Source organism: Helianthus annuus, chromosome 8, assembly GCF_002127325.2.
Source record: "Helianthus annuus cultivar XRQ/B chromosome 8, HanXRQr2.0-SUNRISE, whole genome shotgun sequence".
Classification (NCBI taxonomy): Eukaryota; Viridiplantae; Streptophyta; class Magnoliopsida; order Asterales; family Asteraceae; genus Helianthus; species Helianthus annuus.
Genome location: NC_035440.2, coordinates 139,515,402 through 139,587,490, shown reverse-complemented (window position 1 = coordinate 139,587,490; position 72,089 = coordinate 139,515,402). Strand labels below are relative to the sequence as shown.

At 38.9% G+C, this 72,089-nt stretch overlaps 2 protein-coding genes and 1 long non-coding RNA gene across 10 annotated transcripts in view; all 3 read right to left on the bottom strand.

Moving 5' to 3' along the window:
* The window catches only part of LOC110870489 (trithorax group protein osa), a 7,447-nt gene extending 1,412 nt beyond the window's left edge, over positions 1-6,035 (bottom strand). Inside the window, exons 1-2 of the mRNA XM_022119666.2 lie at positions 5,697-6,035; positions 1-150 (exon numbers count right to left, since the gene is read on the bottom strand). The exon at positions 1-150 is cut by the window's left edge and continues 1,412 nt beyond it. Of these exons, the coding sequence (XP_021975358.2) occupies positions 1-143 (143 nt within the window). The 5' untranslated portion in view covers positions 144-150; positions 5,697-6,035. The remainder of the gene's footprint in view (positions 151-5,696) is intronic.
* A 25,661-nt stretch (positions 6,036-31,696) lies between these two features.
* LOC110873617 lies at positions 31,697-35,547 on the bottom strand. Of its 5 annotated transcripts, none has more exons than XR_002555302.2 (8): positions 35,412-35,547; positions 35,256-35,327; positions 32,812-35,158; positions 32,645-32,716; positions 32,459-32,543; positions 32,038-32,136; positions 31,895-31,959; positions 31,697-31,766 (listed from the first exon to the last, which is right to left on the bottom strand). It is a non-coding gene; the product is annotated as an uncharacterized LOC110873617 (long non-coding RNA). The 5 variants fall into 5 exon arrangements; XR_004864935.1 differs by having other exon boundaries at positions 32,038-32,543; positions 32,812-33,178; positions 33,267-35,158; XR_004864934.1 differs by having other exon boundaries at positions 32,038-32,543; positions 32,812-34,259; positions 35,054-35,158.
* A 7,560-nt stretch (positions 35,548-43,107) lies between these two features.
* Positions 43,108-47,851, bottom strand: LOC110873615. 4 transcript variants are annotated; one of them, XM_035976565.1, is made up of 7 exons: positions 46,259-47,851; positions 46,022-46,177; positions 45,758-45,889; positions 45,431-45,679; positions 44,261-45,360; positions 43,900-44,190; positions 43,108-43,825 (listed from the first exon to the last, which is right to left on the bottom strand). In XM_035976565.1, the coding sequence occupies exons 1-7, from the start codon at positions 46,956-46,958 to the stop codon at positions 43,412-43,414; spliced, it is 3,042 nt and encodes a 1,013-aa protein (XP_035832458.1). In that variant the 5' UTR covers positions 46,959-47,851; the 3' UTR covers positions 43,108-43,411. The 4 variants fall into 4 exon arrangements, with proteins under 4 accessions (XP_035832458.1, XP_021978268.1, XP_035832457.1 ...); XM_022122576.2 differs by having other exon boundaries at positions 45,758-46,177; XM_035976564.1 differs by having other exon boundaries at positions 45,431-45,889.
* Between the last annotated feature and the right edge of the window lie 24,238 nt (positions 47,852-72,089).

Here is a 72,089-nt window from a genome sequence, read left to right as displayed (position 1 = left end):
GCGGGTTCAGCGAACGATCTCCAAAGATCTCGGGCATCAGTGTTATGGGATGCTGATGGGGTTCGCCTATGCGAAGGCCCTGCCTCATGGTCATGAGAGGTGGCGAATGCTCCTCGTCCCCTTCCTCGTACACGTGGCGGCATCTTGAACCTGTCAAAAATCAAACAAGTGGCACAACAAATATATATAAGACAAAGTTAGAAAATAAAAATAAAAGGAATTTGAACATTTCCTAAGTTCTTTGTCTAGACTCGAAAATCGAGGAATGTGCAATTGTGTAACTGAGATTAAACACAAAAGACTAGTGTTTAATTCACTCAACGTTGGCTCTGATACCAACCTGTCACACCCCGATCTCCACGTGTCACCGGTGGGCCCGGCGTGGGGTACGTGACGTAGTTGGCATCGTCATAGACAAACAACACAATATAATAATGCACAGCGGAAGCAGAAATAGATTCATTTCAACTCTAATTAAAATGTAATAATAAATATCACAAGTAGTTGAAACGGATCCACAGGCGGATCAAATAAAATAAGATATATTGTTCAACAGTTTATTGTCGTCCGAGCTTGCGAGACTATTGTGGACGCTCTTTAGGAAACAGCCAGCCTAGTACGTATAGTACCTGCACTTAACCTTTTGGGAAAATACGTCAGTTTACACTGGTAAATACAAATTAACTGACTCATTTTGAAAATGATTGAAAATTGATTTAAATGCACATGGCATAAATATTTTTTATAACTTGGGATAATTATGCAATATAAACTTGTGAACGAATTACATGCTACTCGTACGTTTGGTAGCCCGGGATCTTGTCCGGGTTAAAGATTAATAGACACACCACATTAAAGAGTTATACACGACGGGTGTACGCCTACACCCCGTGCTCTGGTCGTGGCCATCTCGTAAGATAATGCCAAGGATATCCGGGACACGGTCATTAACCCCCCAAAGGCTTAAAGTAAAACAAGATTGTTTAAACGAGCCGAACAAACTATTCCAATTGCATACCCAAGGGTGCAAGATTTGTACGCTCGATCAAGCGGTATTCTATATACTGTACCCCAAGCCCGTATAGGGAAAATAAGTCAAAATGTATTTACCTGAGTAAGTATGAATCACAATTGGTAAGTGTAGATAGCTTTTACTGGGCCTCCTATTCTGGAACAAAGGTTTATAATAACCTATTAGATTCCTAACGGGTCTTTATTTAAGCCTAAGCTTAGACCGGTTAGTTTTAAGGACGATACGGTACAAGCGCACGATTAAGCGAAAGACCAGATAGAATGTGATTTAGACCCGACAAGTTTGAATACTTGTATAATATGGGTATACTAAATACGTTCTGGATTTTGAGATAAAAATGATAACGTTTGACCCGTTTCGGCCAATTTATGCAAACTAGTTACATAAACCGAACCGAACGCTAAAAGGGCGTTACGGGTAACCAAAAGAGTCATATGCAAGTTTCCTGAGATAATATGCTTTAAATATGATATAATATCAGCAAGTTATGTTCTATCATGCCCCGAATAAATTTAAACTCAATTTATGCCTTATAAAGGCATTTTGGTCATTTAAAAGATTATAAAAGAGTTAAATTGGAAATCTGAGTTACAGGTCTGATTTATACAGTAAATATACTTAAATTGACATATTATAACAGTAGGGTATAACCCATAAACAAAACTTATCATTTAAAATCAAACTATGCACCGTAGGGGTATTTTGGTAATTTCACAAGGGCTAAAGATGTCAAAACTGGAAATCTGAGTTCAAAATCTTATACTTACTGTTATTATATGAAAATATGCTAAATACATCAGTAGGTATGAGTCTTATATGTTTAATATGAGTATAACGCTTACTATGCGCTAAAAACGCTAAAAATGCGGTTTAGAGCCGTTCCGGGTTTTTAAAAGAAAGCTGAGATTTTTATATTTCCAGAATGCCCAAAATAATTTATTTAACAAATAAAATCAGTAGAAAAAGGTTTGGGGTCAAAAGGATGTATAAAACTCATTTTATGGCTTAAACGGTCAAAACCGGCGTTAACCGAATCAACTTAGCGACCTATGATACGATCAGCCAAAAATTAAATAAAAATCATCAAAAATCCCAAAATATTACATAACATCAGTGGGTAAAAAGTTTTATATCGAAAAGTGGCCTGAAATAGGTTATACGCTAAATGCGTCGATTATGTAACATGAAGCTTTAGTTTTACGATATCGGCCATAACTCAAAATCTGGACCACCAACTGATCTCAAATTTTCGGTGCAAGTTTATAAATCAGAAATAAAGATTTCTACTCTTTCACTTTTCCAAAAATCACATTTTATATCAAAAAGGGCAAAATAGTCAACTTTTAAGCATAATCGGAAACATGCATATGAATCGGTTAAGCATAGACTCAAGTTGTAAAAATTCCAGAAAGTTAAACATAAATAAAAATGGTCTAAAATAAACTCTAATACAGATCTCAAACATGCATGCATGGATCCGAATCGAGAGTCAACGAAAAAGTCGTTTTATAAGACTTTCGGTTTCGATCCGAGTTTATACTAAAGATTGTCGAGTTGATTATGATAAAACACATTCTTATATTCATTATAAGTTATTTTTGATGATCAAACTGATTGCATGTCATCTACATTACCATTTATCCTATATTTCGCAAAAACGATTTCTGTTGACTTTTTAAGAACATCTTTGACTCGACAAATAGCATGCTTAGAGTGGGAATCAGAGAATACCCTTTTGAGGGTTTGTTTCCCACATAAATACCAACTTATAAGTGGTTTCAATTTGAGAAATGACAGAGCCAAATTCGTTTAATCGAAAAGTCAAACTATATGAACAACGGTTTGACTTTTAACTAATAATCTATGCTAGAACGGATTAGAGGATGATATGAATGCTTACAAAGGTCCTAATGAAGCCTAGAAAGCACTTGGAGGCTGCCTTGTCGATCAGATTGCTCCTGGAATGCCTCTTGTGAGTTCTTGAATTTGTAGGTGTTCTTGTTACTAACACATGTGCCTCAAAATGAAGCTTTGATCTGAATTATAAAGGGAAATCAGATGTTGTAAGGAGTCTACAGGTGTCTATACTTGCATGTCCATCCATTGGTGCATTTAGGAGGTGCTGAAAGCTGTTTCCCACTCAAAAATCGGACTCAAATACACCAGTTCGCGAAATTCTGCACCTGGCAGTGGGTCGCGGCCCGCGTAGGTCTGCCCAGGCGGGTCGCCTGGTCTGCTGATCAGCCAAACATTTTTCAAATGTTGCAGTTTTGGTCCCTGTCTTCGCACGCGAGGTTTTGGCTATTTATCTTGACTCGTAAACCCTCAAACTTGGTTTTTAAGAACCTTGGGACATTTACCAACATGGTAAAGTCCTCGGTTAACTTTGCGCTCAACCGAAAAGCCATGAAATTCGACGTTGACGCTTTTAACCCCTCAAGTACGGTTTTGGCCATAACTTTCTCATACGATAACGAAACTTCATGAAATTTTTACCACATATTCTAGTGAGTATATTTTAGCATTACAAGGCTTCGGGTCTGCCAAAAGATCACTCAGAGGTATAAATTCAACATGTTGACACTTTTAGCCCCTATAGTTTGTAATTCCTCACTTTTGTGCAATTTCCGCTTCGTATGATCCATGAACCATCCGTTTAACATTATAAACATTATGTAGGGTTATTATAGAGTCTATTTATCCATTGTTGACACTTTGGACCCTTACGTTCCATAGTTTTCACAGTTTGTCAACTTTAGTCCCTCTAAAGTTTATTTTCACATACCGGAAGTCTGTGACACGTGTCAATGCATTATTGGACGAAATTTTTCGAGGTGTTACAAAACGGGGTTGAGTACGTGTATGGTTACTACCTAGTTGATGAGATTTACCCAGAGTGGGGGGTTTTCGTAAAATCGTTCACAAGACACGGTACCACAGATCCGAAGAGATTAAGGTTTAACAGGGTCTAGATGGCTGCACGTAAAGACGTCGAGCGAGCATTCAGTATTTTGAAGAAAAGGTGGCGAATATTGGCAATGCCTTGTCGACTATGGGACAAGGATCAGATTGGAAACGTGATCTACACATGTATCATTCTTCACAACATGATTTTGGAGGATGAAGGTAGAGCGGTCGTTACCTACTATGATGACGATGACCCCCAACCAGGTAACGTAACAGACGAAGATAAAGCGGCAAATGAATTTTTGATCAAGTCAAGGGATATACATACCTTCGATCTGATTTGGTGGATCATGTTTCAACGATTCCTGAGTTCGAAACCGACGAAGACGGCGAAAATGACGAAGAATGATAGTTTTTTATTTTGATAATTATTTTGTATGTTTATGTTGTTTTTAATGATTATAAATATATATATATATATATATATATATATATATATATATATATATATATATATATATATATATATTAAAAAAACCTGATGTGGCTTGGCCACGCCAACCAAGCCACGCCCACCATACCCCATACAAAATGGGTTTTGAATTGAGTTATCAAACTTTCCACGTGTCAACTCATGCCCCAACCCAAACCCAACCCAAGCCCCACCATACCCCACGGTCTAAATGCATACAATTTTATTTGTCGAAAACTCGGCCCTTTCTCAACCCTTTTATTATCATTATAATAGTGAGTTCTTTTACTAAAATACCTTTTTTAAAGGTCTCGTAAATAAGTACCTTTATAGAAATATATCTTCACATAATAAAAATAATATGTTTTGAGTTATAGATTATTAGGAGATAATAGAATAAGTTATGCAAGTATAAGCTGTAAATCATATATAATGATAACTTTATAACTGTTATAAACCAGACATTTTAGGCCCAACACATTACTTATGGGCTTTAGGTTTTATAGTTATGTTTATCCCGGTATATCGTAATGTTGAATAGAATGAACTAATGGAATTCAGTTTTTATCTCTATTTCTCTTTGTTTTTTTATCACGTTATCAGCACGATTACTCTCCACTGGGATTTCTGGCAATCTTCAACCAGACGGATTCAACAGGAATTTATTGTTCATCGCATCCTGGTACACACCATCATATCTCACACTGTACTATGTCTTCTTTTTATTTTTATTACAGCATACATATGTGTATCCAAAGATAAGTCACAGATTACGAATTTAAATATGGTATCAAAGAAAAGGTTTTTTTTTCCTCATGTGATTTCTACGTTATTAATTTTTCACAGAAAGGATACAAGCCTTTTACTAATATTTTTCAAATTGGATCGTAGATTTTATTCTTTGGAACAACACATATGTGATTTTAGATTTGGGTAAACCTACCTAGCATCGGTTTATTTAAATCTGAATTTTGGAGAGTTTTAGACGAAGAATTCTTTTACTGCACTTTAGAACCAAAGTATAGGGTTTTTTCCTTATGCACTAACAGGGACAATAATCACATCAGCAACTGCCGCCATGAACAACTAAAACGAAAATATATATTTTTTATAAAACACACAATCCGGGGTTTTACGATCTAAAATTGTCGACTCATGTCAACCCCAATCCATCCGGCGGTCACTGCCGCTCCAATGCACGAACGTCCTAAAAAAACATTAAACCACAACGAAAGAAAGCAACTGACCCGGACATTTTTCTCCGACGAACGAAAAAAAACTAACCTTCCAGACTGGCTTTCACCGGTTTCTGATTGTTGGTAAATCTTGAAATCACCGGTTGCTTCTCTTTCACCGAAAAACCAAATTCTGGTTCAACCTTCTTCCGGGGTGAAGGAGGAGAAGTCGTATTCGATGTCAGATCTGAAGGTGGAGGAATGTTGGGTACTTGCGTCGCACTCCGACCTCCGATCAAATGCAAACAAAACAGGGACCATAAAATTACATTAAATACTAAACAATAATATGAAAATGGATCTTGGTTGATAGGGTTGATGCGAATGGGCTGTATAGGAGAGTCTATCAGGAAAGGGGATTCACTAATTGAAGCTAATTTCAAGGATGGGGCAATCTACCCTTTACACAAACTTTTAATATAAAGATGTTTGGGTTAGAGTTGTACCCATTACTATATTATTATTATTATTTAATATTTAATATTTAATTTATTTGAAAGAGAAAAATGCCCGGATAGTCCCTGTGGTTTCGCATTTTTCACCTATAGTCCTCAACTTTCTAAAATTACCTGAATAGTCCCCAACTTTTCATTTTTTGTTCCCGGATAGTCCCTGGGTCTAACTTCAGTTTGTTTTCTCTGTTAAGTTGGTGAGAAATGACCAATTTACCCTTTCCTCAAACACATCTTCTTCTCAAACTCTCCACCTTCCTTCAACTAACTCCACTCTACTTTCTCTCTCTAGAACCTTCTCTCTCCGCACACCTCACACTCACCGTCGCATCTCTTCCATCACCACCGCTACCTATTCTCTAAGGCACCGGCATCTCACCGGAACTCCTTTAAAACTGGTAATCCAAAGCCACGAATGATTCATCTCTGCAACTATCCACCAAACACGTTTCCACAATCATGGTATCCTTTAGAACCCATTTGATCACTTACTTCCTTCTTCTCTGGATCCCTTTTGCTGTCTCACTTACCTTCAATTTGACAGCAATTACTCCACAAAATTGCGACATAATAATACAAGGTGCGGGCGCTAATATCACCTAAGGCGAAATCCAGTTGACCCCTAATGTGAGTAATCAAGCCGGTCGCACAACATACTTAAGACCGCTTCATCTTTGGAATAGCACTTCTGGTGAGCTAGCAAGCTTCACTACCAATTTCACATTTGTGATTGATTCAAACGGGCGTAATTATTATGGCTATGGTTTCACATTCTTTCTAGCTCAGAATAATTCTAAAATATATGGTGGTGGAAGCATGGGGCTGCCCATCAATGGCACCATTACGACGACTATCCAATTTTTTGCTGTCGAGTTTGATACTTTTTGGAACCGTAATTGGGATCCATTAACCCCTGAAAATACTCGCATGGAGGACCATGTGGGTATCAGCATTAGCTCTCTTAATTCTACTAAAGCTCAAAAGTGGTCCAGCAATGTAAATGTACCTGGTAGTGGAGTGTGTCAAGCTTGGATCAAGTATGATTCAGATTTGCACTTCTGTGGCACTCTCTGTTACTGTAAATTGGTGGGTGGTCTCACGGAGGTCACTGATGGTTCTCGGTGGTCGATATAAATGGTGAAAGTTGTTCGATGAAGGGGTAATCGAAGGTGAATAGCGTATGTTGGTCGGTAATGATTGTTGTAAATGAGGGTGAGATTTAATCGAGGATGGTGGTGATCGATCGAAGGTTTGACACTGGAGAGCTGGTCGCCGGCGGTGGGTAATCGGAGATGAAATAGGGTGAGGTGAAGTGGGTCTTGTTCGCCGGAGAAAACACAGAGAAGAGGAACAAGGGTTTTAATGGTGAAAGATGATAATGTTTCTGATCTAGTCCCTGTGGTTTGCCTTTTAAGGAAAGGGTAAATTGGTCATTTCACACCCATTTAACAGAGAAAACAAACTGAAGTTAGACCCAGGGACTATCCGGGAACAAAAAATGAAAAGTTGGGGACTATTCAGGTAATTTTAGAAAGTTGGGGACTATAGGTGAAAAAATGCGAAACCACAGGGACTATCCGGGCATTTTTCTCTATTTGAAATATAAAATAAATGCTATTATGTAATCTCACGACAACTGTAACCAGTATTGGTTTTCAATATTGTTATGAAATATGAAATGAAATGCATCTAAATATTATAACTGTCTTTCAATATTGTTATGTAATCTCACAGCATCTATATTGGTTTTTATATGACAATTGTTATATATTTTATAGTATATCTAAATATTTCTTTTAACTTTGTTTTGAAATAGTTAGTTACAACAACAAAAGTAAACATGCACAAATTCTTAATTTCTTTCACACTTATGTAAAAACATCGATTCAACTTTAGAACTTGAAGTTCTAACTAAAAATGAACCTGAAGTTCTCATATATTATGCATTGGCTCGTTTTAAATGCATGAATCTTTCCTTCGTAGATAAAAAATGTCGAACTTATCAAAGCTTGAATTCACCGCACTTGACATCTCGGGTAACAACTACCTCCCATTGACTCTTGATGCTAAAATTCATTTGACGGCAAATAATTTGAGGGAGACAATTATTGATGGTAATCAAACTTTACCTCAAGAAAAAGCGAAAGCTATGATATTCCTCCGCCATCATCTTCACGAAGATCTGAAGCGGGAATATCTAACTGTTGAGGACCCCCTTGAATTATGGACAAACATCAAAGAACGTTTTGACCACCAGAAGTTGGTCTTACTCCCCAAAGCCCGCTATGAATGGCTTCATTTACGACTACATGATTTTAAGACTGTCAGTGAATATAATTCTGCTTTGTTCCACATTACCTTTGAGTTAAAATTATGTGGTGAAAAAATAACCGATGAAGACATGCTTGAAAAAAAACTTTCTCAACGTTCCATACCTCAAACATGCTCCTGTCGCAACAATACCGGAACGTAAATTTACTAAATATTCTAAATTGATATCATGTATTCTGGTCGCGAAGCAAAACAACAAGCTCCTACTACAAAACCATCAATCGCGACCCGTCGGTGCAATCCCATTCCTTGAAGCGAATGTGGCCAATTATCAAAGCAGACGAGGTAGAGGTAGAGGCCACGGCCCCAGCAGAGGTCATGGTCGTGGTCGAGGACGAGGATATACATGGCATCGAGAGTCCCAGAACACTAAAAATAGCGGTGGTGAATCGAGTAGACACAATATGGGGCGACCTTCGAAAGGGAAAAGTAGCGGGAACCAAAGCAACATTTGTTATAAATGTGGGATGTCAAATCATTGGTCCCACACATGTCACACCCCTAAACACCTCATTGAGGCATATCAACGCATGATAAAAGAAAAAGGAAAGAATGCTGAAACTAATCTGATTGAGGATGCATCTTCAGCCACGATATTAGACATTCATTTGGATGCATGTGATTTCATTGAAAATAAATATGCATGCTAGATCCAGTAGAGCTACTATTGGTGATGAATGTCTGGTAGATAGCGGTAGTACTAACACTATTCTCAAAGATATGAAATTTTTCTCTGAGTTGTCTCCGGCAGAGACACCGATTAGTACTATATCTGGTGTCAGTAACCTTATCGAAGGCTCCGGCAGAGCACACATAACATTATCTTCGGGTACCAAATTAACTATTGATAATGCATTATATTCTAGTAAATCCAGAAGAAATTTACTTAGCTTTAAAGATATTTGAAAAAACGGTTACCACCTAAAAACAATATCTGAAAATAATATTAAATATCTTCAAATTACCTCAAACAAAAATGGCAAAGAAACAATTGTTAAACAATTAGAAGCCTTATCCTCTGGATTATATTGTACTAATATCAATCCTATCGAATCATACATGGTGAGTAACCAAAAGCTGTTAGATAAAGACACATTCAATATATGGCATGACCATCTAGGTCACCCTGGTGGCATAATGATGAGACGAATAATCAAAAGTGCAACCGGGCACCCTCTCAAAAAACTTAAAAGTTTTGCTACCACAAGACTTATCATGTGCAGCATGCTCTCTGGGCAAACTTATAACTCGGCCCTCACAAACTAAATTGATACATGAAACCCCATCATTTTTAGAAAGAATCCAAGAGGATATTTGTGGGCCTATTCATCCTCCGTATGGACCATTCTTCTATTTCTTGGTCTTAATAGACGCATCCTCAAGGTGGTCACATGTGAGCCTTTTAGCTACTCGAAATGTAGCATTTGCCCGACTTTTAGCTCAAATCATACAATTGAGAGCCAATTTCCCCGATAATCAAATTAAAAACATCTGGATGGATAATGCGGGAGAGTTCACATCTCAAGCTTTTAATGACTATTGTATGTCAATTGGGATAAATGTCGAACATTCAGTACCTCATGTTCACACACAAAATGGTTTAGCTGAATCTCTGATCAAACGATTACAAATAATCGCTAGACCACTCTTAATGAGATGTAAATTACCATCTTCTGCATGGGTTCATGCTATTTTGGATGCCGCTGCACTGATTAGATTGAGACCAACTGCTGATCACGAATACTCCCCATTACAACTGGTCTCCGGACGAGAACCAAGTTTGTCCCACCTTAGAATTTTTGGTTGTGCGGTATATGTACCAATACCGCCACCCCAACGTACTACAATGGGACCCCAAAGAAGACTGGGTATCTATATTGGTTTTAACTCCCCGTCTATAATTAAATATTTAGAACCAATGACGGGAGACATGTTTACAGCACGGTATGCTGACTGTCATTTTTGATGAAACAATGTTCCCAGTCTTAGGGGTAGATAAGGACAAAGAAAGACTGGTAACACAAGAAATAACGTGGAATGCATCATCTCTATCAAATCTCGACCCTCGAAGTGGTCAATGTGAATATGAAGTCCAAAAGATCATACATTTGCAAAGAATAGCGAATGAATTACCAGATGCATTCACAGACACGAATAGAGTGACAAAATCACATGTACCAGCATCAAATGCACCTGCTCGAATTGAAGTAATCCCAGAAGAGATTACTATACAACGAAAGCGTAGGAGATCAATCGGTTCCAAAGACAAAAACCCATGGAAACGAAAAGAGCAAAGTAACGTAGTTGGTGAAAACTCACAAAAGATTATAAGTGAAACCCGGTAGAGGTAAATGTCCTAGAAGAGACAACTATGAATCCAGAGGAAAATGAAGTTTCAGAACAAACACTGGTACCGAATGAAAATGAGATCTCTACTAATTATGTACAAGATAGTACAATGTGGAACCGGAATAAAACACGTGTTGATAATATATTCGCATATGCTATAGCAACGGATGTAATAAAAGAAAATGATTACGTACCTAAAACTTTAGAAGAGTGCATGCACAGAAATGATTGGCCAAGATGGCAAGAAGCCATAAATGCTGAATTAAATTCGCTCGAAAAGCGACATGTTTTCGGACCTGTAGTCCGAACGCCCATAGACGTCAAACCAGTAGGTTATAAATGGGTGTTTGCAATAAAGAAAAATGAAAAGAATGAGGTTGTACGATATAAGGCTCGACTTGTAGCACAAGGGTTTTCCCAAATCCCAGGAGTTGATTATGAGGAAACGTATTCCCCTATAGTGGATCCGATAACCCTTAGGTTCCTAATCGGCCTCATAATCTCTGAAGGACTTCATATGAGACTAATGGATGTCGTCACCACATACTTATATGGGACACTTGAAAATGACATCTACATGAAAATCCCTAAAGGATTAAAATTGCCTGAAGCATTAAAATCAACACCTCGAGATATGTGTTCTATAAAGCTCCAGAGATCTTTATATGGTCTCAAACAATCTAGTCGTATGTGGTACAATCGACTTAGTGAATATCTCGAAAAGGAAGGATACAAGTCTGATGTAATCAGTCCATGTGTCTTTATAAAATGATCACTCTCAAATTTCACTATAATAGCAGTCTATGTTGACGATATCAACATCATCAGATCTCCTGAAGAGATAGAGAAAGCTGCTCAGTTGTTAAAGAAGGAATTTGAAATGAAAGATCTTGGTATGACAAAATTATGTATCGGACTACAATTTGAGTATCTGTGCAATGGCACATTTGTCTATTAATCAAACTACATCCAGAAGATGTTAGTATGTTTCAATATGGACAAAGCACATCCGTTTAGCGTACCTATGGTTGTCCGACCGCTAGATGCACACAAGGATCCTTATGGCCCTCATGAAGAAGGCGAAGAAGTACTTGGTCCAGAAGTACCATACTTAAGCGCGATCGGTGTCCTTATGTATCTCGCAAATAACACAAGACCTGACATTGCATTTGCAGTTCATGTACTAGCGAGATACAGTTCGAATCCAACACGTAGACATTGGAATGGGGTGAAACATATATTCTGATATATTTGCGGGACACAAGACTTAGGTCTTTTCTATCAAAAGTTCCAACTTGTTGGGTATGCTGATGCCGGATATCTATCTGATCCTCACAAAGCAAAATCTCAGACATGTTATGTATTCACATACGGTGGCACAGCAATTTCTTAGAAGTCAACTAAGCAAACACTTACAGCAACATCATCAAATCATGCTGAATTGATAGCACTATATGATGCTGATCGAGAATGTGTGTGGTTGAGATCAATGATTAATCACATACAAGAAGCATGCGGATTAGAACTAATCAAGAAGGAACCGGCAATTATTTATGAAGATAATGCTGCTTGCATAGCTCAGATCAGCGTATGTTACATCAAGGGTGATCGAACAAAGCACATCTCACCAAAATTCTTCTCAACACATGACTTGCAGAAAGAAGGGGAAATTGATGTTCGCCAGATGAAGTCAAGTGAAAATTTAGCTGACCTGTTCACAAAATCTTTACCAAGAAGCAGTTTCGAGCAACTATCATACAAGATCGGTCTCCGCAGATTGAAAGATGTTTGTTGAATTCAAGGGGGGAATTATACACACTGTACTCTTTTTCCCTTAACTAAGTTTTGTCCCAATGGGTTTTCTTAGTAAGGTTTTTAATGAGGCAGTACAACTGATCCAGTAGTATCAGTTTATTTATTCAGGTCCTGAAGTACCTATTTAACATCATCCTGAAGTATGTTGTTAAACTGTGTATAATTCTAAATGTCTGAGGGGGAGTGTTATAAACCAGACATTTTTGGCCCAACCCGTTACTTATGCGCTTTAGGGTTTATAGTTATGTTTATCCCTGTACATTGTAATGTTGAATAGAATGAACTAATGGAATTCAGTTTTTATCTCTATTTCTCTTTGTTTTTTTTATCAATAACATGAATGTTATAAAAGAATAAGCATTACATTAAATTGATCATAACGAATAAAAAGAATAAGCATTACATTAAATTAATCATAACTAAATGAATAAGTATGATAATATAATCAAGTAAACTGCCATTTTGGTCCCTAAGGTTTGGTCACTTTTGCCACTTTAGTTCAAAACTCAAACCTTTTGCATCTGGGTCTCTATGGTTTCAGTTTTATTGCCATATTAGCCTAAAAGTGAAATTAGGTCATATTTATCTTATAAAATCCTGCTATTTTGTCCTTTTCTTCAGGGGCAAAGTGATCATTTTTCTTAAAAAATAAAATAAAATAAAACCATCCATCCACATCCACTCTTATTAAACACAGTTTTCTATTCAACCATTTTGACTTTTGTTCTGCAAACAAATCCAATGTCACTCATCCAATTCACCCTCTTCTTCTTCTTCATCTTTCTCCACAACTCCAAAACCGTCACTTCATCCACATCTTTCATATCTCCTGTCACCTGAGACACATCAACCGAACTCTACACCATAACCATCACCTTCAAAACGCCTCTTCAATCCACCAACTTACTACTCCATCTCGGTGACAAATTCACTTGGATCGATTGCACTCCTGACTCCTACACCTCCTCAACTCACCGTTACATCCCCTATGGAACCAACCTGTGTGGCTCACTCACGTCACTCACTTGTTCTAATTGTTTTGCCCCCTCCGGCCCTAGCTGCCACAATAATTCATGTGCTTTGTTTCCCGAATTGAGGGTTGCGACACGACGACGGGGTTTGATTGAGATCAGAGACGGAGAAGAAGGTGGATCTGAGCGCCATAACCGTTTCAACGAACAGAGGATAACAGTTGTGGAGTGCTTAGATTTCGATGAGCCGGCGGTAAAATTTCAGATCCAAATACCCCACCAAGAACATATTTTGAAGGGGATTCCTGGTGATAATGGTCGTTTGAAGGGGGTTCGTCACCGGCATAGGAATTCCGTTTGAAGGGGATTTAGTATAAAAGTTTAATCTTCTCTATTATTTTGTGATTTATATGTTATTTGTTTGTTGTGGTGTGATGGTGGTGGATGGATGAGGGAGTATGTGGTGGTGGTGGAGATGGGAGGTTGTGATTGTGAACGTTGGTGTTGGTGTTGGTTGTGGTGGTGAATGGTGATGGCAGTGATGAGTGTAATAAAAATAAAGTATTCACTCAATGAAATCGATAACACAAACTGTAACACCTCGAAAATTCATGTCCAATATTATATCGACACGTATCATGGACTTTAAACGTGTAAAAGATTACTTATGAGGGACTAAAGTTGACAAACGAAGAATCTACGTGTGTAAAAGGATTCAAAGAGTCAACAATGGATAAATATACCTTTGAATAACCCTACATGATGTTTATACCCTTAAACGAATGAATTATGGATCATACGAAGCTAATTATGGAAGAAAGTGAGAGATTACAAACTACAAGGGTTAAATGTGTCAACATGTTTAATTTATACCTCTGAGTGACCTTTTATCAAACCCAAAGCTTTGTAACGATTAATTATACTCACTAGAATAAGTGATAAAAATTTCCCAAGGTTTCGATAAAGTATGAGAAAGTTATGATAACATTCGTATATGAGGGGTTAAAAGCGTCAACGTTGAAATTTAAGGCTTTTCGGGTGAACATAAAACTAACAAAGAACTTAACAAAGTTGGGTTGAGTCTTAAGGTCCTTAAAAATCAAATTAGAAGGTTCAAAGTGCAAAATGGGAGCTTAAAACCACTTTTAAAAGGACCAGGGGCTGAAATGTAATGAATGAAACTTGTTTAACTTGTTCTGAGCATTGATACCGGCTGCGTAAGTCCCTATGGACTCTTACGCGGGCCGTGTGAGCCTGCCAGCGACAGAAAACTTTGGCAGCTGACATTTCAGCCTGTTTAACCGACTTTAAGGTCTTGTTTTACATACCAAGGGCTGCCCCAATGGTATTTCATGCATAGGGGGCACCTGTAAGCATCATATAACACCTGTAGACTTGCTTGGCATGATCTTGTTGCATTAAAATTCCTATATAAGAAGCTCATTTGTTGCAACATTGAGCACATCACTTGCAAACTTTCATAACTCCTTTCCTGAAGATTTTTGGAGCTCAAGACTACTTCCTAGAGGTCATTAGTCGTGCATAGGACTTCAGTAAGTGTCCTTAACCTTTCTTAATTCAGTTTTACTTAGTTTATTAGCCTAAAGTCAAACCGTCGTAATTAAGGTTGACTTCGTGATTAATCACAATTTGTCCAGTCAAATCTCGAATTGAAAGTACCTATGAGTTGGTAATTATGTGGGTAATAAACCCTTAAAAGGGTACTCTCTGATTCCCAGTCTAACTAGGTCAATTGTCGGGTCAAAGTTAATTATAAAAAGTCAACATAAAGCTAATTTTCAAATAAACACATAATTAGCAATGTAGAAGCCATGCAACCTGTTTTATCATTAATAAAACTTGGTAATTAATGTAAGAGCATGTCTAAACATGTTCAACCCGGCAATTTTCAGTTTAAGCTCGGTTCGGAACCGAAAGTCGCATAAGTGGACTTCTACTTTGACTTTCAGTTCTGACCTATTAGAGCATAGTTTAGAAATGCCTTAGAGCTTTATTAGGACCAGGTTACATGTTAGTATAACCCTCTGTGATTATACAACTTGGTTCATTAGTTATCCGATTCATATGCATGTTTCCGTTATATGCCTAAATGTTGATTGTTATGCCCTTTTGACCTTAAAATGAGATTTTTGAAAATTTGAAAAGACAATAACCTTGGTTACTTAATTATAAACATGTCCTTAAATTTTCACATCAGTTTGAGGTTTAGATTAGGAGTTATGCTCAATATCGTAATTAAGAAGCTTTTATTAATTAAACGGCGTAATTAGCATAAAGCCTATCTAAACCGAATTTTTATACCAAACTTTTTATCTACTGATATAAATAACATTTTGGGATTTTTAAAGATTTTTATTTATTTTTAGGCTGAGCATAACATAGGGTTATAGCTTTAATTCCGAAATTGTCGGTTTTGCCCTTTTGGTCTATAAAATAAGTTTTACATAACATTTTGACCCCAAACCTTTTGCCACTGATTTTATATGATAAATAAAACATTTTAAGCTTTCTGGAATGATAAAAATATCAGCTTTTCATATAAAACCTGGAAATCACTTAAAATCGCCTTTTACGCGTTTTTAACGCATAGTATAAGATAAAACTATTTTTAACATATAAGGTTTGATACCTACTGATATTTTTAGTAAATTTTTATACTTTAACAGTAAGCAAAAGTTTTAAACTCAGATTTCCAGATTTGACCTTTTAAGCTTATGTGAAATTACCAAAATGCCCCCAAAGTGCATAGTTTGGTTATAAATGATAAATTTCACATATATGTAATACCCTACTATTATGACTTATAAAAATAAATGTTTTTACTGATTATATCAGACTTGAAACTCAGATTTATAATTAATATCTTTTATGAGCTTTAAAATAACCAAAATACCCCTACAGGGCATAATTTGAGTTTAAATTCATTTTGGGCATAATGGACGGTATCCTACTGATATCACAACATATTTAAGGCATATTAACTCAGGGAGCCTGTTCATGATTCAATTGGTTACCCGTTACACACTTTTCGTGTTCGGATCGGTTTATGTAACTAGTTTGCATAAGTTAGCCGAAACGGGTCAAACCTTATCATTTTTATCTCAAAATCCAGAATGTGTTTAGTTTACCCATATTAAACAAGTATGCAAGCTTGTCGGGTCTAAACCACATTCTAATCCGGTCTTCGCTTAATCGAGCGTTTTGAACCGTATCTTCTTTTAAAACTAACCGGTCTAAGTTTAGGCTTAATTAAAGACCCGTTAGGAATCTAATAGGTTATTAAAAACCTTCATTCCAGATTAGGAGCCCGGTAAAAGCTACGTGTACTTGCTGTTGTGAATTATACTTGCTCAGGTAAATACTTTTAACTTATTTTCCCTATACGGGCTTGGGATACGGTATTATAATAATACCGCTTGGTCGGGTGTGTAGTCGTTTAAATCGTATTATGATTAATGCATTTACATAACCTGTTTTAATCTGTATTATTTGGTGTATGGCCTTTGGGGGTTAAATGACCATGTCCCGGATATCCTTGGCATCATTCAAAGAAATGACCACGACCTAAGCACGGGGTGTAGGCATACACCTGACAGTTGCATTATGTAAAAACTGGTAATCTACTTAAAGGAATCAACCTTGTGGGCATTATACCTGTGGCGTGTCAATTAATCTTAACCAGGTCTTCTAACCGGTACAAATGGACGACAAATAAGTAAAACTGTATTCAAGATTATTTTTAAATAATTGTCCCAAGTTATAACAGATGTTTTGGTATTCAGGGGGAGTAGATAGATGTATATAGTTTAGTTTCAGAAAATACAAAAACAGTAAAAAATGAAAAAATACAAAAACATGATAAAACTGAAAAAGAGTTTGTGTATAAAGGGAAAATGATAGTACATCGGCTAGACAATTGCAGTATGCTAAAGATTTGTAAAGTTTAAATGAGTTAAACAGTCTTACTGATGATGTGTCGATAGGTTTTCGCACATTTAGTAGATTTATTCGGGATATAAACCTAAAATTTCAAACTTGTGAAATTCGTGGGGAACACTACTTGGATATATAGGTAACCCCTGAAATCTCGTTTGAAATGTCCCATATTCTGAGATACTAGGTCTTTATACTCAGTGATATCTGGGGTATTATTCCGGGACTTCTGCTGTATAGAAGTACTGACCTAGTCCCCGAATAATACTTTCTGCAAATGCTTGAAACATAGCATCGCCCTCAGCAAGCTGATGAAACAATAAAATTGATAGTCGCTGCTGTTGTAACTAAAAGATCCTCTAAAGGGGACACACCAGAAAGTCGAAGCCGTCATCTCTCTGCGTATACAGAAGTATCGACCTGAGCTCTCACAGCCCTCGCATTTAACCCCTTACAGATATCATTTGTGGTATACTCACCTGTAAGACTGAATATCTGGGATTCTGGATACGGGAGTATATTCAAGAGGTGGGACACATGAATGAGCTAAGTTCATAAGACATCTAAATCGTATCTTGAATAGATTGAAATTTGTGTGAGAATTTAAGATGGATCAGTATATCGACAATCGAGGTGAATTGTTTAAGTCTGAGCATGTAATGAAGCTTAACGGTACTAGTAATTTGTCTGAGAAGCTGATATGATTCCCTGACACGCTCGCCAAAAATAAGTTTATATATAGTTGACTTTGTTTACTTTCTGCAATTTAAGTTTTCTGCATTTTATTTCTTAGTTTAGAACACTTTATTAAAATCCAAAAAGATTTTATTTCTGCTTTATTTTTTGACAAACCAAAGTGGAGAGTTGATCGTTGGATTCTCGAAGATTGAAGCAGATGCAGGAAAGTTCTGAGCTGAAGAATGAGGAGAGTTTACTTTGTTGAAGTTTGAGACGTTTTCAAAGTTAAAACAAGTTCATTAAGTTGATGCTTGTTACATTTTTCAGAAAATGTTTGAAAAAGTTTTTACAAAATCAGTCTGTATTGTCAAAAGATCAACCAGGGTCATTAAGTTGGACTTGGTAGGTTAATTGAGTAATCAGGGTCATTAAATTGGACCTGAGTACTTGAGTGGATTTCTAAAGCTGATTGAGTTTGTGATTTATTGTTAAAGATATAGTGTGTAATGTTATTGGTTGAGTAAACAGGTTTGGATTTCATTATTCCCAATGGAAGCTTGAACCAGATATCTCAGATTCTAGCATATTGAGAGGGGGAGTCTGTGAAAGGGGGAGTCTGGATCAATAGTCAAAGGGGAGTTTGAAGATAAAGCTAGGTTGTGATTCTAAACCTGTGAAGATAGAGTGCTTATGATGAGAAGACAGAGAGTTGGAGAAAAGACCAAGACTGAAGACTCGGAGCTGAAAAGTTCGTCAACATCCAAGGGGGAGTCTGTTGATTCATGGAATGTCTGTTGACTACGTCTGCATTACGTCTTAGGTCAAGATAGGTCATCAGGAGCTTAAAAGTCAAATTTAGGTTATTATGTAATAGTTTCGCTTTTATGAACATGTATTGTAGAGGTTCCGCTTATGTGTCAGTTAGGAGGTTTCGCTCATGTGGTTAGTGGTAGTTTCGGTTATGTGACATGCCATATAAGCGAAAGCACAGGGACTATATATAGGGATTAGGAGCGAAACCTGATCATTCATTCATGTATGTTGGAGCGAAACTGTTTCATGCTTGTGGTAGCAAAACTCTGTCAAATCAGTATCAGAAAGCAATAAAAAGGAAGGAATTGAATAGGAAAAGCTGTGTAACTTCATTTACGTTGATTCCGCCTTCGTACGTGAAGATGAACGTTCTCAACTGACTGTTTAGGGTCGGAACACGGTCCAACAAGACGAAATAGGCTGGCTACTCCTGGCATCATTAATCAAGTCTTGCAAGCTTTAGATCTTAAGTCTGTTGAACAATAATCTTTTTATCTTTCGAACCGACTGTGGATCCATTACAGTCCGTTGTGATACTTTGATATTACTATTTATTCGGTTTGTAATGTGATTCATCTTTTGCTTCCGCTGTGCATTTAAAATTGTCTTGTTTGACTATGATGATATCAACTACGTCACGATACTCCCCACCGGGCCCACCGGTAATACGTGGAAATACCGAGGTGTGACAGGTTGGTATCAGAGCCAACGCTGAGTGAATTAAACACTAGCCTTTTGTGTTTAATCTCAGTTACACAGTTGCACATTCCTCGATTTTCGAGTCTAGACAAAGAACTTAGGACAAATCCTGATTTGTTTTATTTTTGCTATTTATATATTTCCTTTGTTGTTATCTTTGTTTATGTTGACAGGATCAATCATGCCGCCAAGATTTAGAAGGGGAAGAGGAAAGGCTCAAGTCACTGGCCACGATCATGAGGCCGGACCATCACATAGACGAACCCCATCAATCATAATGAGTACCAGTCCTCAGGAGCATTGGAGGACGTATATTGAGCCAGTGAGGCAATCCGTCTCGCTAAGTTCGTCACCATCTTATCACCATTCTTTCGGGCCTCAATCTGAAAATGAGCCCCACAACCCACAGCCTTCTTTTATACCTCTCCAGCGGTCCAACTCTCACCATTCCTTTAACGACCCAACACCTGTCTTCCAAAGCCGGTTTAACCCGGCAAACTACATTGAAGAACCAGTGGGTTTTAACCCACTAGGACCTGAAGACCACTTTTCTGGAGACCATGCGATTGATATGGACGAAGACACGGATCCCGCCGAGCCTCCAACAGGGACCCCCACTCACCCCATCGAGATTTCTAATGGGTCATCTTTCCATGGATCACCTTATCGTGGTCCAGACAGTTACCAGGCGAGGTTCGCCCAATATGATTGGGTGTTTACCCCTTCTTACCACTCCTCGCCTCACTAGCAGCAGCAACAGCAGCAGGATCCCTCCGAGGATTCTCGTTTTGTCGCGGTCACTCCTCCGCCACAGCCACCACTTCAACAGCCGCCTCCGGAGCCACTGAGGCGAAGAAGATCAAACGCACGGATGTCCGTGCGAGGAGGAGTTCGCATCAGCACTCCTCAACCTTCAAGTGGCAGCCACTACCCGCCACTCCATGAAGACCCGCAGATGGGAGGGCCTTCAAACCCCGTCTCTGAGGTTGACTCCGCGCCTGTCGCGCCACCACCATTGGGTTTTGGTAACCCAATTCCTGCATACGCCAGCTCAGCGGCGTATAATCCCTTTGAGCAGCCGGCCCACACCAACTACAATATGCTGAGGTTGACCCATACCAGGCAGCATGGGATTACAATGCTCTCCACCCTGAGGGGCCTTATGGAGCTCCTTGGGAGTTGGATACCCAGCTTATGGGTACCAACAACCGCTACCTCCTCAACCTCCACATCAGCAGCCGTCGCAGCCACAATTGATCCCGCCAGAGCGGCAACAGGAGGTTCTCGATAGGTTGAGTTAGGTAGAGCGGGAAGTTCAAGCAGAACGCAGGAACAACCAAGGCTTCTTCAAAGGTTTGGCAAGCCTAATCAAGGGGAAGACCAAGAGAAGGGATTTTTGAAGATCCTTATTTATTTATTTATGTTGTAATCAAGTCCCTGCGTGGAAAATTGTTTCTGTATTCAGCCCCTGCATGGGTATATCTTTTTGTATTCAGCCCTTGCGTGGGCATGTCTTTCTGTTTAGCCCCTGCGCGGGCAAGTTATTTCATTTAGAAGTCCCGTTTAGGGCAAACCTGTACTTGTTTAAATTTTGTAGTGGAATGGTTTAATTTAAATTTTCATTTTTTTTAATTATATGCATAAACATAAAATATGAAATAAATGAAAAATGACATTCCTTTTATAAGATCTATCATTTTATTAAAATGGCAAAATCTAAAAAGGACAAAACCTAGCCCATGTGTCATTTTAAGACAGGGCCAAGATGGTAGTTCCTCAATTAGATTCAGATCCTTATTAACATCTCAATTAGGATTGTTCTGCGTTAAATATTAAAAATAATCTTAAAGGTAAAACCTAGCCATATGTCATTCTAGATATGGCCAAGATGGTAAAACCTATTTAAAAGATTCAAATCCTTGTTAACATCTGTAAACATGTTAACATTCTTGGGAAAATGTGGTTCGATAAAATCACACAAGTCATCTTTAAATTGGATTATTCCAATTCCCTCCTTATTTATATAATAATCCATTAGGGATGAAGTGCCTACGGGCCATAATTACCGTCCTTGGAGACTAAAGACAGTGGTGGTCCACGACTCCCTGTCAAGAAAAGGTAATGAACTTTGATTCAAGCCTTAATGCCTCGATTCTATAAAATCTTGGCTTATAAATTAATTATGTCCCTGTGACTAGGCCCTTTTGTGCTATTATTTAATTATAATTAAGGATTATAATAAAGATCCTAAATATATATATACCTAACAAATTAACCAAAATGGTTATTGATACCATGGTTAATAAATCGTCAAGAACGATAGTACTGTATAAGCTTCTAAATAAACCTTGTCATTATTTTTCTTTTATGTAGCATTTAAGCTACATGGCTAGGTCGGAAGAAGTAAACAGTCATCCCCTGGAAAACCATGAGAATACTAGGATACATGTGACCGGTGCTGAACTGCAAGCCTTAATAGATAATGCTGTTACAAAAGCTATGGAGCGGCAGTTTAATGAATCTAGCAGGACTCGAAGCAGGACCCTATCCGCACCGCATTCCAAACCTAAGACTCAATTTGAGGCACACAGTAAGCCACCCTCTCAGCAAGATGAGCCCAAGAAAGAGGATGTTCAACATTCCTCGAATCAACACAGTGTTCCATCCAAGAGGATAGTATTTGACCATGAACCATGTACCAGGTCCTGTACTTATAAATACTTTGTTTCTTGCAAACCCTGGGATTTCACTGGGGAGAAGGGAGCGATTGACTGTATGATTTGGTTAGATGAAATGGACACCGTGGTTGATATCAGTGGTTGTGCTGAAAGGGATATGGTAAAGTATGTATCCCAATCATTCAAGGGAGAGGCACTAGCATGGTGGAAGTCTCTCATTCAAGCTGTTGGAAAGGTCCCACTCTACAATCTGACATGGGATCAGTTTGTCGCTCTCATTAAGGAGAATTACTGCCTTGAGCACGAGGTTGAAAGGATTGAATCAGATTTCTTATCATTGGTGATGAAGAATTTAGATTGTCAAGCTTACCTCACCAGCTTCAATACCCTGTCTCGGCTGGTTCCGTATCTGGTAAAACCGGAACCCAAATGAATTGCTCGCTTCATTGGGGGTTTAGCCCCAGAGATCAAGGCCAGTGTCAAGGCGTGTAGACCTGCTACTTTTAGGTCAGCAGCTGATCTATCTCTGTCTCTTACTTTGGATGCGGTCAGGCTGAGATCGCTTAAGAATTCGGAAGAGGGTAAGAGAAAGCGTGAGGAAGATAACTCACGGCGATCTGAGAAGAAGCATAAGAGTAGCATGGACCATAAGAAGAAGTCTGGGTCCAACAAAGGTAGTCATCAGACAGATGAAAAGCCAAAGTTCAAGACTTGCCAGAAACGTCACTTTGGGAAATGCATGCTTGAGTCCAAGTCTCAATCAGGACCATCTGCATGTGGGTTATGCAAGTCCAAGGAGCACAAGACGGTAGATTTCAAGAAAATTAAGGATGCTACGTGCTACAACTGCAATGAAAAGGGCACATTAAGACCAACTGCCCTAAATACGCCAAAAATCCTGAGGAAGCCAAGAGGACCAATGCGACGGTCTTCCGAATGGATGCATGAGAAGCTGTTCAGGACGATAATGTGATAACATGTACTTTCCTTATAAATGATGTTTATGCAAGAGTGCTATTTGATTCAGGAACTGATAAGTCATTTGTAGATAATAAGTTTTGTAACTTGCTGAATTTACCTGTTAAAACCTTAAGCGTGAAATATGAGGTAGAATTAGCTGATGGTACCATAGAGACAGCCTCAATTGTGTTAGATGGGTGTGTTATATCCATTAGGAACCACTCCTTCCCGTTATCCTTCCTTCCCTTGAAGTTAGCCGGTTTTGATATAGTTATAGGTATGGACTGGTTATCTCATAACCAAGCCCGGATCATTTGCAACAAGAAGCAAGTGGTGATCAAGACTCCGTCTGGTGAGCCACTTACCATTTAGGGAGATACCCAGTATGGGTTGCCTGAGCAAGTGTCTATGCTCAAGGCATCAAGGTGTCTGAAGAAGGGTTGTGTCATTTATATGGCACAGGTGACTATTGATGAGCAGAAGCCCAAGGTTGAAGATATCCCTGTCATTTCTGAGTACCCAGAAGTTTTCCCTGAAGAACTACCGGGTTTACCACCAGATAGGCAAGTAGAATTCAGAATTGACATCATCCATGGAGCAGCGCCGGTTGCAAGAGCGCCTTACAGGTTGGCACCAATAGAAATGAAAGAGTTGAGGACCCAACTAGATGATTTGTTAGCCAAAGGTTTCATTAGACCTAGTTCGTCTCCTTGGGGAGCGCCAATCCTGTTTGTAAAGAAGAAGGATGGATCGATGCATCTATGCATCGATCATCGCGAGCTTAACGAAGTCACTATCAAGAATAGGTATCCATTGCCCAGGATCGACGATCTGTTCGATCAATTGCAAGGGGCAAGTTACTTCTCTAAGATCGATTTGAGGTCAGGCTATCATCAACTGAAGGTTAAAGGTGAAGATGTGCACAAGACTACATTTAGGACTCATTATGGTCATTACGAATTCTTGGTGATGCCTTTTGGGCTCACTAATGCACCTGCAGCATTCATGGATCTCATGAATCGCGTCTGCAAGCCCTACCTAGATAAATTTTGTCATCGTTTTCATCGATGACATTCTCATTTACTCGAAGAGTCAAGCTGACCATGAGAAGCATCTCCGATGCATTCTGAAACTGCTTCAACAAGAAAAGCTCTATGCCAAGTTTTCAAAGTGTGAATTTTGGCTTCTTGAAGTCCAATTTCTTGGACATGTTGTTAGTGAGCGTGGTATCCAAGTGGATCCCGCTAAAATTGAAGCTATTATGAATTGGCAAGAGCCAAAGACGCCCACGGAGATTCGCAGCTTTCTAGGACTGGCAGGATCCTATAGGCGGTTTATTGAAAACTTCTCAGGAATTGCAGCACCCTTGACTTTATTAACTCGCAAGAATAGCAAGTTTGACTAGGGTCCAAAACAGTAAGAATCTTTTGATATTCTTAAGCAGAAGTTGAGCAATGCTCATGTATTGACGTTGCCTGATGGAATCGAAGAATTTGTGGTTTATTGTGATGCATCACACACCGGTATGGGATGTGTGCTTATGCAAAAAGGCAAAGTTATTGCCTATGCTTCTCGACAGTTAAAGGTGCACGAGAAGAACTACACCACCCATGACTTGGAGTTGGGTGCCATTTTATTTGCACTAAAACTGTGGAGACATTATTTGTATGGTGCAAAGTGCATGATCTATTCTGATCACAAGAGCCTCCAACATTTGTTCAATCAGAAGGACTTAAATATGAGGCAGCGACGGTGGATGGAAACTTTATATGATTATGACTGTGAGATACGATACCATCCAGGTAAGGCGAATGTGGTTGCCGATGCTTTAAGTAGAAAGGAAAGGGTGAAGCCTATAAGAATCAATGCCAAGAGCATTGAATTAAAGAATAGTTTAAACGAAAGGTTATTAGCCGCACAAAAACAAGCCGTATTAGAAGCTCACTATCCTGATGAAAAGTTAGGAGTAACTGCTGAGCAGTTATCCTATGGCAAGGACAGAATTCTGAGATTAAATGGACGAATATGGGTTTCAATTTATGGAGGACTTCAGGATGTTATCCTCCAGGAAGCCCACAGTTCTAAATACTCCGTTCATCCTGGAGCTGACAAGATGTACCAGGATCTGAAGGCAAATTATTGGTGGATAGGCTTAAAGAAGTCTATAGCTACCTATGTAGCCAAATGTTTGACGTGCGCACAAGTCAAAGCTGAACACCAAAAGCCGTCAGGTTTACTACAACAGCCTGAACTTCCCACCTGGAAGTGGGAGATGGTGACAATGGATTTTATCACCAAGTTACCAAAGACGAATAAAGGGAATGATATTAAGGAAACACACAGCTCAGATAAGTTAGCTTAGCTGTACGTGGATGAGATTGTATCTCTCCACGGGGTGCCAGTATCAATCATTTCTGATAGGGATACAAGGTATACCTCGCATTTTTGGAAAAGTTTTCAGCAATCCTTAGGCACCCGACTGAACTTCAGCACTGCTTATCATCCGCAAACGGATGGTCAAAGCGAGCGAACAATTCAAACACTGGAAGATATGTTAAGAGCTTGTGTTATTGATCTTGGTGGAAGTTGGGATAATCATCTTCCATTAATCGAATTTTCATACAATAATAGTTATCATTCTAGTATTCAACCTACACCATTCGAAGCCTTGTATGGAAGGAAGTGCAGAACGCCCGTTTGTTGGGCAGAAGTTGGAGATGTCCAACTAACAGGACCTGATATAGTCCTGGAGATTACAGACAAGATTGTACAGATAAGGGATCGTCTCAAAGCTGCCAGAGATAGGCAGAAAAGCTACGCAGACAAAAGGCGTAAACCTCTAAAGTTCGAGGTAGGTGATAAGGCTTTGCTTAAAGTATCACCCTGGAAAGGGGTGATGCGATTTGGGAAGAAAGGTAAGTTAAGCCCAAGGTATATAGGACCATTCGAGATCATCGAATGTGTAGGAACAGTGGCTTATAAATTAAACTTACCTGAAGAGCTCAGTGGTTTTCATAATGTATTCCACATCTGCAATCTAAAGAAATGTCTAGATGATGAATCGCTAGTCATACCACATACGGATGTGCACATAGATGAGAGCTTGAAATTTGTGGAAAAACCTTTGTCGATCGAGGATCGACAGGTTAAGAAGCTTCGAAGGAAGCAAGTGCCAATTGTGAAAGTTAAATGGGATGCCCGCAGAGGTCCCGAGTACACGTGGGAGGTAGAGTCCACAATGAAAGAAAAGTACCCTCGTTTATTTCAGTAAATCTCGAGGTCAAGATTTCTTTTAAGGGGGTGAGGATGTAACACCTCGAAAATTCATGTCCAATATTATATCGACACATGTCATGGACTTTAAACATGTAAAAGATTACTTATGAGGGACTAAAGTTGACAAATGAAGAATCTACATGTGTAAAAGGATTCAAAGAGTCAACAATGGATAAATATACCTTTCAATAACCCTACACGATGTTTATACCCTTAAACGAATGAATTATGGATCATACGAAGCTAATTGTGGAAGAAAGTGAGAGATTACAAACTACAAGGGTTCAACATGTTTAATTTATACCTCTGAGTGACCTTTTAGCAAACCCAAAGCTTTGTAATGATTAATTATACTCACTAGAATAAGTGATAAAAATTTCACAAGGTTTCGATAAAGTATGAGAAAGTTATGATAGCATTCGTATATGAGGGGTTAAAAGCATCAACGTTGAAATTTAAGGCTTTTCGGGTGAACATAAAACTAACAAAGGACTTAACAAAGTTGCGTTAACTCTTAAGGTCCTTAAAAAATCAAATTAGAAGGTTAAAAGTGCAAAATGGGAGATTAAAACCACTTTTAAAAGGACCAGGGGTTGAAATGTAATGAATGAAACTTGTTTAACTTGTTCTGAGCATTGATACAGGCCGCGTAAGTCCCTGTGGACTCTTACGCGGGCCGTGTGAGCCTGCCAGTGATAGAAAACTTTGGCAGCTGACAGTTTAGCCTGTTTAACCGACTTTAAGGTCTTGTTTTACATACCAGGGGCTGCCTCAATGGTATTTCATGCATAGGGGGCACCTGTAAGCATCATATAACACCTGTAGACTGGCTTGGCATGATCTTGTTGCATTAAAATTCCTATATTAGAAGCTTATTTGTTGAAACATTGAGCACATCACTTGCAAACTTTCATAACTTCTTTCCTGAAGATTTTTGGAGCTCAAGACTACTTCCTAGAGGTCATTAGTCGTGCATAGGACTTCAGTAAGTGTCCTTAACCTTTCTTAATTCAGTTTTACTTAGTTTATTAGCCTAAAGTCAAACCGTCGTAATTAAGGTTGACTTCGTGATTAATCATAATTTGTCCAGTCAAATCTCGAATTGAAAGTACCTATGAGTTGGTAATTATGTGGTTAATAAACCCTTAAAAGGGTACTCTCTGATTCCCACTCTAACTAGGTCAATTGTCGGGTCAAAGTTAATTATAAAAAGTCAACAGAAAGCTAATTTTCAAATAAACACATAATTAACAATGTAAAAGCCATGCAACCTGTTTTATCATTAATATAACTTGGTAATTAATGTAAGAACAAGTCTAAACATGTTCAACCCGACAATTTTCAGTTTAAGCTCGGTTCGGAACCGAAAGTCGCATAAGTGGACTTCTACTTTGACTTTCAGTTCCGACCTATTAGAGCATAGTTTAGAAATGCCTTAGAGCTTTATTAGGACCAGGTTACATGCTAGTATAACCCTCTGTGATTATACAACTTGGTTCATTAGTTATCCGATTCATATGCATGTTTCCGTTATATGCCTAAATGTTGACCGTGATGCCCTTTTGACCTTAAAACGAGAATTTTGAAAATTTGAAAAGACAATAACCTTGGTTACTGAATTATAAACATGTCCTTAAATTTTCACATCAGTTTGACGTCTAGATTAGGAGTTATGCTCAATATCGTAATTAAGAAGCTTTTATTAATTAAACGGCGTAATTAGCATAAAGCCTATCTAAACCCAATTTTTAATACCAAACTTTCTATCTTCTGATATAAAATAAATTTTGGGATTTTTAAAGATTTTTATTTATTTTTAGGCTGAGCATAACATAGGGTTATAGCTTTAATTCGGAAATTGTCGGTTTTGCCCTTTCGGTCTATAAAATGAGTTTTACATAACATTTTGACCCCAAACCTTTTGATACTGATTTTATATGATAAATAAAACATTTTAAGCTTTCTGGAATGATAAAAATATCAGTTGTTCATATAAAACCCAGAAATCACTTAAAATCGCCTTTTTACGCGTTTTTAACGCATAGTATAAGATAAAACTATTTCTAACATATAAGGTTTGATACCTACTGATATTTTTAGCAAATTTTTATACTTTAACAGTAAGCAAAAGTTTTAAACTCAGATTTCCAGATTTGACCTTTTAAGCTTTTGTGAAATTACCAAAATGCCCCTAAAGTGCATAGTTTGGTTATAAATGATAAATTTCACATATATGTAATACCCTACTGTTATGACTTATAAAAATAAATGTTTTTACTGATTATATCAGACCTGAAACTCAGATTTATAATTAATTTCTTTTATGAGCTTTAAAATAACCAAAATACCCCTACAGGGCATAATTTGAGTTTAAATTCATTTTGGGCATAATGGAAGGTATCCTACTGATATCACAACATATTTAAGGCATATTAACTCAGGAAACCTATTCATGATTCAATTGGTTACCCGTTACGCACTTTTCGCGTTCGGATCGGTTTTTGTAACTAGTTTGCATAAGTTAGCCGAAACGGGTCAAACCTTATCATTTTTATCTCAAATCCAGAATGTGTTTAGTTTACCCATATTAAACAAGTATGCAAACTTGTCGGGTCTAAACCACATTCTAATCCGGTCTTCACTTAATCATGCGTTTTGAACCGTGTCTTCTTTTAAAACTAACCGGTCTAAGTTTAGGCTTAATTAAAGACCCGTTAGAAATCTAATAGGTTATTAAAAACCTTCGTTCCAGATTAGGAGCCCGGTAAAAGCTACGTGCACTTGCTGTTGTGAATTATACTTGCTCAGGTAAATACTTTTAACTTATTTTCCCAATACGGGCTTGGGATACGGTATTATAATAATACCGCTTGGTCGGGTGTGTAGTCATTTAAATCGTATTGTGATTAATGCATTTACATAACCTGTTTTAATCTATATTATTTGGCGTATGGCCTTTGGGGGTTAAATGACCATGTCCCGGATATCCTTGGCATCATTCAAAGAAATGGCCACGACCTAAGCACGGGGTGTAGGCATACACCTGACAGCTGCATTATGTAAAAACTGGTAATCCACTTAAAGGAATCAACCTTGTGGGCATTATACCTGTGGCGTGTCAATTAATCCTAACCGGCTCTTCTAACCGGTACTAATGGACGACAAATAAGTAAAACTGTATACAAGATTATTTTTAAATAATTGTCCCAAGTTATAAAATATATTTTGTGCCTCGTGCATTCAAACTAATTTTCTTAAAACTCTTTTCAAAATGAGTCAGTTAAATTGTATTTACCAGTGTAAACTGACGTATTTTCCAAAAAGGCTAAGTGCAGGTACTAGACGAAATAGGCTGGCTACTCCTGGCATCATTAATCAAGTCTTGCAAGCTTTAGATGTTAAAGTCTGTTGAACAATAATCTTTTTACCTTTCGATCCGCCTATGGATCCATTACAGTCCGTTATGATACTTTGATATTACTATTTATTCGATTTGTAATGTGATTCATCTTTTGCTTCCGCTGTGCATTTTAAAATTGTGTTGTTTGACTATGATGATATCAACTACGTCATGATACTCCCCACCGGGCCCACCGGTAATACGTGGAAATATCGGGGTGTGACACAAACGGATAAAATAGAGAGAAAAACATGATTTTATTGTTTTAATTAAAATAACCATTTTGCCCATGAGGAAAAGAACAAAATAGCAGGATTTTATAAGACAAAATATGAACTGATTTCACTTTTGGACCAAAATGGTAATAAAACTGAAACCACAGGGACCCAGATGCAAAAGGTTTGAGTTTTGGACTAAAGTGTCAAAAGTAACCAAACCTTAGGGACCAAAATGGCAGTTTACTATAATATAATCTATAAAAATACTTTGACTGTGCATTCCATTGAAAGTAACTAATAAAAAAATAATATAAACAAATAAATTAAGAACAAACTAATAAAACTATAAAATATTTTAAGATTTTTTTACTAGCGGGTGATGTGTGTGCAGTGATTTCAATCAACCCTTTTGTACGGTTCCCTAATATTCTATTTACATTTTACCTTTATTTATACTAGTTGTAGGACCCGTGTAAACACACGGGTAGGTTTAATAACCATCGAAATCAAATATTAAAAAATAGATTATAATATATCATTTAAATTGTTTGTGTTTAGTTACATATCTTTATAAAACAATGTTAAAAACAATATGTGTTAGTATTATAAGTATCATGATAAAAGTTTTTGTCTACATCTATATGTAAATTATGATGTTACATTATATCATCACAGCCTCCTACTTTCAAATAATTAAAAGCAGCAAAAAAGTAAAGCAAACAGAGCTTCATTCAATTGATCAAAACACAATATAAGAAGATCATCAACTCATATATGATCAGAAGATCAAAGGGTAAAAGGGAGGTTATTATAAGAAACCCTCACACTCTCAACGGAGCCTCATTCACTTGATCAAAACACAATATTCCATGTAAGAGGCGCATAAGTTTGCTATCACAATATGGAACACGAGCACCTTCTTTCCATTACTTTTTCAATGAGCACCTTCTTTCCATTACTTGCAATGGAGGTAGAAGACAGGTGTGTTATTACTCATGTTCAAGATAACCTCTTTCGTGTTCATGTGAGCAAGAAGAGAGGAAGACACAAAGGATGTGTCAAACACAGTTCAGATGATACAGGTTTAGGTAATAAGAAGAAACCCTCTATTGAAAAAGCAACCAGTGATAGTGTTTTGGTGGAAAACGTGGAGGGGTCGGTCACATTGTCGAGCGTTGTCAGGAAATGCTATTTCATTTCTGACAACCCTTGACAATGTGACCGACCCCTCCACGTTTTCCACCAAAACACTATCACTGGTTGCTTCTGTTTCTTCTTCTTACCTGAATCTGTATCATCTGAACTGTGTTTGACACATCCTTTGTGTCTTCCTCTCTTCTTGCTCACATGAACACGAAAAAAGTTATCTTGAACATGAGTAATAACACACTTGTCTTCTACCTCCATTGCAAGTAAGGTTCTTTGAATCATTTTGGCTCTTTTCTTAGATCTTTGAGGGAGTTTACACCCTTTCATTGCCATAAAGTCTTCTTCTTTCTCTTTGCTTGATAATGTAGTAAACAATCTGCGCCACAAAACCAAAATATTTCTATGTTTTTGTGGAGACAATTACTATCCAATAAGTTTCAAAACCACATTGAAAAATCATACATAACAACCTAATTTTCGAGATGTATTAAGGAAAACCATTACCTGATATGTAAACGGAAAGAATATGATGGCTCAATGATGGTTGCTGTCATTAGATGCATTGAGACCTAACAAAAAGAATGTGATGGCTTAAGTATAATTATAAACTTATTAACAAATGAGACCATATTAATTTAAAATTTAACCTTATAATAACCAAGAGGCAATCTTTGTATAGTCTGAAACATAAGTTATCTTTGAACATGGGTCATTGCGAAAACAAATACTAAAAAATAGATTATGTCCTTGCATGAAAAACAAAATCGATAAATTTAGGGAAAATGGGTTTGAAAGATGATTAACCAACAGTAGAGGATCTCATTCTACAACTCCGATAAATGCAAGGGTGTTCTCAAATAATGGTTTCCTAGATGTTTGAAAACCAACAAAGAACGAAAAATGTCCACAGTGCTGCTTCTTTGGACATTTATCGGGCTTCAAACATCTAGGAAGCATTATTTGAAAACACCCCTGAATTTATCGAGGCTATAGAATGAGATCCTCTACTGTTGGCTAATCATCTTTCAATCCCATTTTCCCTAAATTTATCAATTCTGTTTTTCATACCTCCCAAAGCCACCTATCCGCCTGAAGAGAGATCGAAAAAGCTTGAAGTATAACCTGTACTTATTTATATGGCACCGGATTTTCACTGATTCAAGAATCTCAACATCAGCTAACAACAAAGAACCAATTTACAAACATCTTAATAGCAATCCATAATTCACATTATTAACTTCTGAATGCACTAACCGGTTTTTCCTGAAGAATTGTTGTCCAGTCTGTGTAATGTGGTGTCAATTGTACTGTTATTCCGCTTCTTCGCTGTATTAACACATTAAAATCTTAAAACATAAAAACAAACAAAATGTTCCAAAAAAAATAAACAAAACACAAATAGTTAGTTATATTCTACCAACCTTGAAGTGTTGCACCGCAGCCTCCACATGTGTACACCGGTTTGTTGCTTATCAAACTAACTGTCATCGTAATCAACAAATTGCTATTATCATGAAAACACATTTAAGAGAAAAGTAAAATGAATGAAAAACAAACAAACAACATTGAATCTATAAACATCATCCAGATTGCCTTCATTGAATCTATAAACATCATCTACAACAACCCAAAAATCATCACCACAAACAAAACCAACCAAAAAACATACAGCTAAATATGACCAATCACGACTAAGAACAAACAGACCAAGAACATCTTCAGGGATGGTAAAAGTACCTTATCTTTCAGAGTGAACAACAATAAAGAATTGAGACTAACCGTCATGATCTGTAGGAGAATGTGACAAATTCACAGGAACCAGGTCCAAACGTCAATTTATATGACCGATCTACAAACGAAAAAATGGAAAACTTACCAGCGTCCTCAGATACAGCTAAATACCCATCTCAAACCAACCAAACACCATTTTCTTGTATAGATGTCAGAAGGATTATACACGATTCCTTTTCAAAACCTTAATCACCAACACAGCATCAGCGAAGGTCTTTCATGGTGAACTTACAAAACATTTGTATTGTCATAATGCAAGGCTCAGATTGTGCATAAAGATGACAACACCATGATTGCAAGAGAGGTTGCATGAACAACTGCCATCCTACAACCTTGCCATACCATAATGCTATCTTCATTCAATTTTTACTCAGATCTACAAAATCATCATAGCCTCATCTTGAAAGGACAAGAAAAATGCACTTTACAATATGCATTGGGAGATGAAATCGGCATTTAATTCACCTGTGAGAAGTAATCATATCTGAAGTCTCTCTTTCTTCTTCACTCTTTCTTCTCATAATAATAATAATAATAATAAAATGTTATATTATATATTACAATTAAAAAATAGAATTATGATATCAGCATGTACATGTGGCATAGCTTAGGAGTTGACACGTAGGCAGATTTACATCATGCTGAAGTCTCTTATTATAGATAGTATAAATATAAATATAAATAGATTATTTAGATTAAAATTGGATTTATGACATCAGCATGGACAATGTGGCATATCTCAAAAGTTGACACGTAAGCAAAGTGAGGTCACTTTACTTACGTGTCAATCACTGAGATATGCCACATTGTCCATACTGATGTCATAAATCCAATTTAATCTATATAATATTGTATATAATAACAGTGCCTCGGTAGCAACATCACATACAGTGGGTGTAATTCAGCAAGATCTGTTGGTAAAACCACCATAGCCACACGACCACATGAAAACAAAACACAGCTAAATAGGAAAACTTACCAGCGTCCTCAGATACAGCTAAATAGACATTTCAGACCAACCAAACTCCCTTTTCTTGTATAGATGTGACAACGATTATACACGATTGCTTTTCAAAACCTTAATCAACAACACAGCGTCGGCGAAGGTCATTGATTGTGAACTTGCAAAACATTCGAGTTGTCAGAATGACAGGCTCAGATTATGCATAAAGATGACAACACCATGGCTGCAAGAGAGGTTGCATGAACAACTACCATCCTACAACCTTGCCATACCATAATGCTATCTTCATTCAATGTTTAATCAGATCTACAAAATCATCATAGCCTCATGTTGAAAGGACAAGAAAAACACCATAGTTTTAGTCTCAGGTGAGAAGCATCTCATCAACATCATTGACTGATTATCCCTTAGCTGACATCGATCTCAAAATCATCAAACGAACATCTATAATCTATATAACAACCTATAATAAGAGATGAGAAGCTGATGTCGTTTTGATGAATTTCCCTTAGGTGACATCGATCTCATCATCATCAACCGAACATCGATTAATTCAGATTTATGACATGACCATTCGCATAACAATTTCAGCTGAATAAAGAGATAACAAAAATTAATATACTTTTTGTTTGGGGCAACACACTTTATTTGAACCAGAGGTGAGTTTTTAAACTTCTGTAAAATGACAATTTTACCCCTGAACTAACTGAACTTTTTAACTGAGGTGAGTTTTTTTGGACTGATATGACACGTTTCGAGAATGTCAAGGAGGAACATGGTACAATTTTGAAATTTAGCCTGAAATAATATAAGTGGACAAACCACAGGGAAATAACGATCGAAACACAATGTTTAAATAATAAGCAAGAACTAAAAAAGTTCTAAATGTCGCTTTCTTATTTACTCACCTCTGGCATTAGATAACTGCAAAGATCAGGTGCAGACGGTAGATTCAAAACTTCATCTTCATAGTGTGTTCAGTAACCCTCCTTATAAAATTCTCATCAAATTCTCTGAACAACAACACATAATAAGTAAATAAACCATTCTTCACGTGTATTATGTATGCAATAAAAATCTGATATTTTTTTATTTAAATAAACATCATACTTGAAAAAAACCAGCTCTAACGTTACATGCAACGTTCCTTGCCACACACAGAACTGGAACAGCATTTGCAGTCTATAAACAAAGCATATTATTAATAAATTAGAAAATTAATAATAAAAAATAAACGAAGAAACTAAGAATGTAATTTTACAATACCTTTGCTTGAGGAGCATAATAAGGAGTAAAAGCAGGCACCACATGAACTCACAGTTGATCTTTTTCTTCCCAAACTTTTAATCTATCGTCAATTACCATATCTTTAAACACATTCAACAACGATTTGCGTGCACCTACATAAAAAATAAAATTTCAAAATTTTTGGATATCACTTTCATATCCATTTCTAAACTCCATACACCAAACACAACCTAGGATATTTTTCTTAGTTAAAATAAAAGACATGCCTGATTTGACACATACAACACGGTTCAATAGTTGCTTTGGAGTGATTAGGTGGGTCCCAGTATCGAGCAACCTCCACATTTCCAATGCGTAATCTCTTTCGGGCATAGTGCAGATATAAACTTCAAATCGTTTGCGTCCTTTTGCAATCAAATAGCTTCTCAAATCCTTCCAAGCGGGTCTAACCTCACAAGCACACTGATATCATGAATCTGTATAGGCAAACAAATTATGATTATAACTGATCAAAGCATATAAATACAGGAGACATACATTCATTCTGCATTCATACCTTCCATATCCAACTCATAATAAGACGAAAAATAATGAAAGATATAATTAGTCACATGTCTAAAGTGTGAATTCAACTATTTTACACATAAACTTCCAATCATGTATAACATAACTTTAAACATTTAATGACATTGCATCTGTTTCAGTTAAACCTTCAGTACAAAGACGAATTATAATCATTACTATGCCCGTCTTTAGCTAAATTAACTTCTATAATCCGGTCATTAGGTCACAATTCAAATAATTTCAACAGTCCATCTTTCCTTTTATTACTATAAAGACGAATAGTAATCTTTTCATTTCGTCTTTAACCACAATAGCCGTTACCCGACCTACCTGTTTTGAGCCAAATTGAGATGGCAATGATCAATTTTACCTTGAGAATCCTCTTTCCTTGTCAACAATTGTACCTTCAAGACGAAGAACCACAGTTACTTTAAGTAAAACCTGGAAACAAAGTGCAATCAAAATTTAAAGTTAAGACCAATATTGAAGGGGTATGGTCCCAAAAAGTCGCGCAAACCTCATAACAGGTTGCACGTGAGACCATACTCCTTAGCATAACAACTTGATAATAACAGCCTCGCGCAGCTTACGTCACATTATGACTTAGCCCCGCGCGAGAAAGAGTACATAATGAACTCAGATAGCAACACTTAGTATAAAAACAATGGTATAAGTGAACACACTAACCCCGCGCGGGTTAGTTGCCACCAAACAAAATCCTCTCCATAGGAAGACGCGCTGTTACCTACAGAGGTACACAGGGTACAAGTGGCAGTAAAAAGAGCCAATGAGCGTCCAGCAGGCTCTGTTCAATCGTGCGCCACGATCTTCTGACGATAAGTACACAAGGACGCCTACATGGCACCAATCAAGAGACGGGGACAACTGTCCCACGATCTCCACTTGTCTGCTGATGACAGAAGGGACAACAAGGCCGACAACAATGACACGTGGCTCCAATCAAGGTGCGCCAGCACCGACGAGCATCTAGAAGCCACTAAGCAGTCGAGGCCAGCGAGGCAAAGAGCATATTCGTTGTTGTCCGTTTCTGGCCCAAGGCCCATCAGCCCACAACCTCTTACACCTCTCCGGCTATAAATAGAGACCTTACTTCACAGGTTAAGCATTCTATTCTCTCGGCTCTCACTCTTTACTACTTAATTACTCTCAAAGCAATCGCTTATTCTCACGCCGGAGCCCGGTTAAGAGGGAAACCCCCACATTCCCCTCTTAACGAGTAACGGTGTTCTGTTTTGCAGGTTGAGTAACCAGTCGGAGCTCAAATACCTAAAAGAAGATTAACCTCTATGAAAGGAACATAAACCCATCTAATTAATACCTTAATTAGAACCCGTGTTTCTTCATTGGCGCCCACCGATTTTTTCTATAACCACCCTCATCTTCTTTATTTGAGCCTTTGACATCTTTTCATCCTTCGACTATGACCGGTCAAGGAATCTTTCCAGAGTTCGGCTTCGGAGCCAACTCCAACACGGCCTTGGGTGAAGGAGTCCAAAACCTCCAAGCCCAAATCGAAGAGATAGGTGAAGTTGAGATCACCAACACGGGGGGTCAGCGCGGGAGCGTTACCCGTATCACACAAATGGCTACCCCAGGTAACAACGGCGAAGGACCGTCCAACCCGGTGCCACCTCAAAATGTATCTGCATTACTTGGCTTACCAGAGGGCGAAACCCCAGCCTCGTGGTATGCCAAGAACATCGCCACTATCAATGCAGCATACCAATCGCTCATCGCGCAGCAAGCAGTGTTGACGGCAGAACCGTCCTTGGTCACTCCTCCTAGTCAGGGGGTGCGCCAAATGCCACCACCAGCCAATCTTCAAGGCAGAACCAACAGGCCTCCCCCTACAAGACGTGTAAGCGTACAAGACACGCGCGATACAAGAGGGGAAACGGATAGTCACTATGAATATCCGTCGAACCTTCAACGAGGCCCTGTTCACAGCCGGCTCACGCCGCGCAACATGAACAATGAATGGGAAGAAACCGACCCATATGATCCTACATGGGAAGGTGATGAAGAGTCGTCAGTCTTCAATCGTTTACCAAAAAACCACGAGTACTATAAGCCAAGACAACACATTGGCTATACAGAAGAGGCTGAAAGAGATTTCCGCCTGGCTTACAGGCCAGCGGAAGCTGCGGAACACTCCAAGTTTATCCCGAAAATCGCACTCGCACCACTCTCACGAGAGAAGCTACCCCCAACCGTTGGGAAATTCAATGGGTTGACTGACCCAGACGACCACGTCAGAACATTCACGAGTGTGGGCTGCATGGGAGGTTGGAACATGCCCATGTGGTGCCACCTGTTCATTCAAACGCTGACCGGAGCGGCTCGCGCCTGGTTTGACAGCCTTCCGCCCGGAAAAATTAAGTCATGGACAGACTTCAAGACACAATTCTTAAGCTATTTTAGCCAACAACGTCGCTATCAGCGTGATACGGCGGAAGTAGAAGACATATGGCGAAGGGATGGTGAAGGTCTGGAGGACTTCATCACGCGTTTCAACAAAGAATGTTTAGAGATTGGCGGCGTCAGTGAGCAACTCATGCGCTGCCACTTCAAGAAGGCTATACGCTGTGATAGCCTCATTAGAACCATCACAGGCAAAGATGGGATGCCAAAAGAGTGGGATAAACTGATGGAAGCAGCAAAGATCGTCGCGCAAACCGAGGAGTCCCTTGCTGGTGGAAAGGGTTATTACTCCGAAGATCGATTTTCAAGAGCAAACGAGAGGCCGCGCGACAACAACAACAACAAGCGCAACAAGTACAAGAGTCATGACTGGAAGTCTGAGAGACCCAGAGGCCGCGACGACAGGCCACGTTACAGAGAAGATGCGCGAGATACGATTGACCGAATCGGTTACAAGAAAGCAGTCAGAGACGACAACCGCGACAAACACTGGACTCCGCTCACAAAAACTCCAAAAGAGGTGTTGATGACGGAGAATGTCGATTTCAAGGCGCCAAGGCCGATGACAAACAAGAAAGGGCAAGACCCTAACTTATACTGCGATTTTCACAAAGATTCGGGGCATTTGACCGATGACTGCTACAGTTTGCGCCAGGAAATCGAAAGAGCGCTCAAAAGCGGCAAGCTAAGCCATTTAGTGAAGAATGTACGCAAGGACACCCGTCAACTCCAGCGTCATGATGAAGGCAGCCACAAAAAGGTGAGACGGCTAGAGACTCACATGGTCAACGGACCAAGATACACCGCGAGAGAAAAGGGCAAACGGCCCTACGAGCCTTCTTGGCAAGAACAGCAAGTCATATTCCCAGTAGTGCGCGGCGGTCCTCGCGCTACACGACCAGTCGTCATTACTGGTATAATTGGTCACTATGAAACAGAGTACATCTTCATCGACCCAGGAAGCACAGCCGACATCATCTACGAACAATGTTTCAATCAATTCGATGAAGAAGACAAAGCGAGACTCGAGCCAGTCGATTATCCTTTGTCCGGCTTTTGCAACGAAATGGTCTTCCCTCTCGGCCAAATCAGTTTCCCTGTCACACTATGTGACGGGAAACATTCAAGAACAACAAATGTGAACTTTATGGTAATGCCAGTGAAATCAAGGCATGATGTGCTTCTTGGAAGGGAAACACAAGGCGAACTAAACATGGTGACTTCAACACCTCATTCTGCCATAGGTTTTCCTACCAAGACAGGCGTCGCAATCATATACGCCAAGAAAGAAGTGATGTCAACTGAAGAGCTGCGCCCAACAAAAGCGGCGAAGGTCTCTACGACCGAGCCAGAAAAATGGGTCCTAAACCGCAAATACCCAGAGCAGACAGTGACAATTGGCCACGCCATTTCGTCAGACATCAGAAAACATTTAAAGCAACTGCTGTTCCGCAACATGGATATTTTTGCCTGGACCCCGTCAGATATGACCGGCGTCCCGCGCAACATAACCGAACATTGCTTAAACACGTACCCTTCTGTAGAACCAAAAGCCCAGCGAAGGCGCAGCCTAGGCGCGGATAAGACAAAAGCGATGAATGAGCAAGTATGTGAGCTGCTCAAGGCTGGAATCCTGAGAGAGGTAAGATACCAAAGCTGGGTCGCGAACCCTGTGATGGTAGAAAAATCAAATGGCGGATGGCGCATGTGCGTTGATTACACTGATCTCAACAAGGCGTGCCCAAAGGATTGCTATTCCTTGCCTGAGATCGATAAAAAAATTGATTCTCTCGCGCCATACCGATGGAAGTGCTTTCTGGATTGCTATAAAGGATACCATCAAGTGCAGATGAAGCTAGAAGATGAAGACAAGACAGCCTTCAGGACTGATCTTGGAATATTCTGCTACACCAAAATGCCTTTTGGTTTAAAGAATGCAGGCGCGACCTATCAACGCTTGATGGACAAAACCTTCGCAGGTGACATCGGAAAGCACATTGAGGTTTACATCGATGATCTAGTGGTGAAAAGTCCCGAAGAGGACCAAATGTTAAAAGACATCGAAAAAACGTTCAACTCATTGCGCAGCGTAAATATGAAACTAAACCCAGCCAAGTGTTCCTTTGGCATGGAAGAAGGAAAGTTTCTGGGCTTCATTGTCACAAACGGCGGTTTCAAGGTGAACCCAGAGAAGGTACAAGCTATAGAACGAATGCCCTCGCCAAGAAACATCAAGGAAATGCAACGACTAGCCGGCCGGCTGGCCGCGCTAAATCGATTTCTTTCCAATCACGCCGCAAAGTCGTATCCCTTCATTAGCACGTTGCGCAACTGTGTGAAGAAGCAAGAGTTCAAATGGACCCCGGAAGCCGAAACAGCTTTTCAACAAATGAAAGCGTGTCTGATCGAACTCCCTACGCTGACGGCACCGTTTGAAAAAGAGCCCCTTGTGCTGTACTTGTCCTCCTCGGATAAGGCAGTAGGGTCAGTATTGTTGGTAGACAGGAACGGCGTGCAAACCCCGATCTATTACGTCAGCAGGATACTCACAGACCCAGAAACAAGATATTCCACAATGGAAAAGCTGGTTCTTGCGCTACTACACGCCTCCCGAAGATTGCGCCGATACTTCACAGGCCATGTGATAACTGTGCTTACCAATTTCCACATTGGCACTATACTTCAGAAGCCTGAGACATCAGGCAGATTGGCAAAATGGGCCATTGAACTGGGCGGCCATAACATCTTGTATAGGCCGCGCCCAGCCATTAAGGGGCAGGTCCTCGCCGACTTCATCACAGAAGTGCCGGCTGATAAAATCAAGGAGTGCGAGATGGTAGAGACGCCCAAGGAAAACACAGCAGAGGAGATTTGGATGCTTTACACTGACGGGGCATCAAATGAAGATGGCGCGGGAGCAGGTTTACGTCTAGTGAGCCCAGAAAAGCACGAGTTTACTTACGCCATTAAGCTCGACTTCAAGAACACCAACAATGAAGCTGAGTATGAGGCTTTTCTGGCAGGCTTACGCCTCGCCATCAAGATGGGAGCAAAAAACTTGCGCGCACATGTGGATTCACTCCTGATAGCCAGTCAAGTAAATGGCATATACGACGCGAAGGGTGAAGTCATGGCTTTATATCTGGAACAAGCGAAAGAATTGCTCCAACAATTCAAAACCCACGAAGTCATACATATCAATCGCTCAGAAAACAAGCCCGCAGATGCCCTGAGCAAGCTCGCCTCGACCTCCTTTCAACATCTAGCCAAGGATGTAAGGATAGAGGTACTCAAAAACCCATCGGTTTTACTGCGCCAAGTTAACGTAATCGAAACAGGGCAGACATCATGGATGACCCCTATCATCCAATACTTGGGAGAGGGGGTGCTTCCTGAGAAAAAAGCGGAAGCAAGAAAGATCCAAAACAAAGCCCTACAGTACGAAATGAACAACGGTATCTTGTACCGAAAATCCTTCTTGGGACCACTACTGCGCTGTGTGGACCCCCAGGACGCGAATTATTTGATAAGGGAAATCCACGAAGGGATTTGCGGCATCCACTCCGGACCAAGGATGGTCGTCGCGAAGATCATGAGCGCCGGTTACTACTGGCCGGGTATGCATGTTGACGCAATGAAGGAGATCCGCAAGTGTGACTCTTGCCAGAGGCACGCTCCAAAAACGTTGCGGCCTAAAAATGATCTTATCCCCGTGTCCACCGCATGGCCCTTTCAGCAATGGGGAATTGACATGGTAGGACCCTTCCCGGATGCCCCCGGCGCCGTAAAGTTCATCATAGTAGCTGTCGACTACTTCACGAAGTGGGTAGAAGCCAAAGCCCTTGCATCCACCACAGCCATGATTGTGCGCAAGTTCATATGGGAGCACATCATATGCAGATTCGGCCTCCCGCTCAAGATCGTGACAGACAACGGCACCAACTTCGCGTCAGACGATCTTAAGAACTGGATGAAGGAGATGAACATTGAACACACTTTCACCTCCGTTGCGCACCCACAAGGCAACGGACAAGTGGAAAGTGTGAACAAATGCATCGTCGAAGGGATAAAGGCCAGATTAGGAACAAGGCGGCGCGGATGGGTCGATGAGCTCCCAAGCATTTTATGGGCTCATCGGACCATGCCAAAGACAAGTACCGGCGAAACCCCTTTCAGCCTAGTCTATGGCTCAGAGGCGGTAATCCCGGCAGAGATTGGCTTGCCCTCGCCGCGAATGACCACGGTCAACACGGTTGACAATGAAGCAGAAAGGCGTCTAGACTTAGACTTGTTAGAAGAACGGCGTGAAATCGCAAGAATCAGAGAGGCCAAATACAAAACCCAGCTGGAAAGGTACTACAACACAAGGGTTCGCATTTGTACCTTCAATCCAGGGGAGTACGTCTTTCGCGACAACGAAGCGTCAAATGCGGAACGCCCAGGGAAATTGGCACCTAAATGGGAAGGCCCATATCTGATTCATGAGGTCCTAGGCAAAGGGGCCTACAAATTGCGCACCTTAGATGGCCACATCTTACCAAGAACTTGGAATGCGCAACAATTGCGCAAATGCTATATGTAACCTTTTCGGCCTCGCGCCATTTTTCAATTTCGCCACGCCGGCTACGAGCCATTGGCATATATGTATGAAGGCCTAAGAGCCAACTTCTGATTTGAATGAAAACATATGACATGTTCTATTACATTGTTTTTTCGTTACAAATGCATGTTAAACTTCTGATTAGCGCGAAAACACTCCAGCATTTTGAGATGGTTCAAAACCACCTCCAAGGTCCTCCGCAAACAAAGCGCGAGACCGGGTGGCCACCTTATACTTAGAAAACGCTTCCATTTATTCGAGCTAATTTAACCTAAGTTTTTACAGCAATGCAATAATTGCAACAGAAAAAACGAAGACATTTCATTGTCATTAAAACTGCGCAAAAGCGCATCACTTACAATCAAGTCAGAAACAAAGGCACAAACGCCTATCAACAAACTAACAACCTACTCTATTTGTCTTCTTTCTTCTCACCATCATCATCTTCGTTCCCCTCACCATCGTCGCCATCGTCATCACCTCCGCCATCATCACCAGCTGCTTCCTCATCAGATGATTCAACAGTAATCGGTGGATCAAGGATCGCCTTGAGGCGCTGACACCAATCATCCTTTTTTAAGGCACTAACAACCAAGTCCATGATGGGCAAGGAGAGGTTGTCATATGAGTTCTCAGCACTGGCCAGCGCAGCATCAGCTTGTTCCGTCACTGAGCAATGACTTGTATCGAATTCTTGTCCCAGCATTCGCTCAACGTGATCAGCACACTCCAGGTAACCTCCTCGATGACCAACTGCACGCGCCGCATCCGTAAGAGCAGCAACAGCGCGATCTAGCTCGCCGGCGTTCAAGATGGAATTGGCAACCTTCATCAAAAGAGGAGCATTAAGAATAAACTCTTCAACATGTTAAAGAAAAAGGTAAGGCAAAAAGGACTTACCAGCACTATTCCCCGAGTGCGCATCCATTCTGCTTCAGAAACAAGCGTGTCCACAATGCCTTGGGCCTCAGAATAATTTGTCTGAGCCACGTTAAGCGCCGCAGTGCTGACAGCACGCGCCTCCTCAGCATCGATGGCCTTGACCTTCTCTGCCTCAAGGTCGATCTCCAGGGACTCACATCTGTCGATTTGTTCATCCAAGCGACGTTTGAGCTCCGCAATCTCAACGTCCTTGGCCTGGAGATCTTTGTCCTTGGTGGACAGCTGAACCTTAGCTTCAGACAACTCAACCTGGAAGTTGGCAAATGACTTAGAAATTTTATAAACAACAAAGGAGAAAACGAAAGGAAAATCAACTAACCTCCATCTGTTGTTTAGCGGCTGTCTCAACCTGCGCTTCCTCCACCTTCGATGTCAGCTCCGCTATCTTAGCCTCAAGACCAACAATTTTTTGTCGAGCCGCATAGGCGCGCTCGTTGTCCTGGGCGCAGATGCGCTTGAACTCGGCCTTCTCCTTGGCCAGTTGCTCTTCCACATTATGAAGTTTCTTTTGCAGGCCCTCGCGACCCCACTCTTCAGCTTTCCTATCAGCCTCAAACTTGGCTTTCTCCTCATCAAATGTGGCCTTAGCCTTCTCAAATTCACCAACACGTTTTAGCACACGTTCTCGGTAAGCCTCCCAGTCGGCGCGCTCTCTGACCATTGTTCGCCATTCACGAACTATCTGATGGTTAGCAGATCGAGCGTTGGCCTCGGCAAGAATGTAAGTGCGGTACAACATTTCATGCGGCTTCGCCTTTTGACGGTTAACTTCGCCAGGAGTGAATTGGTTCAAGTACCAATCGCGAGAAGGACCAAATTCAACAAACGTATCCTTCTGCCTTAAGCTCCAAGGGGCTTGATGAGGAGCATCACCACGTTCCTCTTCAGTATAAGTTTTATAATATATGTCCCCGACGGTATCCTTCGCACCTATCACATTGGGGTTATAGCCCCCAGCTCCTCCAGAGCTTGCACCACTAGACACATAGCGCCCTAACCCCTTAGAAGTAACAATCGGCGCAGCAGGGGGAGGTTTTGGGACACCAGACTGCCCTTGAACAGAAGACTGATCGGCAGCTCTTTCTTTCCTCGCCTCTTCCGCCTTCCTCTGCCTATCCGCCTCCTCCCTCAGCTTTCTCTCCTCTTCCGCTTTCCTCTTCCTCTCCGCCTCCAGCTTTCTCTCCTCCTCCTCCTTCCTCTTTTTCTCTTCCTCTTCTTTGCGCTTTAGCTCTTCAGCCTTCTTCTGCGCAGCAATCCTACTCTCTTCTTTCCTCCGATCCTCTTCTGCCTTTCGCTGCGCTTCAGCAGTTTTCGCAGCATCACGCGCAGCAGAATCGGAAGGTTCAGTGGCAACCTTAGGTCTTTTCGTGCTGGGTTCAACAAACTTAACCCCCTTTTCAGGGGTCTTCTTCTTGATCTCTACAAGAATAAAGCAAACGCACTTGAGCAAAAAGAGGTTAAATTATAAAGAAGGGAGATAAGAGCATACCAGGAGAAAACTGGTATAACGAGCGCAACTTGCTCTTCTTCCCAACAACGGGAATAACAACTGAAACAGGCGCAGAGGCCATACCAGTTGTCGCCTCGCTTCTACCCCTCTTTCTTCCAATCAACGGGGCAGTCTCTTCTTCCTCTTCTTCTTCATCCTCAGGTTGAGATGGAGTTGCGTCAGCATCCGGGTTACGAGAACCCGCGCTCCCAGAGCCCTTTGACCCACCAGCGCCAGTCTTTCCCATAGCTGCATATGATAAACCTTCATAAGAGTCACTGATTATCACGTAATCGTCTAAGTCACGTTGCCGGAGGCGAAGCGTACCTTTGACAGCAGCAGTAGTTGCGCGACTGGCGCCAGGACCCTTGCTGGTCACTTCAACATCCGCCTTCTTTTTCTTCTTCGAAGGTTTCTTCTTCTTCTCCTCTGGGTCAACCCCCAGATCGCGCAACACACCTGCAAAGATTTTAGGCAACGAACTTAACTCGCCATTCGAAGACCCTACTGACTCCTCGCTGGAAAGATAGAAAGTCTCTTTCCCAGCAGAAGTCACAGAGCGCAATGGACGAGGTTTAGGATAGTGCGCACCTTCAGTTGCATCCGGCGGCGAGGCGAAGGCGTCAGCAGCAGGAAACATGAAGTTCCCCTTTATCTGGTCATACCAGCCTTCCTCATCATCGCGCAGAGGGCGAACGCCCATGGAGCCACCAAAGGCTGGGAAGGCAGCCTGATAGAGTTGCGTCTCTACACAACAAAAACAAAGTATAAGAAACCAGTTAAGTGAATGTACTCGGAAACAAAACAAAAAGGGGGAAAGTATCTAACCTTGATCCCCGATCTTCAAGACCGGGAGTTCCCTGCTACTAGGTGACCACTGGTCACTCATCTTGGCAGCAACCAGAACATTCTCCCCAAATACCCGGTTAGGGGTTGCGGTAAGCCGCTGATACCACTGAGCAGACTTCGGTATAGGAAGGTCCTCCTTTGGTATAACCTCGGTCCATTCCCTAAACGGCATAGCTATTGGCAAGACTTCCTCCCGGATGAAGAAGAACTTGGGTTTCCAGTCATGGAAACTCTTGGGAGGATTCAACAAAATCTTCTTTGCCGTACCACGGCTAGCAAAAGAAAAGAACCCCATTGTTCTTTGCAGTTGATAGAAGACACGAAACTTATTCACCGTCGGCTCAATGCCGTGAGATTGACACAAGAACTCAAAGTGCCTCACCCTCACCATCCCAGGTGGGCTTAACTGTGAGATATGAAACTTGTAGTAGGACAATATGCTACCAAAGAAGTTAGTCGCCGGCAGCCGGAAGTTTCCTTGAAGGAAGAAGTCTTCGAACAAAGTAATGTAACCGGGTGGGGCATCAGCCGCGGTCTGACCCTGAGCAGGGTACCGGGCATCCCACTCCGGTGGAAACCTAAAACTTCGAACGATCTGTTCGAATAAACCTAAGTCCCATCTCAGGACTGGGACTGGCCCCTCCTCACTAGCAGGAGCTTCTTGATGTTCTTCGCTCATATTTCAAGAAAAAGCTGGAAAAAACTTGAAGAAAGTTTGAAGATTTGAAGAAAGTTTGAAGAAGATGAAGAACAATATGAAGACTCAAAGAGAAAAAGGGAGAAGAAACGAAGAGAAAGTGAATCTCTCACCTTTCTCTTCGGATATATATACCCATCGCATTTAATGCGATGGGTAACCGTGCCGCACTCGCCGCAGGGGCAACCAACGAGAGGTTGCCACGTCAAGCGGAAAAGCAGGGACGACGGTTACCACGCGCGCGTGGCATCCACTCTCCTGACATGAAGTGCAACCGCCGCAGGCGGCATGATGACATCCGTGCCAGGGGTCAACTCAAGCGTCGCTCTCAGCGACTTATCTCACCAACCTGTCAGAGGTTCAAATTTCGAAGTTTCCCGCCATAAAACGTGCAAGTAACTTCATGCAGAAGTCACAAGAGTCGCGCCAGATATACGTAAACTGCTAACACCTCGCGCGATTAAAAGGACAACTTCCCCTTCTCTTATTTTTATCAAGTCCAGAGCTCCAACCACTTGCGTTGCGCATGGTGCAGCACTGGACTGGGGGGACTTGAAGGGGTATGGTCCCAAAAAGTCGCGCAAACCTCATAACAGGTTGCACGTGAGACCATACTCCTTAGCATAACAACTTGATAATAACAGCCTCGCGCAGCTTACGTCACATTATGACTTAGCCCCGCGCGAGAAAGAGTACATAATGAACTCAGATAGCAACACTTAGTATAAAAACAATGGTATAAGTGAACACACTAACCCCGCGCGGGTTAGTTGCCACCAAACAAAATCCTCTCCATAGGAAGACGCGCTGTTACCTACAGAGGTACACAGGGTACAAGTGGCAGTAAAAAGAGCCAATGAGCGTCCAGCAGGCTCTGTTCAATCGTGCGCCACGATCTTCTGACGATAAGTACACAAGGACGCCTACATGGCACCAATCAAGAGACGGGGACAACTGTCCCACGATCTCCACTTGTCTGCTGATGACAGAAGGGACAACAAGGCCGACAACAATGACACGTGGCTCCAATCAAGGTGCGCCAGCACCGACGAGCATCTAGAAGCCACTAAGCAGTCGAGGCCAGCGAGGCAAAGAGCATATTCGTTGTTGTCCGTTTCTGGCCCAAGGCCCATCAGCCCACAACCTCTTACACCTCTCCGGCTATAAATAGAGACCTTACTTCACAGGTTAAGCATTCTATTCTCTCGGCTCTCACTCTTTACTACTTAATTACTCTCAAAGCAATCGCTTATTCTCACGCCGGAGCCCGGTTAAGAGGGAAACCCCCACATTCCCCTCTTAACGAGTAACGGTGTTCTGTTTTGCAGGTTGAGTAACCAGTCGGAGCTCAAATACCTAAAAGAAGATTAACCTCTATGAAAGGAACATAAACCCATCTAATTAATACCTTAATTAGAACCCGTGTTTCTTCAAATATAAATCGAAGTAAAAAATGTTTACCGTATCATCACTTAAAGGAGAAAAGAATTGAAAGGAGCTACCTTTGATGTTAACCTCTTCAATCACATTCGTTCATCAGCTTTGAACCAACACTCTTAACCTCACATGCCCTTTGAAAGCTCACAACTTTCTTCGTGCCTAATAACAACCAAAATCTTTGTATTAGCATATTCAAAATGCAATGATATAACAGTTTTAAGCAGAGTTTACGCAGAAAACATTACCAAGAATATATGATATTTAAAATGGTTTATTAAAAAGCATCATTAAAAAGAATATATGATATTTAAGTTCACTTTGTTGTTTATGCTCACTTTATATCATTAGGGCTCCAAATCAATAGGGCATTCAACTTAAAAAAAATTATACATGATATTTAAAATTCTTAAGTAAATGGGTCGAAATTGCCACCTCTAAATGGTAACCGTACCTCAAACTTGTTCTATACGCCCTGTTAGCGTCAACCTTAACTGTCCTGATCCTACATCCCAAATCTGTCCACAATCAATACAAAAAAAAAAACAAAAAAAAAGTGGTCGGTTACAGTTTAAGAAACATGGGTTTGTTGATTCGAAATTGTTGTGGATTCACAAAATTGTAAACTAAATTTGGTGTTTGAGAAATGTACCTTGATATTTCTTGTTCCTCATATATAGCTTTCTAATGAAGTTGTGTACCGATATCCTTTTCCTTTCTGTTGTGGGTACTTAACTGAACTAATTATATGAAATTAAGCTATAAATAAATAAGAAACTATGTGCTAAATAACATTTACTAACATGTAGCCATAATTATTTAACTAACATAAAACCACAACAGCACTTAATCAAAAATCCGTCTACGATTTAATCTCTTTAACTCCTGTGGATATAATCATTCATACGGTTAATAACAATGATAATTACTATAAAACACATGCATCATTACTGAATTAAAGGCCACCAAGCATATCCAAACCAATAACAATGATAATTTAAGAAACTTGACCAAAGTCAAAATCAAAACCCCAAGCTTGAATTTTTATTCGCAAATTCAGACCAATAACTTCACCAAACACCAAAACCCCATTTCTAGATTAATATCAAAAAACTTAATGCAAAACACAAGACCTCCAAAACCATGCTCTATAGAAAACTTGTAGTCATGTACCACACGCTTAACAACGTGTACATCTTCATTTGTTCCTAAAGCAACCAACACACTTCATCAATGTTGTTTCTTGTCAATCAAGACACAAAACCCTCATTACCCAACCAATAAAAATAAGAAAAAACAACAAAAAAAACTTATATGATTCATTGAGATGAAAGATTCGAAATCTCCGTTTCCTGCCATAACCGCCGCTACGGTGGCCGAAAAAACAATTCAAATGCAATAGAGAAGACATGGGGGCTAATCTGAAATCACAAAACAAAACAAAACAAACCAAATTCACACACAACAAACCTGAAATCACCACAAAGTGCACACACACCACCGGTAACCGCCGGTAACCGCTCAACAAACTTCTTCAACTCGCCAGTTTCATGCAACTGCTTCACCTCCTCCGCTCCTCCGATGTACTTTCCGCCGATGAAAACCCTAGGTAACTGTAACTGCAACTTCGTCTTGTCAATCTCGTCTTCATCTTCAAACTCACCAGCTTCTGACATGATATTCTGCAGATCGATTGAACGCTTCTACACATTTGGGGGAATTAGGGTGATTGTGAGGATGATGGAAGAGTAATTGGTTTTAGAAAGAGAATGATGGAAGAGAGAGAAAATCTTTATCTGAGATTTGTTTTTAGGTTTATGTTTTAAAATGGGCTTTCAAATTTGAAATTTTTTAAATTGTCCCGCCTAAAAATACCACTAATTAATTCTAATAAAAATCAGATTTATAGATTATAGATTATTTATAAATCGGAATTATGACATTATCATTGACATGTGGCATAGCTTAGGAGTTGACACATAGGCAAATTTACATCAGCCCAAAGTCTCTTATTATAGATAGTATAGATTCATTTCATATGTTGTAGTGCATCATTATGTACTTCATCTTCTTCCATTTTTCTACCGACTACAACAGAGCCAGAGTTCCGCCGGCCGGAAAAGCAAAAAACTATCAATCTTCACTTCTCTTACATTTTAACCTCTCTATATCAGGTAATTTGAAGGGTCAAACGCTAACAAATTTTGTATGTCAAGTATCTGGATCAGTAAAACCTTGGCCGCCGGCTGGAGGGTTCGCCTGAGGATCAATGGACCCTCCTGTAGTTCCGCCCCTGCATACAGAGAGGACATTGGTGTCCTACGGCAAGTTGTCCATTTTGAATCTTAAGATTTAAAAGTAAATTATAGAACCTAATAATGCAGTTTCCAATATAAAGCCCATATTAAAAAAAAACAGGTTTATTATTTTCTGGGAAATTATAAGTTTACAATGTGTTTTTATAAATTTTTTGAATACAAGCTATTTATCTTAGAAAACGTAATAACAATTCCAAATGTGTTTCTTTAAGCCATGTATAGAAATAAAGTAAGCCAGTTTTGTAGTATTTTTCATCAGGGTAGACACTATATTTATAGGGATACTGATGGTAGGTAAAAATCTCAAGTAACTTTTAAGTGTACACTTTAGTGTCGTTTTGTTATAACATATTTCATCCAAATATAAAAGTAATAACTATTAGGGGTCAAATGGAAGAACCTGCTATGGGGTTAGACTTCCTCTTTGGACAGAAAAGGAACTTGTATGTCAAATTCGCATCTTAGCAAAAGGGTTGTAGAAGTGACATCAAAAATTGTTCAAGGCTTCCTTCAAGACCACCACCACCAAGGCAGGTACTAAAAACCTTGCATAACATTTTGTTAACTTTTAATCTCTTTATCCTTTCGCATCATTTCTATATACATCAAATATGACTCCTTTTCAGTTTCAGTTAGAGAGCATATGAATTTAGAGGTGGCAAATTTAACCATTTAGTTATGAATGGGTCAAATTAGGCTACACTTCGTCTAAAACGAATCTTTAGTTGCATAAAACCTCTCGATATGTTCTAACTAATGGCTTAGATTATTATTGCAGCTATATTAGATTTGTAATATTAATTATTCATAGAATAAAAAACCTAAAAATAGACAAAAATGTTGGTAGTTTAACCCAACCCGTACGGCTCTTTAAAACCCGCACTAAAAACCAGTTTTGAACCTTACCCAATAATAATTATTCAATCCTTTTATGATATCTAAATGTACAATGTTGGGTATTTGGATGGCATTTACTCACTCGGATGTAAATCCTGTGCAGGCTATATTGGAAGATTTTGTTGTTCTGAAATTTGAAAAGGCGAAATCGACATGAAAATACTTGCATTTACCCACCCTATTGACCTTTTATCATGAAAATACGAACCGGCCAGTTTTGACCCATTTCAATTAAACTGTATACATCGAATCATCAAATATACCAAAACAGTTTAAATCCCGACAACGAATGCTACACAAAACTGTTAATAACAACATATTTGACATGTTCGTCACGGTCCTGATTTCTACAATTGGACTTTGCATATGGAACTTACAGAAGACCGGACCGAGATTGGCACTCTTGAGTTACCTAAAAATGATTAGGGTCTGGTGGCGGGCCAATTTGCAGCATTTTACGAAGAACAAGTTTGTGTGGGGTCATGTGTGATCTTGGAATCATGGGACGATAATGAGTTTTTTGCTTGTGAAAAGGCCTGCAAAATTGAAAACCTAAAAGATAAATCCAAGCTCGTAAAACCCGTCAAGATTAAGCCAAAACCTGATGATTGTTTGAGGAATTCGGTTATGACGATGTGAGATTAGTTTAGTTCTAGATTATATTTTGGTATATATGTGTATGTTTTATGCATTCTTTGGTTTGTTGGAATAATCTTATGATGTATTAAATTTAGTTTTCTATCATAAGCTATTGGTCTGTTGGAATAATTTTATGAAGTATTAAATCTAGTTTTACATCACAAGCTAATCATGTTTATGATTTTCTATTTATTGAAGCGAACAACAGTAACGTACCAGTACCAAATCAAGTCTGATCGAATAATATTGGAACGTGTGTTGGTAGTTTTTACGACCTGTGACCATATATTATGGTTTACCGTGTTGCTCGCGCCGCAACGCGCGCATGATGTAAAACCTAGTTTTGGTTAATAGACAAAATTAAACTTGAGCTAAAACTTTTGATTAGAAATACATGAAAGTTAGGTATAAATAAATGAAATGGATGTATAGCTACATGAAATGGAGGTATAAATACATTAAATGGGGGTATAAATATGAAATACATGAACTTAAGGTATAAAAGCTAGAAATATATGAAAATATGAATGGTTGCCAACCAGTTAATTTTGGTTAGTTGAGGGTATAAAAAAATAGATAACCGTTTTTGGTTAATTTAGGTTTCGGTTAATCAGTTTTCAGTTAACTCAGTTTTTGGTTGATTTCGGTTTAATGATCCAGTTATTGCTCACCTTTAGACACTGTTAATCACGTAACAAATCAATATTGAATTAAAAAAGTTATTGCAATACTATACTTATATTAAAGAGAAAAAAATATTTGTTTATATAGTATAATTTAAAAAAAAAATATTAGCGTACCAAAAATTATGACTGTTTAAAAATCCTGAAGGGTGTTAGTTTTTATAAGGCGATAAAGTGTAACTTTCTTTGAATGATCAACATAGCGGGGAGCTAACATTGCACCAGTACATCATACCAAAAAAAAACATAAACTTATTACAAAGACTCTACCAGCCCATTTTATACATTTTAATACCACTCCAGGTATCCCAGTTCAGTTCTGCCTTCTTAGACCTTGCGATAAAGTGTAACTACTAACTAATTATCTATAATTTCGTTAAAGATGAGTGATTAAAGCGTAACCTAGATGAGAGGATTAAATTGACGATATTTAATCACTTGACATTTTATAGCTATTAAACATTTTAGGATAATGACTAAGTATGTTGGGTTTTAATCACTTGTACACTAAGGCATCATCTACTTGTACATTTTATTCCACTCGTCAATACTCATCAAGACAACTATCGAAACGTCGACAAAAATGAGTACATCGTCGCGGTACTTTTGGGTTTTTTAAAACATTATAATTTATAAGACATGACAAGAATACATAAAAGAAATTGTAAGTATGTTGTGGAGGGGGAAAATGTAACTAATTACCCATAATTATATTAAAACTCAGAGATTTAAGTGTAATAAGATGTGAGCTAAAATTTAGTTAATGTTTAAAAGACCAATATACCCTCGTTTTAGAGGTGTATTTATAAATTAAGAGTAAAAAATTCTTACTTTTTGGGTATGTCCCATCGTCATGCATTATATTACAGTATAAATTGTATAATGTATACTATATAATAAAAGAAACCAATGAAGAGACACTTGTCATTGTTCTAGACCATCCTTAATTGTAGATAATTATTATTTAATTTAAATTATTAAATATTAATTAAATTAATATAAATCTTATCAACATATGTAAATTAAAAAGCATTGTTACACTTAACAGTAGATAAACATGCATATTATTTATTGTTAATGTTATTATTGTTAACTATGAGAAATTATATTAAATAACTTATTAATCAAACAAAAAAAATTTAAATATTAACCTAATTTAAAAAATAATAAAAAATCCATTTTGATTTAGAAAGATTTTTTTAACAATAAATAAACCCGTGTAATACACAGGGTTTTTAAAGATATAACATTTTTTTATTATTTGCTATATGAAATTAAATTTATTCAACCCGTACAATACATGGAGTTTTTTTTTAAATATAACTTTTTTTATTATTTAGTATATAAAATTATATTTCTTCCACCCGTGAATACAAAGGGTTTTTTTTAAATATAACTTTTTTTATTTTTTGTTATATAAAATTACTTTTATTCAACCCGCACAATACAAGAGGTTCTTAAAGACATAATTTTTTATTATTTAATATATAAGATTATACTTACTCAATACGTATAATAAATTAGGTTTTTAAAAATATATTATTTTTATTTATTATATAAAATTACATTTATTAAACACGTATAATAGGGGTTCTAACCTAGTACCCTCTAAATTAAAGTGATAATTTCCGTCAATCAACATGGATGTAAAGTGAACTTAACTCTTTTTATATCTATTTACTTTATGTTTAGAATATATCAACGAAACTAAATAAAGTTATACAGCTTAACTCTTTTTGTATTTATCTAGTTTATGTTATATATAAATAATCTTTGTTTTTACCATAAAAAGTCCGGAAGGGAGTTAAAATTTTAAAAGTTTAACGAAATTTAGATTCATACATTAATCTTTGCATAAAGTCATATAGATGAAAAGTTGAGTTAATTAAGAACTAAGGGTGTACGGGGTGCATGTGGCGCGGGAGTCCACCGCCAACAGGGAAGAAGTGTGCGGTGAAGGAGGTGTGCGGCTGAAATGCGGTGAACACTTGCAGCATGCGGGAAAGGTGAGGAGATGGTGTAAAGGTGGGGCCCACTAGTATTCAACCAATCATGCATTTTCTGATTTTTTTTTTAAATGGTTTGGAAGAAACAACCCTTTGTGTTTTTGGGCAAGAGAGGAAATGACATGACACAGTATGATTAAGTGTGTGGAAATTTCCCTCCATCTCATAAAGGGTGCACCCCTTACACCCTTAGGGGGTCGGGGCGCCCCGTGGAACACAAATGAGCACGTGTTGATCAGCGTGAAACACCACCACCACTCTTTCTTTCCACGCGTGGAATTGAGCACGCTTGCTCATCATCACGCGTTAAAATCAAATTTTTTGAACGCGCCCTTACCCCTTGCAATACAAACAGTTGTCGTGGTCACGAAGTAGCCATGATATTGAACAAGTATCTAGCATATTCCGATTAGAAAAAAATTAATAATAATAATAATAATAATAATAATAATAATAATAATAATAATAATAATAATAATAATAATAATAATAATAAGAGTAAATTGTCAAAATCGTCCCTGATGTTTGGGCATGTTTGCCATTTTTATCCAAAACAACTTTTTTGGACCATATAATCCTTCACTTTTTGAACTTTTTGCCATTTTCATCTAAACGTCTGACTTTTTTTTGCTAAAATTGTCACTGAGATTTGGGTTTTTTTGTCATTTTCAACTAAATGTTTGATAGATAAAATAAAGGAAATTAGATATTTGGATAAAAATAGCAAAAAACCACAAAAGTGAAGGACCATATTGTACAAAAAAGTTGTTTTGTATGAAAATGACAAACACGCCCAAACCTGAGGGACGATTTTAGCAATTTACTTTAATAATAATAATAATAATAATAATAATAATAATAATAATAATAATAATAATAATAATAATAAACGTCTAATAGTCTGCATATGTATCTATAACTAGTTTTTGCCCCGCCCGCATTGCGGGGCAATAAGCCGAATATTTCTCTCTTATAACATATATGTCTGTACAGAATGCAAAATCGGAAATTATATTTTGAACTGGAGGCGAAATCATGATTTTAAACTGAGAGCAAAATCATAATTTTGAGCTAGGGGGAAAACATAATTTTATTTTGAACTGTGGGCAAAAACGTAATTTTGAGCTAAGGGCAGAATCGTAATTTTGAGCTAGAGGAAAAAACAACATTTTATTTTGAACTGGGTGCAAAAACGTAATTTTAAACGGAGGGCGAAACCGTAATTTGAAACTGGGAACAAAATTAAAAGTGAGTTTTGAACCGAGGGCAAAAGCGTAATTTTGAGCTAGGGGCAAAATTATAACTTTATTTTGAGTTTGGGGCAAAAACGTAACTTTAAAAAAAGGACGAAAGCGTAGTTTTAAACCGGAAATAAAATTAAATTAAAAAAGGTTGGTCCAATAGGGAAGTGCACTGTGGGCAAAAACATAATTTTGAGCTGAGGGCAGAATCGTAATTTTGAGCTAGAGGAAAAAACAGCATTTTATTTTGAACTGGGTGCAAAAACGTAATTTTAAACGGAGGGCGAAATCGTAATTTGAAACTGGGAGCAAAATTAAAAGTGAGTTTTTGAACCGAGGGCAAAAGCGTAATTTTGAGCTAGGGGCAAAATTATAATTTTATTTTGAGTTGGGGGCAAAAACGTAATTTTAACAAAGGACAAAAGCGAAATTTTAAACTGGAAATAAAATTAAATTAAAGAAAAGTTGGTCCAATAGGGAAGTGCCAGGCAATGGCACTATTCCCCTAACTTAGAAATGAGGGTTATGCGACGCCCGCGTTGCGGGGCGCCAACCCAAATATTTCCTAGTTTAATAACATGTACGTCTTTATTTCGGTTACTTATACATGCTACTTGTAACACGATCTAAAAAAAGATGCATTGAGTCAACCAATTAAACGAAAACACTATCATAGTTATGCTTAAGACATAACTAAAACAATGGCAAGCATGTAATTTAGAGCTGGGGGCAAAACAATAATTTGTCAGTACCAATTAGCGAGTGCTAGGCTGTTGGCACGAATAAAAACTATATTGAGTAAGCCAAGTAAAATAAAAACTACCATAGTTTTGTCAAAAAAAAATGATGGCAAGATTGCAATTTTGAACCGGGGTGAAATCGTTTTGAAGTGGAGGCAAAATTATATTTTGAACTGAGTGCAGACCATAATTTTATTTTTGAACTGGGTGCAAAAATCGTAATTTTTAGATGAGGGGAAAAAATTATTTTTAACGGGGGGAAAATCGTAATTTAAACTTGGGATAAAGTTGTAATTTAGCAGAAGTTATAGACAACTATTATAAACTTATTAATAAAAGAAAATAGCACCGACACTTTTAGCCAATCACAAGAGTTAATTGCCAAAATCGTCCAGGTTTGGGCAGGTTTGCCATTTTCGTCCAAAATGACACTTTTGTACCAAATTGCCCCCAACGTTTGTAACTTTTTTGTCATTTTCATCCAAACCACTAACTTAGTTTATTTTTTCTGTTAAGTTGAGGATATTTGGATGAAACTGGCAAATATAAAACCACATGGACGATTTTGGCAATTTACTCAAACTCTTTTAAATTTATTTTATTTAATTAATTTTGTTACATATATAATAAAAAAGAATATACATGCAATTTTTATATAAAAAATAATAATTTTGCCACATAATTTTTTGAAATTTTCATCCAACCACTAAGTTAATTTTTCTACTAAAGCGAAGAATGTTTATAAACTAAGACAGAAATTAATTTCTAATTTTTTATATAGATCAGTTTTATAAAAATAAAATCTACTTAAACCTCTAAATTTTATAAAACTAAAATGTTGGTGACCTTATTGAAAAAGGTCAAATAAAAAAATCTTATCATATGTACCAAGTTTGTAATTCATATTAATTAAATAAATATTTTATTTCTACCAACATATTAACTAGGTGCTCAGCACATTTAAAAAATATGTAACGTTTTACAATTTTTTCTATCTCTACAACTGATAAATACTAAAAGTTGTAATAGATTGTTATGTGTTGAACACCAATGACGTTTTCTCTTTATAAAACTGATTTATATAAAGAAGCTGTAAATTAATTCCATCTTAATTTATAAAATTTAAAACATCCTTCACCTTAACAGAAAAAATAAACTGAGTTAGTGATTTGGTTGAAAATTTATAAAAATTATGTGACAAAACTATTAATTTTCTTTTTCTAAAAACTCCATGTATATTCTTTTTTATTATATATGTAACAAAAATAACTAAATAAAAGAAATTAAAAAGGGTTTGAGTAAATTGTAAAATCGTCCCTGTGGTTTTATATTTGCCAGTTTCATCCAAATATCCTTAACTTAACAGAAAAAATAAACTAAGTTAGTGGGTTGGATGAAAATGGCAAACAGTTACAAACGTTGGGGGCAATTTGGTATAAAAGTGTTATTTTGGATGAAAATGGAAAACGTGTCCAAACATCAGGGACGATTTTGGCAATTAACTCCAATCACAAAACAAAACTATTAAAAAAAAAAAAGCAAGCAGCTAAGCTAGCCGCCCAAACCCACCAATAACAATTTGAAACTATTGCCGGCCATGTTAATTGTATATATACGTAGGTAATTATTTATGATGTTTATGAATGTTTGTCTAGAAAATGTTTAATAGTCGGCACATGTATCTATAATTACTTTTGATGTTGATGAATGTTTGTCTAGAAAATAAAAAAAAAAAGACTATAATAAAAGGTTAATGAAAATGTTGATAGAAACTGTAGTGATATATTTTTTATGCATTTTCTAAATAACATATTTTTATTATATATCCTTATGGAAATAATATTAAGCACATGTGGTTGACACCTTTTCCAGTTCCACGATAAGCGCTCAACTTTTTTTTTCATTCTGAATTCTCGTATGGTTAATATTATCTTGCAGTCTGAGTCATTTGTGTAATTTACTCTCTATTGACCATTAGTCAACAGAGGTATGAACGTCTTTTTGTCTTAATTTTCGGGGGATTATGGTCTTTTCACTATTTGGATGCAACTTACAGCTTAATTTTATTATTATCATCTTCATCTCCTGGAAAACTATCATCTCCATCACCCGCAAAACCACCAACCCACACCACCACCACCAAAACCTGCCAAATTAATCCAAAATCTTACATCTTGTGCAGATCATAAGGGTAAGCAAGCTGCCATTGTATCAGTTTTTGTTGCCATTCACTAACTAAGGGTAAGCAAGCTGCCATTGTATCAGTTTTTGCTGCCATTCACTAACAATTGGACCTCCATTTTTAAGCTTGAAGAGCTTCATTATATCCCTCCCATTAATCAAAGGTTTACAAATAAGTGACCAAATCTAGATGGTACAATTTGACTTTTCAAGTCAAATCAGCCATTAGCCGAGTTAAAGCATAAAATTATATACTAATAAAACAGAAACTGAATGAACAGTAAATTTAATATATATTAATTAAATAAATTGTGATTTCAATTAATTAAAACAAACTAAATCAATAGTGATCTAGTTCTCATAATAATTCTATATTTAAAAAAAGGGTAAATTACATTTTTCGTCCTTTATGTTTGTAGCGGGTTGCAATGGATGACCTTTAACTTCAATAATTACAATCACAATCCTTTATTTGAAAAAGTCATAACACAATTCGTCCTTTACCACTAACCAGGTTTATTTTACATGTTAAATCTAGTCATGTGCAACACACATGTGGGCATTTTAGTAATTTTAGAACTAAAAAATAAATATATTAAATCACAAAATCTCTACCCCTTACTCTCTCTCCTTCTGAACCCTTTTCCCCTCACTGTAACAAACACTACACATCCATCAATGGCTACCAGTCACCTGTGACCACCACCGCTGCCGGAATATTAATAACCATCAAATACAACCCATCTTCATCTCCTCTCATGAACAGAACAAGAAATGGGTCAATGAGCTAGTAGACGAATCTGTCAAGTTCTTGGATATTTGTGGCAGCATAAGTGAGATGCTGTCAGAAATCAAAGGTCATAGTAGAGATCTTGTTTGTGCTCTAGGAAGGCGAACGGGTGATCATCTTATCATTGAGAACATCATGAAATACAACTGTTTCAGAAAGAAATTGAAGAAACATGTTAAAGGATTGATTACAAGTTTGAAGCAAGTTGATAACCTTTCTGCTGTTGGAGGTTCAGTGGTGGTTGATTCTAATAACCACCAGCTTGCCGCGGTGATCCGGGCAGTAATAGGAGTTTCCGAAATGACCATTTTGGTTTTTAAGTCTCTTTTGATGTTTTTCTCTGCGTCCGTTTCGAAGCCAAACAGATGGTCCATTGGTGGATTGAGTGGTGATTGTTTCAAAGAGAGTGCTGAAGATAATGGGGGTTGTTGATGAAAAGGATTTTGTAGAGAGTTTTTTTTTTTTTAGATCTGGGTTTTAGGGGAGTTGAAGAGGATTTCGGAGAGAAAGATTGAAGAGAATGGGAGGATAGTATTTTTTAGATCTGGGATAAGGAGGTGGGTGGTGGAGTGATTAAAGAGAGTGGGGGATAGTTTCACCAGTGGATTTATGTGAATAATATATAATTTTTTTTACTTTTTTAAATAAATGAGTAAAATTACTGATCTATACTTATGTGCAAGTCACAAGACCAGACTTAACTTAAAATTTTAACCTGGTTAGTGTTAAAGGACGAAAGGTGTAATGAGTTTTGCAAATAAAGGATTATGACTGTAATTATTGAAGTTAAAGATTATCCATTGCAATCCGCTACAAACATAAAGGACGAAAAGTGTAATTTACCCTTAAAAAAATGCATCATAATCCAGATGAATTCTCATACATTAGTACACAAAAGTCAAGTTATAAACAAATCCTAGTTGCAAGTTTTTTGAACGGCAAACAACATATTTATTTCATCACCAAAAGATTACAAAAGTATATCATCTAGCAAGACACTAGACCTCACCCCCTTACAATCACCCATTACTGTAAATTTAACAAAATACCATTACACAAAAATATCAAAATTCACCTGTTTACTCCATTCCAATGTGTGATGCTCCGTCCTTGTTTTAACCCATAGATAAGTCAATGCTTGCACTTCTCCAAATATCATATATACGTTGACACGATTACCATTGAAGATAAGATCATTCCTTACCTTCCATATTGCCTAACACGTCAAAATGATGGTTTGGATAAGACTTCTGTTGTTCTTCGAGATCGCCATATCATATGTTTATATATCTCCAACAAGTCTCATTGAAGTAGCAAAAACGTGTGGAATTTTGCACCATAAACTCACCTTTTGAGACTTTTGAGATCAAACCAACCAATCTGCAAAGAGATAATACATTGATAAGAATCTTATCACTAAGTTAAGATCTAGCATGTCCATTGTATTATTATGAAGTTCAATGTATCATTAAACTTCTTATCACTTAATCTGTATGAACTAAATCAGTTGCATTACCGTTTTAAAAATGTCAAACTGTAGTAAGCAATTCAAATGAGATCGAGAACTTACCTTGCACTACTCTTTCTTGCATTATTCACAGCAGTTTCATGTGTGATTTTTTGCATCTCTATAAGCTTGCTAGAAACACCATTTTCACCCTTTGCAAAAAGCTCATCATGAGTTCCCATTTTCAACACACAACCCTGTTGTATAACCATCACAAGATCTGCCTTCCTGATGGGGGAGAGATAATGGGCAATCACAAGAGTTGTCCTCCCGATCATGAACCGATCCAACGCCTCCTGATCATGAACCGATCCAAATGCTTTGATTGATCCGGTTTGCTTTGTATAACACCAATCTTTTCACAAAACTCTTTACCTAACATATTATCAAGAGCAATATCGATGTCAAAACATTCTTTTCGTAGAAGCTTGTCATTTGGCTCTTTTCGTAGAGCAATATCGATGTCAAAACTTACTATTAATAGATTATTGTTCTCCGGTTCATTTTGGCTCTTGAGGCGTTCTTCAAATGCGGTAATCCTACCCACTGCTTCTTCAAACGTCATTTTATCTATTTCTGAATACTGCTCGATGGATGCCACAATCGGTAGAAACTTCTTCGGAACAGAGATAGGTAATTTCCTTACAATCTTCTTATCTTTAATCGTGGTGCCGAGGCTTTTAAACTTAGAATTTATACCACCCAGCTTGCTTGTGAAACTACTTATTGTTTCGTATTCTCCCATCTTTAATGTCACACCCCAACCGATGGCGGAAACATCGGGGTGCGAGCACTAAGCGTTCAGATTGCTCATGAGATTCCATAACACTAGAAGTTTCATAATAGTTTAAATTGATTCAACATTGTCTAAAACGAATAACCAACACATCAAGTATCAAATTACATAGGGTATCAAATATTGTTCAAAGTTTAATTAACTACGTGGGTTTCTAAGCATCGCCCTAGCTTCATTCACTTGTTTCCATAACATCCTATCAGCCTGCAACATGTATTAAAATAGAGTCAGTACAAAAATGTACCGGCGAGTATACAAAATTGAGTATATAGAGTAATAGAATAAAAACAACTCATATCCATAATGTAAGTAATAAATAGTTTCAGTTGTGCTAGCGTCGCAGTCCAACCAGTGATAGACCAAGTATCCCGATGCTTTAGTGTTTACCCAAGACTCAAGGTAAACTAGAATCCTCCTAACAATACCCCCGAGAATAATGGTGTAACACCCCGTGTTTCGAAAGTCAAAGTCAAAGTCAAGATTGAAGTCAAAGGAAGAAAAGATTGCTAATTGCAATCTGTCTCTCCTTGCTCAATTCCTGTTTTGACTTCTTTGACCATAGTTAGTCTATTTTATGTTTTACGTTAGTTGTATTATGTGGAGTAACTGTTAAGAATCGCAGTAGTCAATGTATATTTATTGCTATAAATCGCCTTACGACTGTGAAAAATAGGAAGTAACAATGCGATAAAGTCAATTAAACGCTAATCGAACTAATCTAAACAACATCGCGCTCGTAACTTGAAATTACGCATTTGTGATGATTGTTATACGTCTGTGTGTGCCTTATATGTTACTTGTACATGTTTATTTATGATTATGTGTGGTAATCAATCGAATCGCAATCGAACCCAATCGCAATCGAATCGCAAACGCTAAACGAATACGAAATAAGGATGCTTGTATGTAGATATAGTATGATAATTAGTGGAGAAGAGATAGCACGAGATATGAGTAGTTGAGATTAAAAGTAATTTGACTAGGAAACCCTACCGCATCGCAACGCTCGCGATCGAAATCGAAACAGCAAAACTCGTTGCACCGAACACTCGAATCAGGCGACCGATCGATCAGGCAACCAGCCGATCGACCAGCCGTCCGCTCGGACTGCCGTCCGATCGGACAGGCTGTCCGATCGAGCTGCCTGGCCGATCGACCAGCCTTTCCTCTTTTGGAACTCTATAAATACCTCCTATCACTTTCATCCTTTCTACTTTTGGAAACTCTCTGTCTGACCAGCTCATGCTCCCCACCTTTTCCTCGATTTCTCTCGATTCCGGTAAGATCTCGTCCTAAATCTTGTACTTTCTTGATCTACACGCACTCCTACACCTTTCTATCTTTTGAATCTTAACTTTTAACCGTGAAATCACTAAGATGCAAGGTGTTCTAGGATGACGTCATCTTTTGCGAAACTACTTATTGTTTTGTATTCTCCCATCTTTAATGTCACACCCCAACCGATGGTGGAAACATCGGGATGCAAGCACTAAGCGTTCAGATTGCTAATGAGATTCCATAACACTAGAAGTTTCATAATAGTTTAAATTGATTCAACATTGTCTAAAACTAATAACCAACACATCAAGTATCAAATTACATAGGATATCAAATATTGTTCAAAGTTTAATTAACTACGTGGGTTTCTAAGCATCGCCCTAGCTTCATTCACTTGTTTCCATAACATCCTATCAGCCTGCAACATGTATTAAAATAGAGTCAGTACAAAAATGTACCGGCGAGTATACAAATTTGAGTATATAGAGTAATAGATTAAAAACAACTCATATCTACAATGTAAGTAATAAATAGTTTTGGTCGTGCTAGTGTCACAGTCCAACCAGTGATAGACCAAGTATCCCGATGCTTTAGTGTTTACCCAAGACTCAAGGTAAACTAGAATCCTCCTAACAATACCCCCAAGAATAGTGGTGTAACACCCCGTGTTTCGAAAGTCAAAGTCAAAGTCAAGATTGAAGTCAAAGGATGAAAAGATTGCTAATTGCAATCTGTCTCTCCTTGCTCAATTCCTGTTTTGACTTCTTTGACCATAGTTAGTCTATTTTATGTTTTATGTTAGTTGTATTATGTGGAGTAATTGTTAAGAATCGCAGTAATCAATGTATATTTATTGCTATAAATCGCCTTACGACTGTGAACAATAGGAAGTAACAATGCAATAAAGTCAATTAAACGCTAATCGAACTAATCTAAACAACATCGCGCTCGCAACTCGAAATTACGCATTTTTGATGATTGTTATACGTGTGTGTGTGCCTTATATGTTACTTGTGCATGTTTATTTATGATTATGTGTGGTAATCAATCGAATCACAATCGAACCCAATCGCAATCGAACCCAATCGCAATCGAATCGCAAACGCTAAACGAATACGAAATAAGGATGCTTGTATGTAGATATAGTATGATAATTAGTGGAGAAGAGATAGCACGAGATATGAGTAGTTGGGATTAAAAGTAATTTGACTAGGAAACCCTACCGCATCGCAACGCTCGCAATCGAAATCGAAACAGCAAAACTCGTTGCACCGAACACTCGAATCAGGCGACCGATCGATCAGGCAACCAGCCGATCGACCAGCCGTCTGCTCGGACTGCCGTCCGATCGGACAGGCTGTCCGATCGAGCTGCCTGGCCGATCGACCAGCCTTTCCTCTTTTGGAACTCTATAAATACCTCCTATCACTTTCATCCTTTCTACTTTTGGAAACTCTCTGTCTGACCAGCTCGTGCTCCCCACCTTTTCCTCGATTTCCCTCGATTCCGGTAAGATCTCGTCCTAAATCTTGTACTTTCTTGATCTACACGCACTCCTACACCTTTCTATCTTTTGAATCTTAACTTTTAACCGTGAAATCACTAAGATGCAAGGTGTTCTAGGATGACATCATCATGTGTTCTCGAAGAACTTCATGTTTTGGCCTCAATCCACTAAGAATAACTTGGATCTAACCGATTTCCACATAAACTAACAAAGATCTTTCATAGATCTAAACATATTCACAATAAAAAGGATTGAAAGATGGTTTTCAAACTTTCTTTCAACTCTTTTACACTCAATGCTTCGAAACCGGTAGAAACGGAGCTTGTGCCGACCTACTACTCATTCTAGTGGTTGTGTGGCTCGAGATCCGGGTTCTATCCGCGAGGTTCACTGATTTCGGGCTAAACGTGAAACACCATCCCGAACAATTCACTAATCGGATTTGGGTGATTCCTGTCCGTTCCGGAGAACCAAGTATTGATAAAGTTTCTGTTGCTTGACTCTTTATCAAAATACCTCGATAAAACGACAAACAATCAAAACAACCAAGTGTAAGGCGAACAGGTTGACCAGGACGGAGTGCCGTTCGATCGGACTGTTGTCTGATCGAAAAGCCAACCCGATCGACTGGCCAAACCGAACGACTTACATCGTGGGACCCACACTTAAACTACCATCCGATCGGGTTGACCGCTCGAACGTGTGACCATTAGACTTCAACACTTAAACAATTTTCAACATGTTCAATACACTGGGAATGTCACCCGATCGAACTGATGTCCGATCGAGTGACAACCTGCTGTGAACTTGTTCTCACTGAGGTGCCCAACCGAACGGGTTGCCGGCCGATCGAACGACCGTCCGATCGACCGACCTAATAGGTAGAGACACTTCAATGTTTTCAAATGCTACAACAAAAACTCCAAAAGTCAAACCATCATACATAAACACATCCTTTCTAAAGAAAGAAACAATCCACTCGAACGACCATCCGATCGGAAAGTCGTCCGAACGGATTGTCACTCGTACGATAAGCTGTCCGATCGGACTACCATCCGATCGACCAGTTGTTCGACCCACCAACACTTATTTCGTTTTACACGTCACTTATCGTTATGCTATCGAATATTCAGGCTAACCCTACTCTCAAGCGCTCCCTTCAATCCATCAACCGTTGTGAGTATACTCGATCCCTTTTTGCTTTCGCACTTTTGGGTGTTACATACGTTACTTATTCTAAATCACAATCGAACACACTACGCAATACTTTTAACGCTAACCGTTACCGCATGCTATACGTGACTTAATGAATGCTTGCTTGTTATGTTTATACATGGAATGTTGTCTACCTGCCTTAGCAACGATAGTACTATAGTTTGGACTCAGCACCCGTTCACACGGGGGTTGTTAAGGATAATTACTTGCATGGATTATAGTGGTGATCATATATTGCGAACTGCCTTGGGCAGTCAACCCGCAGTCATTGGTATCGATAGGTTCATGTCGATAACTAACATGCTTCGTTTTACTCAGTATACGTGTTGGTTATGTGTAAACTATTTCGAACTCTATATATGCTATTATTAAACTTGTATGCTCGCCTTTACACTATGTGTATTGACTTTTATTTAACGTATGTGACAGGTGCTTAAGGTGTCTATTTGCTTGGAAATCAAGGCTAGGAAAGAGTCTTAGTGACCAACAAATAGTTGTCTGCACTAATGAAACCTGAGTTGTCGAAACAGAATAATTTTCCTAGATTTGTCTGTAATAATTTGTTTGCCTTTTGAGACATGGTATGGGACATGTTAGTTTAAATTGAATGGTAATGATAATTGTTATGGAAACTTCTAGACAATCTGTTTCGCTCAGTGCCGCGCCCCGATGTTTCCGCCATTGGTTGGGGTGTGACAAATGGGGAGGTGCATCTCCTATAGTGCTACTATTGTTAAGGCGAAACAACACACTTCTGGATTAAACGTCACATAGCACAAAGAATCAAAAATCAAGAATCACAAGTTTCACGTACACATAGGATAGAGTTTAGATTTAAAAGTATCAAGTTTCGTAGTTTATAGAATACATGTTACATCCCAAAGTTTAAACAAAAAGGGATCGAGTATACTCACAGTGGTTGCTTAACAGTTAAGACTGATATTGGATCAAAGGGAGCTCTTTTAGAATTAGCCTGATTAGGTTACAACAGATAAGAATCGGGCAGAGTAACGAGATTGCACGAAGTGTCGGATCAGTCACTGGATAGGATGGCTTTCCGATCGGATGGCTATTCGATCGGATTGCCACTCGATCGGGTGACTAATGAGTGAGTGGGACGGGTAGCTGTCCGATCGGATGGCTATCCGATCGGATTGCCACTCGATCCAAGTGTCAAGTGTTGTTAAGGGTCTTGGTTGCTTTGATCAGATGGCTGTTCGAGCGGATGGCTATTCGATCGGGTCGCAATTCGATCAGAGTTCCAAAGTTTCAAGTTTTCTGAAAAAGTTTCTAAGTGTTGAAAGGTTATGAGACAAGTGTCACCTGATCGAGTGGCTGCTCGATCGGATGGCTATCCGATCGGATTGCCGCTCGATTGAGTGGTCTTTTTCCCGTTTATAACTTTGTAAAGTTTCTAAGTTTCTGGTTTAACGATGACGACACGGTACGTATTAAGATAACGGTAAACTCGTCAACATACCGCCATTCTGATCGGATGGGAATCACCCCTGTTCGACTAGTCGTCTGTTTATTACGAGTTTATGTCGGAAATCCGTGTAACCGGCCATCTTTTCCGGTAACAACCCATCTCGAAACCAACTCCAGACTATCCATCAGTCTACAGTCCATTTAGACCCGGATTCCACTATCCAAAATGAAAGATAGAAGAAAAGATGAAGATAATCTCAAGTTTTATTATGAAAAATCCTAGATCTAGCTTAGATTCGGTGAAAACACATGGAATTCCTCAGATCTGGGCTAGATCTTACCAGGAATGACATCATATAGTAGTTTGTACAAATCAACATGATGACATCATCCTCAAGAGCTCAGACCTAAGAGATTTCACGATGAAAAGTGAGATTTCAAAGGATAATCTCGTAGGAAATGATGTGTAGACCAAGAAAGTACAAGGATCTAGCGTAAAACGTACCGAAATAGCCGAGAAATCGAAGAAATGAGGTGTGCGTGCGTCTAGCTCGAGTGAGGCTGTCACATCAGTGAAGGACTGATGTGACAAGCCTATTTATAGTGTGGGGGAGAGACTAGGGCGGTGTGCACGGATCAGATGGCCGGTCGATTGAGTGGCCATCCGATCGGGTGGCTATCCGATCGGATGGCTATCCGATCGGATGGTAATCCGATCGGATTGCCACTTGGTTAATCCCATCCCTTCCGCGTTCCCGTCTTTGATTCGTTTTGCGAGTTAGATTAAGCGTTGCGTTGCGTATTATTTGGTAAAGTATCACATAACTAGATTACATCATAAACACCAAAAGTTTCCAAGTTTCATAAATTCCGCCAGTGACAAGACTCCAGTCTCTCGTTTAACCAGGAATCAAGTTGCACGAGTCTCAAGAGTCAAGCACCAAATAAGTATCAAGAGTCAAGAGTCTAGTTTCCCAAGTATCAAGTATCAAGAATCCAAGTATCAAGTATCAAGAATCCAAGTATCAAGTATCTAGATTTAAGTGTCAAGAATCATAGTATTAAGTATCTAGAATCAAGATTCAAGTATCATGGATCAAGTTATCATAGTATTTAAGACTCAAAGTATCAAAAGTATCCATATTACATAGATTAGGGACTAAAACTGACAATAGGTAAAGTATAGGGACCAAACTTGCCAAAAGACTAAAGTTTAGGGATGCAGGGTGTTACGGTCTCCCCTCCTTTCGGAGATTTCATCCCTGAAATCTTAGAGGAAGACTGCTCGAAGAGCTGCAGATACTTGGCCTTCATCTCACTTTTCAATTCCCAAGTGAATTCGGCGCCACGCTTTCCTTCCCATCGAACCTTGACTATGGGAATTTTGCTGTGCCTCAATCGCTTGACACCTTGATCCATGATTTCGACCGGTTTCTCCACGAAGTGTCCGGCTTCGTTTATTTGCAAGTCTTCGAAGGGAACCTGCTTTTCCTCATCGGCTAGGCATTTACATAAATTGGAAACATGGAATACTGGATGCACATTGTTTAGTTCCTGAGGCAGGTCGAGTCTGTACGCCACCTTGCCAATCCTTTCGAGTATCCTGAAAGGACCAACATAGCGAGGAGCGAGCTTTCCCTTCTTACCAAAACGAACTACTCCCTTCTAGGGAGCTACCTTGAGAAGAACTCGGTCACCAACATCAAATTCCAGAGGCTTACGCCTAACATCAGCATAGCTCTTTTGTCTGCTCCTAGCCTTGATCAGGTTATTACGGATCTAAAGAATCTTATCCGTTGTCTCTTGAATGATTTCAGGGCCAGTAAACTGCTTGTCACCAATCTCATGTCAGCTGAGAGGAGATCGGCACTTGCAACCATACAAAGCTTCGAAAGGAGCCATCTGAATACTGGAATGATAGTTGTTGTTGTACGAGAACTCAATCAATGGTAAATGTACATTCCAGTTACCACCAAAGTCGATGACACAAGAACGGAGCATGTCCTCTAGGGTTTGAATAGTATGCTCGGTCTGTCCATCCGTCTGAGGATGAAAGGCCGTGCTAAGATTCAAGTGCGAACCCATAGCGGACTGAAACGTTTGCCAAAGACGTGAAGTAAAACGACCATCACGGTCCGAGATTATGTCGAGAGGTATGCCATGACGGCATATAATCTCGTCGATATAGATTCTAGCAAGTTTCTCCAGTTTATAGTCTTCATGAATAGGAAGAAAGTGGGCCGATTTGGTCAAACGATCGACAATCACCCAGATACTATCATGACCAAAAGGCGTACGGGGTAGTTTAGTAATAAAATCCATAGCAATGCTATCCCATTTCCAAACAGGGATTTCAGGTTGCTCTAAGAGTCTAGAAGGACGCTGATGTTCGGCCTTAACCTTCGAGCAAGTAAGGCCCTTAGAAACGTATACAACAATGTCCTTCTTCATGCCAGGCCACCAATAAGTCGTACGCAGATCCTGGTACATCTTATCGGCTCCTGGATGAATAGAATAATGAGATTTATGATTCTCATTCATAATGAGCTCACGGAGATTATCCCGATCTGGCACCCAGATGCGATTGAGATAGTACGGAAGCCCATCAGATTTATTTTCGAGCTGATTAACGTTAGCGCCAAGAACTTCAACAGATATACTTTCTTCATTAACTGACGAGTACTGAGCTTCACGAATACAAGCATGCAAATCACTAGAGACACGAATAGCTTTAAAATGAGTTTTGCGACTAAGAGCGTCGGCCACTACATTCGCCTTGCCAGGATGATAGCGAATTTCGCAGTCGTAGTCGTTAAGTAGTTCTACCCAACGCCTCTGTCACATGTTCAGTTCCTTTTGGTCAAAGATATGTTGGAGGCTCTTATGGTCGGTGAAGACCACACATTTCGTACCATACAGGCAGTGTCGCCAGATCTTTAACGCAAATACAACTGCACCAAGCTCCAGATCGTGAGTAGTATAGTTATTCTAATGTACCTTGAGTTGATGAGAGGCATAAGCAATAACCTTGTCCCGCTGCATGAGCACACAGCCCAGTCCACGGTTCGAGGCATCACAATATACCACGAAGTCATCATTCCCATCGGGTAGAGTAAGTACAGGAGCATTACACAGAAGGGTCTTAAGAGTCTGAAAAGATTCCTCTTGCTCGGGACCCCAAGCAAAAGGTTTCTCTTTTTGGGTCAACGAAGTGAGAGGTACAACAATCTTAGAAAAGTCCGAGATGAATCGGCAGTAATAACCAGCCAATTCTAGAAAAGAACGAATCTCAGATGCAGATTTAGGCTACTCCAATTCTTCACAGCTTCGATTTTGGACGGGTCAACATGAATACCTTGCTAACTAACGACATGACCAAGAAATTGTACTTCATCGATCCAAAACTCACACTTATAAAATTTAGCATACAGACGTTCACCACGTAAGAGTTCAAGCATCAAGCGTAAGTGACGAGCATGATCAGCTTTAGACTTAGAATAAATGAGGATATCATCAATAAAGACTATCACAAAACGATCCAAATAGGGTTTACACACACGATTCATAAGGTCCATGAACACAGCGGGTGCGTTAGTCAGTCCAAAAGGCATGACCACGGACTCGTAGTGTCCATAACGAGTATGAAATGCGGTTTTGGGTACATCATCCTCGAGCACACGAAGCTGATGAGAACCAGAACGAAGGTCAATTTTTGAGAAACAGGACGCGCCTTGTAGTTGGTCAAATAGATCATCAATACGAGGTAGAGGATAACGATTCTTAACGGTAAGCTTATTAAGTTCACGGTAGTCGATACACATACAAAACGAACCATCTTTCTTCTTGACGAACAACACGAGAGCACGCCATGGAGAGGTACTCGGATGGACGAATCCCTTATCGAGCAATTCTTGAAGTTGACTGGACAATTCTTGCATCTCGGAAGGTGCAAGTCGGTATGGAGCCTTGGCGACAGGAGTCGCACCAGGTACGAGATCAATACGAAAGTCAACGGATCTAGGAGGAGGAAGACCAGGTAGATCTTCGGGAAAGACGTCAGGGAAATCACACACTACTGGAACATCACTTATGTTCTTCCCTTTACCCTTTTGTTCCACTATGTGGGCCAAGAAGGCAAAGTTCTATTTACGTAAGCATCTATTCGCTTGTGTGCATGACATCAGCCTCAGTCATTTCGAAGGTCAGTCTCCATAGACGTGCAAAATATCACCGGTCGGAAGAGGTAAACGAACAAACTTCTCATGACAAGCAATCTCGGCATGATTCTTATGCAACCAATCCATACCGATAGTGACATCAAAACAACCCAATTGCATGGGTATTAGATCAATAGAAAAGACGTTAAGAGTCAGGGAACAATCACGCAAGATAGAATCAACAATAATCGACTTACCATTGGCGACCTCAACAGAGAACGACTCAGGTAACT

Bases quoted from the DNA above. Each gene is read 5' to 3' on its own strand.
- LOC110873615 (XM_022122575.2), bottom strand. From the start codon at position 46,958: ATGAGCGAAGAACATCAAGAAGCTCCTGCTAGTGAGGAGGGGCCAGTC. The intron at 46,178-46,258 runs GTTAGATACTTT...TTTGTTGTGTAG, and splicing joins CTTGAAGATCGGGGATCAAG to AGACGCAACTCTATCAGGCT. The intron at 43,826-43,899 runs GTAAGTCCTTTT...CTTTTGATGAAG, and splicing joins GCACTCGGGGAATAGTGCTG to GTTGCCAATTCCATCTTGAA.